The 72089-nt window shown below is 35.8% G+C and overlaps 6 protein-coding genes and 1 long non-coding RNA gene across 8 annotated transcripts in view; 4 read left to right on the top strand and 3 right to left on the bottom strand.

Moving 5' to 3' along the window:
- LOC131020505 (protein RETICULATA-RELATED 1, chloroplastic-like) overlaps positions 1-1912 on the top strand; it is a 3060-nt gene extending 1148 nt beyond the window's left edge. Inside the window, exons 3-7 of the mRNA XM_057949357.1 lie at positions 1-58; positions 451-520; positions 649-728; positions 1046-1110; positions 1548-1912. The exon at positions 1-58 is cut by the window's left edge and continues 163 nt beyond it. Of these exons, the coding sequence (XP_057805340.1) occupies positions 1-58; positions 451-520; positions 649-728; positions 1046-1110; positions 1548-1741 (467 nt within the window). The 3' untranslated portion in view covers positions 1742-1912. The remainder of the gene's footprint in view (positions 59-450; positions 521-648; positions 729-1045; positions 1111-1547) is intronic.
- A 9188-nt stretch (positions 1913-11100) lies between these two features.
- On the top strand, positions 11101-12499 carry LOC131020727 (DNA-directed RNA polymerase V subunit 7-like). Its single transcript, XM_057949741.1, has 2 exons — positions 11101-11256; positions 11751-12499. Exon 2 carries the CDS (start codon positions 11760-11762, stop codon positions 12288-12290), a length of 531 nt encoding a protein of 176 aa, XP_057805724.1. The 5' UTR covers positions 11101-11256; positions 11751-11759; the 3' UTR covers positions 12291-12499.
- Positions 12500-28601: 16102 nt separating this feature from the next.
- LOC131020513 (UDP-D-apiose/UDP-D-xylose synthase 2) lies at positions 28602-31617 on the top strand. The gene is made up of 9 exons (XM_057949369.1): positions 28602-29051; positions 29505-29597; positions 29720-29827; positions 30175-30289; positions 30380-30513; positions 30601-30702; positions 30785-30877; positions 30964-31099; positions 31197-31617. The coding sequence occupies exons 1-9, from the start codon at positions 28785-28787 to the stop codon at positions 31307-31309; spliced, it is 1161 nt and encodes a 386-aa protein (XP_057805352.1). The 5' UTR covers positions 28602-28784; the 3' UTR covers positions 31310-31617.
- A 4810-nt stretch (positions 31618-36427) lies between these two features.
- LOC131020277 (putative phospholipid:diacylglycerol acyltransferase 2) lies at positions 36428-38800 on the top strand. The gene is made up of 6 exons (XM_057948991.1): positions 36428-36861; positions 36929-37151; positions 37223-37506; positions 37571-37853; positions 37922-38172; positions 38282-38800. The coding sequence occupies exons 1-6, from the start codon at positions 36443-36445 to the stop codon at positions 38763-38765; spliced, it is 1944 nt and encodes a 647-aa protein (XP_057804974.1). The 5' UTR covers positions 36428-36442; the 3' UTR covers positions 38766-38800.
- Positions 38801-38943: 143 nt separating this feature from the next.
- Positions 38944-44386, bottom strand: LOC131020385 (uncharacterized). 2 transcript variants are annotated; one of them, XM_057949156.1, is made up of 11 exons: positions 44092-44386; positions 43403-43732; positions 43090-43155; positions 42814-42953; positions 42125-42251; positions 41268-41419; positions 40649-40784; positions 40117-40201; positions 39737-40005; positions 39478-39614; positions 38944-39215 (listed from the first exon to the last, which is right to left on the bottom strand). In XM_057949156.1, exons 1-11 carry the CDS (start codon positions 44185-44187, stop codon positions 39197-39199), a joined length of 1557 nt encoding a protein of 518 aa, XP_057805139.1. In that variant the 5' UTR covers positions 44188-44386; the 3' UTR covers positions 38944-39196. The 2 variants fall into 2 exon arrangements, with proteins under 2 accessions (XP_057805139.1, XP_057805146.1); XM_057949163.1 differs by having other exon boundaries at positions 43403-43662; positions 44092-44234.
- Positions 44387-51629: 7243 nt separating this feature from the next.
- Positions 51630-55091, bottom strand: LOC131020352 (uncharacterized). Its single transcript, XM_057949109.1, has 4 exons — positions 54639-55091; positions 53049-53990; positions 52591-52638; positions 51630-52461 (listed from the first exon to the last, which is right to left on the bottom strand). The coding sequence occupies exons 1-4, from the start codon at positions 54858-54860 to the stop codon at positions 52054-52056; spliced, it is 1620 nt and encodes a 539-aa protein (XP_057805092.1). The 5' UTR covers positions 54861-55091; the 3' UTR covers positions 51630-52053.
- A 5165-nt stretch (positions 55092-60256) lies between these two features.
- Positions 60257-61917, bottom strand: LOC131020845 (uncharacterized). The gene is made up of 2 exons (XR_009100786.1): positions 61751-61917; positions 60257-60863 (listed from the first exon to the last, which is right to left on the bottom strand). It is a non-coding gene; the product is annotated as an uncharacterized LOC131020845 (long non-coding RNA).
- Positions 61918-72089: the final 10172 nt, after the last annotated feature.

Raw genomic sequence — 72089 nt, 5'->3', positions numbered from 1 at the left:
CCATAAGCAGTGGCTTTCGTGGGCGTATGCAGCAGTCTTTTGCAGCTCTCCCCAGCAGGTCACTTGTGCATTTTGAATTTATGATTCTTTATAATTGATTATTGAACCTGTTGGTTCACTGTCCAACCAATCTTCAATTATGTGAACCTGTTGATAGTTGATTCTATCTTGATTCAGTGATATGCTGATAAGTGATAACTTGTTTTGTATGCGTAAGCATATTTTAGATAATAATAACTGTTTAGTTGGGTGCATGTGATGTACATGATGAAGTATTGCACAATCACAAACTTCTTTAGAAGCTGTTTATTTGTCTCAAGATGCTGCAACTCGTTTGTTGATATTCATATCTCTTAATGAACTCAAAACGATTTATGCTTTTTCTGATATCACGGCCGTCGGCCGAGTATCTTCCAACTTATTTAGATTTTAAATTTATTGGTTGCACAGTGTTTTTGAAGCTGAGAGACCAGGAATTAGATTTTCATTGCAGCAAAGAATTGCCACATACTTTTACAAGGTACCACATCATGATCAATTGTTTAGGCAAAAAGCCGATCTTCTCTCCAATTTCTTTCTCATTGTTAAAAGCTAAGCTATTCTGTTGTTATTTGATTGCCGTTGGGTGATATTCTCTTCTGAATGTAGGGCGTATTATATGGCTCAGTTGGTTTTGGATGTGGTCTAATCGGCCAAGGCATAGCAAATATGATCATGACTGCTAAAAGGTACTATATTTATAGCATTCTTCAGTTCAAATCAGAAAACGCAATATCTCCTTGCATAATATGAATCCCAAACATTCATCATGTGATGTGAATCCTCAAAGAATGAAGTATCGGTATTGATCCTCTAACCTATCTCTTACTTCAAACGTGTTAAGCTGAATATCATACCTGAGTCGTTGATCATTGAAAACTTTGCTACTGAAAGGAGTCAATAATGTTTCTTCCATGGTTTTTTTGACTCATTTTTAGATAAAATTTGTGTAAAGCTTAAATTTCCCCCATGGCCATTTTAACTGAGACAACTTTCTGCATAACAGGAACATCAAGAAGTCAGAAGAGGATATACCCGTACCCCCCTTAATAAAAAGCGCTGCTCTCTGGGGTATGTTATATTTCCTATTACAATATTGGTTGATTCCCTCTTTTCCTTTTATCAATAATAAGATATTCCGCCTGTTGTTATTTACTAGAAAGGTTATAGATTCAGCTATATATTTCAGATATCATCAAAATGCCCTGATTGTTTTCTTGAGAGGTTATTTATTTCCTAGCTCTGACTGAGAAAACATCTATGAAAAGTTTATACTCGGGCATTAATCTATTTTTCTTATCATGGATGCTTTCTCAACTCAAAACTTCTGTTGGCGTTATTTCAATTTTTCTGAGAATGCATGTATAAATAATATCCCTCGCGTAAACTAAAATTGTGTTGACAGGATTTTCTAATGTTGTGAGGAACCTGCCTGGATTTGGTGATTGCGATATGCATGTATAGTAAATTAGTTCAGCAGCAGTTTCATGTTGTCTGTTACGTTGCAGGTGTTTTTCTCGCGGTTTCTTCAAACACCCGTTATCAAATAATAAATGGATTGGAATATTTTGTCGAAGCCTCGCCATTGGCCAAGCAAATCCCACCTGTTGCCATGGCTTTCACAGTAGGGGTACGGTTCGCCAATAACATTTATGGAGGAATGCAGTTCATAGACTGGGCTAAATGGAGCGGGGTTCAGTAGTTAAAGCTCGTGACATCTTTCTCCCCTGTTCCAAGATACAGCTGTTTTTTGCTTCTGCACACAATTAGGTTAAGCAAGTATTTTAGAGCATGATGTTTTATATAATATCGACTTCTTTTTTAGGTGTTTGGAATTTAGAATCAGTATTTAATCCAATTATTGCGCATATAATAATCTAGTCGTCAAGTATCCCAACATCTAGTCGCTCTTTTCCATCGGTACAGATAAAAATAATGTAGGATAATTCACTATATACTTGGATGAATTGAATAATTTGACCTTGTTTGATCAATTCTTCGAATACTCAACTCAATCGAGATTTAATTATGATGGCAACTTGTGTGTGTTGGCTAAACGGTAAGGGGTTAATGTCTAAGGTCAAAGGTCTTGGGTTTGAGATCCGCACTATCTTTAAATTTTTTTATTTAATACTTAAGTTATCAAAAAAAAAAAAAAAATATGATGGCAACAAAATTGAATAGATTTAAATATAGTCATGTGATAGTTGGGCTTTCCGGCTTGGACCAGAAGCCCATTTTGAAAATCAAAGTTTTGAACTATTTTTGGGGCTAGGAATTCAAATATGAACATTGAGATATGAGTTACGAGACAATTATTAATTGGCAAATTATATGAACATTGAGATATGAGTTGCGAGACAATTATTAATTAGCAAATTATTGGGTGCGGTTAACTGCATAGTACGCGGACGATTTGAAAGTGTATATTTCTTCACAACAATATTTACTTTTATTCATAAGAACTTTTACTTTTAGTTATTTTCACTCATTATTACTTTTATTCTTAATTATTTGGTCAAGTAATCATTGTCGTAATAAAAAGTAATTATTATTACATGAAATGTAATATTTCTAAAGTATTACATTCATTCACGATAAGCGTTAGCTTTTATTCATGAGAACTTGTACTCTTATATAAGTATACATTTGTGCGAACAAATGTACTATATCTTATGCTTATTAAAAGTAACCGTCCGCATACTATACAGTCAACAGCATGCAAGACCAACTCTTATTAATTGGGTGATTTTAAACATAGCCTCCTTTTCTTTCATTATAGCCTCCATTAAAATTAATAATAAAAATAATATTAAATGTATGATTATATCCTTATAGTCCCAATTTAAAATTTTTATTAAAAGATAACAATTAAACCCTTATATCTTAAGCTTTTTTTTGAAGTAAAAATATGAGTTAGACTTATGTCTTATACAACCATAGTTGTCTACAACACTGCTTTCTGCAATATAAGTACTTGTAAGAAATAGACCAACAAAATTGCAGGTCATATAGTTCAAAAATTTGTGGTTTTAGAGATAGTCACTCATGAACTCAATCGAATTGCTACAATCCTATATGTATATTCTCTGACTAGATAAATCAAAGTCTCGACTTTGATAAGAGAATCAATACAAAAGCATTTGAATTTTAGCAAAAATAAGAAATTAAGTATTAAATTGATTTAGAATAGTTAATCGTTTCTTTGGAGCATGGTTGTTCTTGCTTGTGAATTGTGATTGATTTCTTTCTTCCTCCCTCTTCCAAAGTTTTCCAAAGTTTTTTTCTTCAGGTTTTTGGGGCTATACCGATGAATATTTTTTAGGATTTTTTTTACTTTAACTATTAGAATTTTAATTTGAGGGTATAAGGGCATTATAGTATATTTATTAATAAATAATAATTTTAATAAGGGGCTATAATGAGAAAAAATAAATTAATAAATTTAATTTTTTCTTATGTATATTTTAAATTTTAATATGAGTATCATTGATAAAATACGCTTATAAAAATTGATTTGCTTTACGTAAACTAATATATTGTGTTATATCTTAGTAGAATGACTTGAATTTTCAATTTGTGAAATCTAATGAAAAAATTGGTGTAATTTAAAAATCTGGTTACAAGATTACAAAATATATTATTAAATTTAAATGTTTAATTTGTAAAGCTTTATGAAATAACGATTTGGGATTCAAAATTTGTTTAGTAAAAATTGCAGAAAATATATACTTTCGTTTAGATTATGAACTGAAAAAAGTGTCAGAAAAAAATCATTACGATATTCAATTTACATCATTTTATTTTTATAAATCCACTTTTATATAGATTTTACATTTGCTCAAATATCGTAAAGCTAAATGTTGAAATATAGAATTAATACAATATAAATAACATAAGAAAATTTTAATTTATTAATTCATTATTTTAATATGTGGACTCACATTATTCAATAAAAAATTTAATTACTAGCCAAAGTAATATTAGATAAATTAAATTATTTTTTTAATAAAAATATAATATTTATTTGACCAATTAAAAGTTAATTGACTAAATTGAATTGATGTTGCAAATATATAAATGATGAGATACAATGTGATGAAACAAAAATTAACACAATAAATAAAAACGATAAAAAGACTCAGATTTATGTGCTTCGATCATATGATCTACATCCACGATTGGGATCTTGGGGTTTTTCACTATATTTTTGGAAAGTATTTACATTTACAACTTTAGAATGAAAGAATGACTAACTTGTGTGTAAAAAATGAAAGAGCCATATTTATATGTTATTAAGTGGGCTTGGCCCATTTGACCTCTAAGGCCCATTTATCTAAATAATTGGGCTTAAGCCCTTACAATAGTCTTTGACTTGGAGCTGAGTCCTTAAAACTGGGAGCCAAGGCTGGTTTGCCGAAGCTGAGTTCTCTTTCCTTCGAAAGAATATTCGAAGCCTGATACCCCATCAGATCAGCCCTGTATTATTCAACACTGCACAGAATATCGAAAATAACAATAATAATAATAACAATAACAATAATAGGTTTAAATAATTAAGTCTTTATATTGCACAACGTTGGTGCATATTTTACTCCTCATCACAATGTACAAGTATTTATATAGATTTTAGTTAAGATGGAGTTTGATTAAAAATTAATGTGAAATAAAAGATGTGACTTATGAAAAAAATGAGAATGAAGGATAATAGAGAAATTTCAAAATACTTTAATTCTAAAATATCACATAGAAATGTCACATAGACACGTTTGATTTTTCTATTATAGAGAATGGTATATTTTTTACGTTGAATTTTTGACATAATTGCTTTTATTGCATGTTAGAGCATCCACAGTGGGGGTGACCTGATAGAGGGGGACCACATTGGGTCAAGGAGGCTGCAGTGGGATGACATGATAGCTGACCTGATTTTTTTAGTTTTGATTTTCGTATTTTTCATTTAATTTTAATTGCACACATTTAAATAACACAATTTACCTAAAATTAAACTTCATGGATGTTAAAAATCCTAAAAGTTACATTAAAAAAAAACCTAAAGACATAATTTAAAATTACTTAATTAAAACCTAAAAACTTAATTTAAAATTACATAATTAAAACCTATCTAGTTTCCACTAGACCTTCGCCGAGCTATGATCTCCGCCACGCGTTGCTTGTGTCATTCGAGCTGCTCCGGAGTCATGTCGGAAATCTTCATGAACATGACTCGATCGTCGTAGATCTCCCTCTTCAGCTCGTTCTTCTTGACATATTCGCCGATGATTTTTTCCAGCTTGTCGTCCGATCTATCCAACCTCTCTGTGTATTGCGGTGGAGGCTTCGAGCTTTGCGATGCCTTCCCCTTCCCCTTCGCTGCTCTCGCCGTCTTGTTTCCAATTAACTGGGAAGAGGTGATCTCCTCGCCCGACGCCGAGGTGGTGAAGTAGCCCGTCTTCGTCCTCTTGGAGGAATGGACGTCGCCCTCAAGGTACATGGACTTGAACCTCCGGTTGATTCGGAGCATCCTCCATGCATTCCAGTAGTTGAAGGGGTCAGAAGTGGGGCTCCTACCTTGGAAGATGACTTGGGCCTTCTGTTGGAGCATATCGTCGGAATGGCCGAAAGGCCACTTCGCGCAAACCTCCACCCAAACATTCTCCCACAACTTCACCTCCGCAGCCACTCGGGCGAAGTGTCCCTTTATTTGGCGGTGTTTGAAGGCGGCGCCGAAGAGGGAGTTCACCCGCTCTATAATATGGCCCTAATAGGCCTCTGCTTTTTGATTGACACCCCGAACGGCATCGTTGGTCTCCTCTGCCCAAACACAGACAATAAGGTCTGTCTCCTCCAGGGTGTAGTGTGTCGAGTGGCTCTTCCTTCCTCCGGCATAGGAGCCGGCGCCTTTTCTTTGAAGACCATAGCCTTCCGCCGCCCTCCTTTCTTGGGCTTCAACGCGGAATGGGCGGCCGACATCTCCTCCTCGCCGCTTGGACGAGGTTCCTCCTCCAAGTTGATACCCGCCAAATCGGGATGATAATCGTCTCCGCCGGAGAGGTCGGGAACTCAATTTTGGTCGTACCAATTGAGATTGTGTGGATCCATTTTTTTCTTGAGAGAATTTGATAGAGTAGATAGAAGAAAATTAGAGAAGATAGGAGAAGACGTGTGAAGATGAAGAAGAAGATAGGAGTATTTAAATAAGAGAGAAAGAAAAAAATAAAAATAAATAAATAAAAAAGGAAAAGGAATAACTTGAGTCATCCCCGAGATCGGATCACCCATTGCAGCCTCGTCCGCCTCGAGGCTGACCTGATCTATCAGGCTTGCTGAGCACGCGCCTCTTTAAAAAAATCGAATTTAAACAAAAAAACGGACGTTGTCGATAATTTTTTATTTTTGAAATTCGGTCATTTGAAAAAATTATCGGCAACGTCCGTTTTTTTTTTTTCAAAAATTCGATTTTTTTAAAGAGGCGCGTGCTCAGCAAGCCTAATAGATCAGGTCAGCCTCGAGGCGGACGAGGCTGTAATGGGTGATCCGATCTCGGGGATGACTCGAGTCTCCTCTATCGGGTCCCCACTGTGGGTGTTCTTATGCATAATTTAACTATATATACCAATGCAAATTGCAAGTTTGTTACTTATTAAAAGGGACAAAAATCTCGCCTCCACAAAAAAAGGGACCAAAACCTAGGAATCATTTTCAATTTTGTGTACCTCAAAATTTGTGGGCGAAATTAAGCAGTGATGGTGACATATTTTTCATTTGGCATATGGCTCAAAACTATCAATTTCCGCCATCATTAATTTAGATAGTAATGGGTAATGGCAGGCGACAGTTGCACCTCAACTAATAGAAACAAGATGTGATCGATTTTAGACGTGCGTTGGCCAAAATTTTTATTTATTTATTTGTATAGTACTCCATATCAAAATATAAAGATGTGACAAGATAATCACAATTGTTAAAGGAATATTGAAAAAAATAATTTGGGATTGAAATAGAAAACTGAAAGTAAAGATTCAAGACCTATTCCTCTCTTGATGAATATTTCTGAATTTTTAGACAATTAACTCTTTTATTAATTGTGAAAATTTTGTTGCCATTTTACAATCAATATTATTAGTGTATATACTAGTTCTACATTTGGAAGATAAATATAAAATAAATGATGTAAAATATTCTTTTGTCAATATTATTAAAGAATCTTTTTTATCCGTAAATTTTTTGTTATTTATGAGATTCGAACTCGGATCATGAATTCATCCAGCGAAGTGATGAATCAACCGTAGATCTTGATGCTCTAAGGACTGAAAATAGTTCACTGGCCACCGGGTCCTCACTTAAGTGAAGTGACCCGGGTTCGATCCCTCTTGGGAGCGAATTTGGAGATTGGAGATATAAGGTGGATTTTGGTGAATGGAGAGATAAGGTGGTTCTTGGAGTGGATGAGGAACTAATTACTAACATCTAACATGACTTTGCCCGATCAAAAAAAAAAAGGACTGAAAATAGTTCCTATTTTATATTATAAAATGTATTTTTATTTTAGCACACCCCTATATATATATATATATATATATATATATATATATAGGGGTGAGCTACCGTGAGAGCACATCTTAAAATAAGAAATAAGAGCAATTTTTAATGTATGAATTTTATGTACAATACGTATGAATTCGCTGTATAAAGGTATGAATTGTGAAAAATAAATTTTTGCTACCTTTGAAATTCGAACTCAGGACCATAAATCCATCCAACAGGATTACGAATCAACCGTAGATCTTGATGATCTAAGGGCTGAAAATGATTCTTATTTTATATCTTAAGAAATGCTCTTATTTTAGCCATTATATAGGAAATGGCTAAAATAAGAGCATTTCTTAAGATATAAAATAAGAATCATTTTCAGCCCTTAGATCATCAAGATGTACAGTTGATTCATAATCATGTTGGATGGATTTATGGTCCTGAGTTCGAATTTCAAAGGTAACAAAAATTTATTTTTCACAATTCATAACTTTACACAACGAATTCATACGTGTTCTACATAAAATTCATACATTAAAAATTAATCTTATTTCTTATTTTAAGATGTGCTCTCACGGTAGCCCACCTATATATATATATATATATATATATATATATACATATATATAGATGAATAGATTTATACCATTGATCTACTTATAATCTAACGGTTGAGATTTAATTTGAGATAAATCGTCTGTAAATGTATGAATTCTATGTAGAACACGTATGATCAATTCGCTATGTAAATATCTGAATTGCGAAAAATAAAATTTTCGCTACATATAGAATACGAACTTATGACCATGAATTCATTTAACAAAGCGATGAATCAACCATAGATCTTGATGATTTAAGGGCTGAAAATGGTTCATAGTTTTCCTGCCCTCTCGCGCGGTTCGCTCTTAGACGGATACTTTTTTTCCTTCTTAAAGTTTTTTCCCATTGAATTTTCTTTAAGAAGATTTTAATGATGTTCGGCCCTTAGTTTGTTTTTCTTGTGCTTTCAAGGATTTTTTTTTATACCTAATTAGTATCTTGTTACACAAAAGGAGGAGGTCATCAAAGATTTTGTCAAATTAAGTGTGGAAGTGGCTCATTCTCGTGAGACAGTGTTAGGATGCATAGCTTTGAACATGATTAAGGAAGAGAATCGTGAGTTGGAAAAGATAACACTCGTATGTTCAATAGAAGATTATGTATAATTTCAACAAAGAGTTGAAAAATGAGATCATAAAGTGAATCTCATAACACATTGCATAATAGATAGATCAGTGGCGGAGCCAGGAATTTTGTTATTTTTTTTGGGAGGGGGGCTGAACTTTTACAGGGTTCGAGAGCGGTAGCCCCCATTTTCTTTAGGCATTTCGTACATTTTGAGCATTTTTTATTAAAAGATAAAGATAAAGATAATAATAATAATAATAATAATAATAATAATAATAATAATAATACTAATAATAATAATAATAATAATAATAATATTTTCATGGATTATATGATTACAAATACATTACAAACTAGTTTCAATACATTACAGATAGCATTCCATACATTTTAGGCATTTTTATTAAAAGACAAGCACAATAATAATAATAATAATAATAATAATAATAATAATAATAATAATAATAATAATAATAAACATTTTCATAAATTATACTCTATATAATTTTAAATAACACAATTAACCTTAAATTAAATATGTGAGGGAATATAACAAGCAAATCAATTTTTATAAAACAAGACTCTTTTATAATTAGGAATAGATACATACATATATATACATAGGGAGAGGTTCAAGAAAGAACTATAAATAAAAAAAGACCGGAGAACCATTTTCAGCCATTCGATCATCAAGATCTACGGTGGATGCATCATCTTGTTGGATGAATGCAGATCCTGGGTTCGAATCCTGAAGGGAGCATTTATTTTTTATTTTTTTAGTGCATTAATTTTAACAGCGAATGCATTAATTTTTACAGTGGATGCATTAGATTTGATGGTTCTCCCGTTCTCACAAATAATGTAGTTCTCTCTAGAACCACACCCTATATATATATATATATATATATATATATATATATATATATATTTCAAATTTAAAATTATTTTTAAAAGAACCTCAAAATTTGGGAGGGGGCTTCTGCCCGCCACTGAGATAGATTATGTATAAGGACTTGAAACTATACTTGTTTACTTTGATGGAAAATGAAAGAAAAATATATTTTCACCTATTTTTTCACTATTTTTACATGTTACTATTGATGAGGACTAAATCCTCCACCAGCGTTGTGCTTAGCAGCGCTGTAATATTTCTCTCAATTACTATTACTATTAATGCTATTATTATCATTATTTCGAATATTTGGTACCGCACTGACCTGACAGGGCTGATTTTATCAATCGAGAAGCAACTTGACTCCCAACGCTGATATTCCGACTTTGGCTCCCAGCGCCAGTATTCTAACTTGGCTCCTAGCGCTGACAACTCAGCTCAAAGACCAGAATTAATGTAATAGGGGCTTAGGCCCAATTATCTAAGTTAATGAGCCTAAAGGCCTTAGGTTTTATTCCTATGCTTATATATAGAAGTTCTATCATTAGAAATGGGGGGCTCTTTGATCTTTTATTCATCTACCACTTGTAATATGTAAACTCTTGAGTTATAGTGAAAACATCGGAAGGCCGACCCGTGGACATAGATCTTATGATCGAACTACGTAAATTCATGTGTTGTTTATTGCTTTAAAGGTGGTGAAGATTTTTGTTTCATTAACTACGATGAAAAATTTTCTCCGAGCAGGGTGGAATATTTTCTCGGACAACTCATTTTCTCTCCAATGTTGGATATTAATCATATTATCCTATATGATAGGGGTGTGAAAATATTTTTCAATATTTTCTTATCTTTTCATCTCTAGTAAACATATGATAAAAAAAGATAATACTCCCTCCGTCCCTGAACTAAGTTCCTCTTTGGGGACGACATGAATTTTAAGGAAAAGTTGTAAAGTGTATTGATAGTGGAGAAAAACTGTTATAATTATTATTGGAAATTGTGAAAATGTGATAATTAGTATTGAGAGTGGTGAAAAAGTGAAAAGTAAGAATAAATAAGTATTATTAGTGGTGGGGTAGTTGTCCAAAAATTGAAAGAAAGAAAGAGGAAGTTATTTGGAGGACGTCCCAAAAATGAAAAAGAGGAACTTATTTCAGGGACGGATGGAGTAATAAATTAAATTACAAACCATAAAATAAATATAAAAAAGAAATTTAAAAATAAAGAACATAAAATAATTTTTGTAGAATAATAAAATAATAAGAGAGAAAAAAGAATAAAAGGTAAGAGAGGGAAATTAATTTTAGATAAAACTTTTAATTTATATAATTTTTACTTTTAAATTATTTTTTGATATCAAATATATATTTTTTTTATCATGATCTTTATATTGAATATTTTAGCATTAGTCAAATTGCATTATTTATTAAAAAAAGAAAGATGAAAAAATGATAATGAAGATGAAATAGAGGTAAAAGATTGTTAAATTATTACTCCATTATTAATTTTTGATAGATAAAACACCCATCATTCTTCTTATACCCTAATTCCCCTTCTCCCTCTTCAATTCCAGAGTTTGTGAAGACCAGAGTTTGGGGACACAACGGCATATTCAAGAAAAGGTATTTATGGAAGATGATTTCAGCTTACATTTCTTTTCTATTGAATGAATTTTGTTGGTGTGATTACTGAAATCCATGTATTGCTGAAATCACGTCTGAAATTGTTACCGAAATCATGTTTATTTAAATATGTCTGCATCTCCTGATTCCTACATTCTCGCGACGAGGCGCGTATGCACAAAAATCTTACCTTGCCTTGAGGCGTCCGCCTCCAGCGAGGAAAAGCCTGCACAATGATGCGCGTTTGAAATTGAATAATCTAAATGCCATTATCGAGAAACTGGGTCTTGGTGTTGCTACTAGTGTGGGGATTCTTCAATTTGGAGTAAATTTGAGTTTGGATCCTTGTTCAACCTTAAATTGTTAGCTTTTTTAGGAGGATGCAGATAGGCTGAGTCGGAACCAAAATTGGTAAACCTAGAAATGTAGTGATTTGTTTTAATTGGGGGCGTTTTCCTAAGATAGAAATGGTTTGATAATTGTATTGATGGCAGGTAGGGAAAATGTATCTCAAGTCAAAGCTGTCATGGAATGTTGTGATTCCCGCTGAGCGCCTTGACGCAGGAGGTCTGATGCTTCAAAAGGCTATAATCACTCGCCTCATGGCTGATTTTGCCGCCAAGAAGGCTTCAAAGGATCTCGGTTATTTCCTTGCCTTGAGCACAGTGGGGAGCATTGGGGAGGGGAAGGTTCGGAAGCAGTCGGGTGATGTTATCTTTCTTGTAGATTTCAGCTGCATAACCTTCAAAGCTCTACCGGGAGAAATCTTGGAAGGCGTCGTCCACAAACTCCTAAAGCAGGGGGTGTTCTTGAGGTGTGGACCTGTCCAGACCATCTTTCTCGCTCACCAGAAGATGGATGATTACCAATACATGCCCGGGGAAAACCCCTACTTCATGAATGCTAAGTCCTCAAAAATCGACAAGGGCGTGGTTGTGCGCTTCTTGGTCATCGGCTCCAAGTTTATCGAGGTTGAGAAAGATTTTCAACTCATAGGCAGCCTCGAGGGCGACTACCTTGGGCCTGTTGCTTAGGCACAAAACATCACATTTCTAATCTGCAACATGTTAGTATATGTGCAGTTTAACAACTCTTAGATTTGCAGTTTCGAACTTTGGTAATGGAAATATGTGTCAAGTTAGTAGGCTGTTGTTTGTTTGATATTGCACTGCGTCTATGGATGTAATCAAGTTGGTAGTGCTAACTTCAAGTTGTTTATTTAGTACTACTTCCTTCTTGATTATTTTTTCATGTCCACTTCAATTTCTGGAGAAATTATTGCTTGTTTCAAGCCCATCATAAGTGAGGAAGCTACTTAATTAATAGTCGTGACTCGGGTGCAAAATCAAACAGCTAGTATTAAATTGGGCCCAAAAATAAAGGGATTTTGACAAATAAAATTACAAATTATTTCGAAATTGAAATTTTAACGTGATTTTTAAAGTGTGGCAAATTAAATCATCATTTTTTTAATTTTTGCAATTTCATCCCTTGATATTTTTTTTTTCGGTTGCCAGAGTGTTGAACTGAAGCTTATGTAAATTAGTAAATACTTCTTCATTTTTGTGAGGCCTCAACGACGTTGTTTCGTACAATTTCAATTAAAAATTTCTCCCAATTATAAAGGAATTGTATCTAGTATTTGCACCATAATTTTCAATATTCAACAATTTATTGCAAACGACGTCGTAACATGAATATACGTGGAGAACTAATTCATATAAACTCCAACTCAACAATCCGACAGCCGGAAAAAATTAAGAGGGCGGAATTGTTGAAAAGGTGATGATTTAATTCGTCACACTTCAAAAGTCACATTAAAATTACAAATTCGAAATAGTAGTTCATGATTTTATTTGTCAAAACCCCAAAATTAAAAGAGTGATTTTGAAAATGTCCAAATTAAAATAATAAAAATAAAAATTATTCATAAAAGTAAAAAATTTAAGTTTTTGCCATACTTAGTATTTTAGTTTTCACATAAAAAATTTAAAAATTATCAACTCTAATTTTTTTTGTTGTGAATTCGAGTTTCATAATTGTAAATTTTAGCTTTAAAACTCGAATTCACATCCAAGACAATTCATAATTGTGAATTATAATTTTAAAACTCAAATTCACAATCAATCTATTTTCGAGTTGTGAATTCTAGTTTTAAGATTATTCCTAGTTGTGAATTGTAGCTTTAAAACTTGAATTCACAACCAACGCTAGTGGTTCAATTGTGAATTTATCGAATTGGTTGTGAATTTAATAACATTAACAACGAAAACTCACTTTATAATAATTTTTCAAAAATTCCCCCATTTTATGTTTATCATCTCTTTCACCTTCTCAAATACTATAAAATTGATCACCATCTATTTCATCTCAATTTTTGCCCCCAATTAAAAAACTCCTCAACTAAATAATTCTCATATGAAACCACCATAAAATCTTAGATTCAATGGTGAATATCAAATTTTGGTATGTTGAGGTGGGCAGCCGAGCTGAAGAGCGCTAGACAGAGCTTGCGGTGGTAGCAAGTATCCACTGTCGGCAGAGACGGATCTAGAGGCCAGGCAGTCTCGGCGGTCGCCCGGTCAATTTTTTTTTATTACCTATATATATATATATATATATACTGATGAAATCTCGGCGATCGCCCGATTTGTTTTCTTTACTAAAAAATTTATTAAAATCATTCGATGAAATCTCGCCCGGTCCTAGTTAAATTCTTAGATCCGTCCCTGATTGTCGGCCCCTCAGATATAGAAAGAAAGATTGCTGCTTTAGGGCAAATTGATCTTTCAAGTGTTCAAAGCTGCAAAACACAAGTGTTGATCATCTCAAAAACACCACAACTGTGTAAGCACCGGGTTTACATGAACGAGAACTTTTACAATTCAAGAAATTGAACAACAAATAGCAAATCAGAACTAACAAGAATATATTATTGAAATTACACGGAAAAGAAGAAATACAGAATATTTGAATAGCCGAGTCAAGATAGTGTATCTGCCCGCAAGAAGAATTTCACTCGGGTAGTGCTCTCAGTTTCGACGATTCTTCCCAAAGGTAAAACGGTTACGTCTCAAAGAAAGTAGCACCACAAGTTCGGCGAGCTCCGACGAACTGAATTCGGATCAAGAGATCAAGAACTAAGTAAGCTATGAAGTGCATATATTTAGAGATAGATATATATATATATGTAGATATGTAGATTTCAGTGTACATGTCATGCTCTAAACAATCCTATATAGAGGTTGTTCAGCATGAGGGGATTAAACTCTCAATTAAGATAATTATTCAGCCATACAATTGTTTTGAATGTTACGAAATTCAAAATTTAATTGAGCAATTTTAGATACATAACTGAGTCCAGGTTCATTCCTGTTATTCTTGCTCAATTAATCACACGCATGGGCTTGTAACGGTTTGGTTGCGAGACACCGACCCAAAAACAAAGCCTAAAGTAACCTTATATTTTTTATCCAAAAAGAATATAGTTTGGACCTAAACATCACCTAACACACTAATTGTTAAGATCCAAGTCCTTGGCCCATACCCATACCCGTATCGACCCGCCCGTCCGACAGCGGCGGCACGCGCGTATGTGTATGCGCGAGGGCAAGCCCTCTTTCCAAACCCATAAGTTATTAAGTCCTTGCACTTAACAACTTATATACATGAGAGAGCTTCTCTCTTTTTTCAATGTGGAACAAGTGACATTTTCAACTTAAAATGCGACTCCCCTATATATAACATCCAATATTTTCTATATAATATCTCACTCATTGGAAATCGATTTTTAGATTTCGAGTATACGACGTTCATCTACTCACATCCAATAATTATTTTAATTAAATAATGAATATTTAATAAAGTAATTATTGTCACATAAATGATTATTCAAAATCATATTTCCAACAAACTACACCACCATCCCTACTCTTAACTTATTCTTCTCCACGATGCTATTCCAATTTCCATTGATGATATAGCTCGACGACGTCATTCTTCTTCGCCATATCCCCCGTCATAATTTCACAATCTTCATCTCTATGTAATTATTCTTCTTCTTTTTGTCGCGGATATACTATTTGTCTTCCTCCGTCAAGAAATCATCCCTAATTTGACCGATCGGGATGGACAACCAGTTGTGTCTGACGCTCAAGTTGGTGCCGAACAACCCCTTATGTATCACCAATGTCGCATTCTTCTCTTTTATCACCTTCTTGAATTCCTCGGGCAGTGGCGGCAGACATCTTTATTCTCTTGGGAGAGTTGCGGTAGTCGTCTTCATCAAAAATCCCGACGACGACGAATTTTTTTCTTATCCTCTTTGGCTGTACTGCTTCTCTTTCGTCTATTCCGCCGTGGCGGTCAAAACGTCCAACAAATAGAGAAGACATAGTGAATTAAAAAATTAATGATAGAGACAAAATTATCTTTTCTATATAAATTTAATTAATTTTTAAATTTTTTATTTTAATAAATAAGTATTTTTTTTGTCATAGAAAAATGGATAGTTTTATACAACGACTTAAAATAAAATTGGGTGCACTTTTAGAAAAATAATTTATACTACATGTCTACTTTTGTTTCCATGCTAAATGCGATCATCTTACTTAACTTTCAATTGTAGTTTTCTATAATTTGTATATTGATTTGTCAAAGTTAATAATATTAGTCCCTGTTTGATATCTTACTTGAGAGTTGAGATAAAGAATGATAGGTAAAATTTAGATAAAATTATATGGATTAAGTAAGATTATCTATTACCTATTAAACACGGCCTAAACTACCCTATCAAACATTGCCTAATATTTAGCCAAACATATATTTTAATGTGAAATATAAGTAATAACCGACAGGTGAATCAAGAAGAAAGTGACGTGTTTACAAGTTTTATGTGAACTATGAAATGGGCAGCGAAAACGTCACAATCTGTAATTATGCCTACAATAAAAATCAAACAATTTTTGACTCGATACATGAGTTTTATACTTTTATTTATATTAGCAGAAGTATTATATATTTTTTCAGCAGATAGTATGGCTATTGCACATTGTCCATGAACTTCACATTTACAATATTAAAATTAAATAATTATATTAAATTTTATAATATATAGTAATTAATTTTTTTGAATAAACTATATAGTAATTTATTAATATTAAAAAAAATTGAAGAATTATTCTTTCTTTGATTAATATAAAATCGAAGATATATTTTTAATGTATATATATTTAATAAATTAGTATATTGTTCTAGTATTTTTGGAATCTAATTCTTCTTCTTTTAATAGAAAAGTGAAGTGAATATATATATATATATATATATATATATTAATGTAGCGATGAAAAATTAATTTTGTTATAGTTGGCTATAAATAAATTTGATTTCAAGAATTGAAAATTAAGATAATGATAGTATGAGATTTAGATATATATTAAATAGATTTGGTGTAATATCTAATGATTTAATATATTTTTATAAATATATAAAATATAATTTAAAAAATTATTCTTAAAATAAAATATATAGTAGGGATATAATAGGAATTTTATATTTTGTGCCCAAAGAGCCTTTTATAGGATTTATTATTCATATTATTTATTACTCTCTCCGTCCACAAAAATAAATGCTCATTCCGCAATGACACGAGCTTTAATAAATTGGTTGAGTGTGTTGTGAGTGGAATAAGAGTAAAATTTTTATGGTAATTTTAAAGAGTTGTGGGTCTAAATGAAAAATAGTGATAAAAAAAACAATATTGAGGGCTATAATTAAGTGGGTTGTGTGGGTAGAATAATGAGTACACAAAACAAATGCTCATTTCGTAATGAAACGAGTTATAATAAATTGGTTGAATGTGTTGTAAATGAAATAAGGGTAAAACTTTTATTGTAGTTTTAAAGAGTTTTGGGTCTAAATGAAAATACTAATAAAAAAGTAATATTGAGGGTGTAATTAAGTGCGTTATGTGGGTGGAATAATGGTTCCACTTCTATTGTAGTTTTCAAATTAATTTGGTTGATTGTTGGGTTGAGTAATGACAAACATGGTTTTCGTACCTCAATTGCACGTGATTTGTTGCCATTTCCCTTCATGTTTTGCTTGTGAATGCTTGTTTGTGCCCGAATGTTTAGTTTTATGAAGATTTGATGCCTTGATGTATTTTTGGAGTAATTTCAGGAAAAATCAAGGATTAATTGGAGGATTTTGAAGACATGATATTGAAGTACGTCTCGAGAGGAATCCGTGAGCGCAAACGGCGACCAAATCTGAGTCCGGACGAGGGAGAACGAAGCAAAATAAGCGGACTGCGCACAGAGCCCAGTACCCCGCGGTCCGGCCCGCGGTCACGGGCCCAACCGCGGGCTTCTGCTCCAAAATCGTCTAGAACGCCAGACGACACCCGCGGTCCCGGCAGCGGCCGCGGGCCCGACCGCGGGCCCCCTCCAAAAGCTCTCCCACGATCCTGTACCGCGGTCACGGGCGAAATTGTGCGTTTTTGTGGGCCCAGACGGGATTTTTAGCCCCAAAACTCCTTTTTCCCCCTCTTTTCTCATATCATTCACTATTCCCACACATCTATCATCTTCCCCAACACTCCAATTCCAAACCCTAACCTCAATTCTCTACCATTTTTCTCTCTTCCACACACAAAAACAACACAAAAATCAAAGAAATAAGGGGAAGACTTGGAAAGGAGCTCATCAAGACTACATGATTGAAGATCGAGATTATAGGATTTGTCTATGAATCTCTATCTCTCTATATCTTTATTTATGTTTTCTTATGACTTGAGATTTGCTTTTATTATGAGTATGCTTGGCTAAAATCTCTTATCTTAGGGATTAGATTAGATGGATTTGTAATGGATTGATTTCTTTATTCAATATATATCTTGATTGTGCTTACTGTTATCTTTTCAAATCCTAGATTTATGTCTTGTATGATTGGTTGGCCACCTTTTGTGCATTTTTAATTTGTGATTTGAAACGGGAGAGGATAATTACAATAGATTAGGAGTTTGATACATATCATCTCAATAAACCGGGAGGTTGAGAGGTGGGTGAAGGCTTATTGATCTTTTGTGCTATTGAGAGTTATAGGTTAGAAATTGACCGGGGACGGCAATTATGACCCGTAATCTACTATTTTAGTCGTCTGGGAGGGGGCTAAAACTAGTGGGGAGATCGCCCTAGATAAGTAGGTCATATCAAGATTTATATTAATTTAGATTGAAATTCATTACAATCCATCGAAATCTAGTCCCTAGGATAACTTTTCTTCAAGTCATTCCCCAATTTATTAACTAAAATTATTTTGTTGTTTATTTAGTTTACTTGCTTTATTCAGCTTTGTTTTAGTTACCAACACCTCTTGAACTTTGGTTGTCTAAATAGAATTAAAACAACTTATTAATAATAGTTAGAAGTTTAAATTCACCAATCCTTGTGGAATACGACCTTGCTTCCCTTATATTGCAACTACACCGTACACTTGCGGCGTAGCTAAATAATAGCAAACAAGTATTTGGCGCCGTTGCCGGGGATTGGTTGAATTTTTACTTTTGTTATTATGAAAAGTTATTTTTGTCTAATTTAGATTTTTTTATATTAGTTTATTTATATGTTTATTTACTTTTGTTAGAGAAAATTGCCGCACAACCGAAGAAGTGGCACCAAAAAAAAATAAAAATTAAATGGATGATGGAAGGAATGAGTTGGTTGAGGAACTCCAACTACAATTGGCGATGATGCAACTTAAGTTGCGTGTTTTAGAAGCCAAAAGAAATTATGGGCAACCATCTCTCCAAGGAGTGTTCCAACCAACTCCTTCATATGGTGACTTTTATAACATGGGGTGCAATGACATGGAGTGACAATCACCATTGGAGTATGAGGACCATTTCAATACTTGGAATTATGAAAATTCTTATTCAACTCAAGAAGGCTTCCAAGGGGGAAATCGATACTATCAAGAGGACAAATCGAATTCGAAAAACGATCTCCTACAATGCTTCATAGCTACGCAAGCTTGGATAGAAAAAATTCTAGCAAAATCGGAGGTTATGCTAGATGAGCAAAGGAGGTCTTTAGCTACCACTATGGAAAATCAAAAGTGAATTGATGATTTGTGCAAGGCCATTAGCCTACAAAATGGAACCTTGTATGAGGAACCAATGTCAATGCTAAGTGAAGAGCCTCAAGAAGTTGAAGAAGAGTATGAAGAAGATGAGGATCAATTCTCCAAACCCCTTGAAGTCGAGAGCCCAACTTTTCCAACGCAACCTCTACAATTCCAAAAAGATGAAGATTTCACAAGCTTTAAAGAATGCAAAGTCAAAAAATTTGTCGATCCTTACCTCGACACGGGCGATTCTATGAAGGATTGCTTTTTTCACTTTTATTTATCTTCATCTTTTGATTTTCACTTTGATTTGTCTAATAAGGAATTGTTTGAGTGTGGTGGTACTCTAGATGGTGAACGAGATTACCATGACGCCCGGGATGTCTCAAGAATTGCAAAGCCACCATATTTTTGGGTCGCGGTGGATGGAGCATGCAAATTTGATGAGAAATTGCCACCGCCTAAGCCTCCACCTCGCTTGTGAGTACGAGACAAGTAATCATTTTCTCCTTCCTCCAAACTTATTTCTCATTTGTGTGAAATAAGTTTGGGGGGAGGGTGAAGATGGGTTACTTATCTCGTTTATCCATTGTTTATTTATTTAGTTATTCTAGTTTTGTTATAATAATGTGATTTTGTCTCTTTTCTTGAGCTTTTCCATGTCTCTTGAGTTTGAGCTTGATTGTTGAAAAATATGAGTTGGATGAAATGTGTGTTGGGCTTATGATATGATTGTTGTTTTTGAAAAAAATTGTTGTGTGTCACTTGTTGATTTTGCATGTAGAGTTTGAACTTGTGATAATGAGCTAAATGTTGTACCTCCAAGAACTTGAAAACGAAAATGAGCTTGTGAGAATTGAGCCTTTGGTTGTCATACATTTACAATCTCATTTTGTTCTTGAGTGTAAATCATTTGAGCATGTGTGTTGATCTCTAGAACTTGCCATGAGTCCTCTCTTGAAAATAAAAGTAGATGTGTTTGTTAGCCACTTAACTTAAATTGTGTCTAAATTCCCATATGATCCTCTCCCGATTCAAATCACAAATTAGAAATGCACAAAAGGTGACCAACCAATCATACAAGAGATAAATCTAGGATTTGAAAAGATAACAATAAGCACAATCAAGATATATATTGAATAAAGAAATCAATCCATTACAAATCCATCTAATCTAATCCCTAAGATAAGAGATTTTAGCCAAGCATACTCATAATAAAAGCAAATCTCAAGTCATAAGAAAACATAAATAAAGATATAGAGAGATAGAGATTCATAGACAAATCCTATAATCTCGATTTTCAATCATGTAGTCTTGATGAGCTCATTTCCAAGTCTTCCCCTTATTTCTTTGATTTTTGTGTTGTTTTTGTGTGTGGAAGAGAGAAAAATGGTAGAGAATGGAGGCTAGGGTTTGGAATTGGAGTGTTGGGGGAATATGATAGATGTGTGGGAATGGTGAATGATATGAGAAAAGAGGGGGAAAAAGGAGTTTTGGGGCTAAAAATCCCGTCTGGGCCCACAAAAACGCACAATTTCGCCTTTTGACCGCGGTCACGGCCATGACCGCCGTACACGACCATGGGAGAGCTTTTGGAGGGGACCCGCGGCCGCGGGTGTCGTTTGGCGTTCTGGACGATTTTGGAGCAGAGGCCCGCGGTCGGGCCCGTGACCGCTGGCCGGACCGCGGGGTACTGGGCTCTGTGCGCAATCCGCTTGTTTTGCTCCGTTCTCCCTTGTCCGGACTCGGATTTGGTCGCCGTTTGCACTCACGGATTCCTCTCAAGACGTACTTCAATATAATATCTTCAAAATCCTCCAATTAATCCTTGATTTTTCCTGAAATTACTCCAAAACTACATCAAGGCATCAAATCTTCATAAAACTAAACATTCGGGCACAAACAAGCATTCACAAACAAACCATAAAGAGAAATGACAACAAATCACGTGCAATTGAGGTACGAAAACCATGTTTGTCAAGTAATGACAATATTGATAAATAAAGGGTAACATTGAAAGTTATAATTAGTGGGGTATACTTACTAAAAAATAAAATATTAACAAGTAGTACGATGTTTTTTGTGGACAGACTTAAATGACAGAATATTTTTTTTTATAAACGGAATGCGTATTAATATTAAAATTTTGAGTTTATTGAGACGGACAATCAATTATTATAACAACTTATTTTTATAAATTCAAACGAGTTCGAGGAGTCGGCGAAATTATTAAGTGGACCTGAGATGAGAATGTATAATTAGCGAGTATTTATACAATGTATTATTAATACTTACATTGTAATGTTTACTTAAAAATATTTGGGTTGTTATTGCAACGGATATTTAACTATTGTAATAATTATATTTATATATTCAAACAGGTTTAGGTGATTAGTAAGTATTGGACTACCAAGAGTGTTGGTGCATGCAGCTGGAGTATGGTTGCATGCAGTGTATAACCCACGTAGAGTTAGTTAGGGAAAGTTGTTAGATGGTTAGATGTAACTGCTATCATTTGTTAGTTACTGTATTTTGTATATAAACACAGCTACATTCATAATAAAACTCAGTTGGTTTACATTCACAAAATATGAAATATCAAAGTTCACACTTTCCTCTAACGAGCCTAGTCTGTCTTAACATGGTATCTAGAGCTTCTTTTTGAGGAATTCGCTCAGTTTCTATCACAATTGTTGTGTTGTTATACTCAATCTGAGTAGTAATTCCTCATTTTTTTCGATCCTACTATCCATGGCGATGGTTGCTCACACCAATCAAGCTTCGGCTCCATCATCCTCTCTACCAAATCTTCATCCATCTACATCAAAAAATTTCAGTCAAATATCTTGGTGGTGTTAACTATTTTCTGGGTATTGAAGTTCTTCATGCAGATAACTCTTTTTACTTGTGCCAACACAAGTATATTCATGATCTTCTCACCAAGACCAAGATGTTGGATAGCAAGCCGTGTTCCACACCAGTGACTCCAGCCACGAAGTTATCCAAAACTGAAGGCGTGCCTTTTGAAGATCCAACTTTATACAAGAGCACCATTGGTGCGCTGCAGTATCTAACCATTACTCGTCCCGACATCGCCTATGTTGTCAACAAGCGCTCAGCCAGTTCTTGACAACTCCCACCACTTTACATTGGAATGCTTGCAAAAGGTTGCTTCGGTATCTAAAAGGATTAGCGTCTCTCCACTTAGCATTCACACCCTCCTCTAGCTCTCAAATTATGGGCTACTCGAATGCAGACTGGGCGAGCTGTTTGGATGATCGCCGGTCTACAGGTGGCCACTGTATCTTTCTAGGCTCTAACCTACGTGGTCTTCTAAAAAGCTAGAGGTTGTCTCTCGTAGCAGTGCGGAGTCAGAATATCGAAGTATGGCATGTGCCACCACCGACATCATTTAGTTACATGCATTATGTGTGGAGCTGGACATATCTTTATCATCCCCACAAAAGCTATGGTGTGACAATATCAGTGCCCTAACACTAGCTGAAAACCCTGTGTTTCATGCAAGGACAAAACACATCAAGGTGGATATATACTATGTCTGGGAGAAAATTAAAGATGACACTATTGAGGTGGGTTATGTTCCATCCGCAGATCAGTTGGCCGATACATTTACCAAGCCACTTGCTGATACTCGTTTCTGTGAACTTCGGCGTCGTCTTAACTTGGTAGAATTTTCACCTGGCTAGGAGTCAGCAGGGGTGTATTGGACTATCAAGAGTGCTGGTGCATGCAGCTGGAGTATGATTACATGCAATGTATAACTCACGTAGAGTTAGTTAGGAAAAGTTGTTAGATGGTTAGCTGTAACTACTATCATTTGTTAGTTACTGTATTTTGTATATAAATACAGCAACATTCATAATAAAACTCAGTTGGTTTACATTCACAAAATATGAAATATCAAAGTTCATACTTTCCTCTAAAGAGCCTAGTCTATCTTAACAGTAAGTAATGTTATACAAGCTTGAGATGAAGCTGACTATAAAATTATAAAATCGATTTCTAATTATGTTTTTGATAAATATGAATACATAAAATCAAATATGGGTGTAAATAGTTAAAGTATATTAACTTTATCATTTTGATTCATTGTGATGCTAAGGACCAATAATTGTAAATAGTATAATTATATTTAAATATAAAATAAAATTACTTTTATAATTTCTATATTTAACTCAAAAAAAAAAGAGGTATAGATTTATATAGTAGCTCATCTCCCATATTAAAGTAGTAAAACAATTCTTACTTACGATTTGTGTAGCAACACGCTTTGCTATACGCGCGTAGGATCTTTGGATTCTGTGTGTTTTCTCTACGCATACTAGATTTACGGTTTCCTCTTTTTGCCTTTTTAGTTAGGACTCATGCTGTGGATGTGTCGGTGGCCAAGCACGGACTTTGCCTTCCACATTTATTTTTAAATGCAATTCTTCTGCTTTTCTTTTCTTACATAAAGAAAATATATATTGAGATTTTATTTTTCGACGCACTTCAATAATGTGCACTAGTTGTGTGGATTGTAGAAATTAATTTCTCTTCATTATCTATAAATTGCAAAATTACGAATACAACAGAAACATAATTATTAGATTTTAGTTGTGTGGAGTATTAGATTTTATATTATTTGTCGCTTTCTCCACTTTATTGAACTTGGGCAAGGGACAAATCAATTACTTATGTTTGCCAAACTATTGTTAGTTGTCACTAGCTGGAGATAGGTAATTATTTGCACGGCTGTTTAAGTAAATTTGAGTCCGTGCAACGATGAATATTAAAATTGAATGAGATTTTAAATAAATAAATAAACATAGATTAATTTTTTTTAAATCACATCATTTACATAATTAAGAACCTGAATATAAAGATATATAAATTCTCAATTTTGTATTTTGAATAGTTAAGATACCAATTAACTAATAAGTACTAAATACAAATACATATAAATTCATCAAAAATCAAAATTAAATATAAATGATAATGAGTATTGGTTATGAATCATATGCATATTCTAAAATATAAATTAAACCATCTTTTTAAAGAGGACTAATAATGGTTGTCCATGTGCTATTTCAAACCTCCGATCTACTAAATATTGGAAAAATATCTTACCAATTGAGATATAAATAATTTTACATAAAATAAAATAGACGGGGGAGTATAAATTAAACCATCGTTTTTAAGAAGAAAGAAAGATAAATAATTTTACATAAAATAACCTTGAATTTTTTTAAGAAATTAAAATTGACTTCAAATTTATGATTCCATTTTCAATATATAATCAATAATATAAATTGACCCAAAAAAAAATACTACTCCATCCGTCCCGCGAATCTTGAGTCAATTCTTTTCAGCACGAGAATTAAGAAAATACTCGTATTTAGTGTGTTAAGTATGGTAGTTGAAAAAATGAAAGGTGAATAAAGAGATTTTTTTGACATATAAGGAAATGACTCAAGATTCGTGGGACGAAGGGAGTAATAATCATGAATTTTCACAAATACTTAACAGAAAATGCTAATTTGACAGTAGCAGTGAACTTTCGCAAATGCTTAACGGAAAGTGGAAAGTGCTAATTCGATAGTGATAAAATTTTAAAGCTTAACAATAATATGCTATTGTTAAAATTATTACTTCTCTCTCTGTTCCCCAAATAAATTTTTAGTAGGGGACGTCATAGATTTTAAGAAAAAAATATTAAGTGTATTTATAATAGAGAAAAAATGTTATAATTAGTATTAGAAATGATGAAAGGTTTAAAAATAAGAATAAATAAAGTATTATTAGTGGTGGGGTAATGTCCCAAAATGAATAGGAAGTTATTTGGGGGACGTCCTAAAAAAAATATAAGAAGTTATTTGGGGACGAGGGAATATATATATATATATATATATATATATATATAGGGAAACGCTTTAATGAGACCCCCTATTTTTAGTGAGACACGATCTCGTGTGTTTATTTCATTAATCCTATGGCTGATATTGTATCTAGAGGGAGATTTTTTTTTCTCAGGGTTCGAATCCTAGAGGAAGCGAAATATTTTAAATTTTGTTATTCATCAGTATATACTGCATTGTGCATCGGTATATATTGTCTTGTTCATCAATTTATATGTCTTATTTATTACCAATTTTTTAAATTTCGTTATTCATCAGTATATACTGCCTTGTAGCCATTGTTCATCAGTATATACGTCTTATTCATTGTACTCAATGTTTCACGAAAAATAAGGGGTCTCACTGGAGCACGCCCCTGTATAATGTTAATTTTTCAAATGTCAATTTGTACATAAATGTAATACAAGTATACAACTACTAGACTAATGAATTGACCATTTGAAAACGCATCATAAATAGCCATTGCAAATAATTGGAAGGAAGAAAATTGTGTATCTTTAATGAATTGTAGGCATTATAATTATGATTAGCTTAAACAGATACGCTGCATAATAATAATAAGGTGTTTTATTGCCTTCATCACGAATTTAATAACCTCGTATAATAATGGGGTATTTAAATGTTACTTAACTTAAATAGCATGACATGAATAATAATAAGGTAATTAATTGCCTCATAACGTTTTAATTAACCTTGTATATTAGCTCCAAACAGAAAAATGAAATTGATTAACGCGTAATATCGGGCAACATGGGGATCTGAGATGGCAGTGAATAATGTTAGTATTAAATAAATACATGAATTATAAAATAATATTGTGACGTTAGTGATTTCGCTTGCAAATTGGGTGAAAAAGATAAGACCCACGTGATTTATAAGAGACCGACAGCTCATTGGCTTTCACAAGCTTAATCGCCACCGGCGTGTGACTTAGACGACGGCGTTCGGATCCAGCATTGGCTTTCATAAAATGTGATTATAGAAATAGCCACATTGTCGCCACCCACATTCTAATTTAATAGAGAAAATTTAAATTTTATTTAATTTATTTTTTAAAATAAAAATAAGATTTAATTATTTTATTGTATTCTCTACATTTTAGTTATTTTCTTTATAATTTTTTTCAACTTTTTTATTTTTATTAAAAAATAAATTAAAAATAAAAAATGCAAAAAAAAATTATAAAAAAATAACTACAATATAGAGAATAAAATAAAATAACTAAATCCTATTTTTATTTTAAAAAATAAGTTAAATAAATTAAAATTTTCTCAATTAAACTAGAATGTGGGTGACCACAATGTGGCTGCATAGATTTATTGTTCTAGAAAAGAGGAAATTAAACAACGCACTAAAATACATAAATTTATATTTTTATTACTCCCTCCGTCCAGGATTCAGTGCCCTATTTGGCATTTAAAAAGTGTCCACAATTAAATTGCTTTTTGTACCCTTTTATCCTTATACTTTATCCACATCACCTTTACAAAATTAGAACTTAATTAACAATCGAAATTAAATTAAATATATTAGTTTTTGTCTTTTTAGACTTCCGAGTTTTTATAAGTTAGACCAACATCAGGTGATCTTCCACCTGCCAATTAAGTTCTAATTTTGTCGAAAGTCAAACTTAAATGAAAATTATAATAAAAATATAAATTAAATATTTTTTAATTTAATTAAAAATTCAGATAAAAATTACTCCTTCCGTCCCATTAGTAGTGTCATATTTCTTTTGGACACGAAGATTAAGGAGTGTGTAGAAAGTAGATAAAGTGAGTTGGTGAAAATTATTTAAATATTAGGCATAGAGAAATAATATTGTCATAAAGAAAATGAGACACTACTAATGAAACAACCCAAAAAAGAAAATGGGACACTATTAATGGGATGAAGGGAGTACAATATTTTTCAAAATTTTTGTATTTTTTGACGATAAACCCTAAAATATTCAACTATGGATTAATGGGTAAAGGTGCAGATTAATCCCTAAAGTAGACCCCCTAGAGCGTTTAGCCCCCTCACACTCGACTTTGGTGCAAATATCTCCCCTATAGTACATGAAAAATATGCAAATAACCCCACCTATTAACGGACCTTTGACGCCGTTTACTTATTATTTTTTATTTTTTTTGAAATGAGTCTCTCTCTCTCTCTCACACACACACACGTCAGTTCACACCCCCACCCCAATTGAGATTTTGGGGGTTGAAATTGGGGGAAACGACGCCGTTCAGGAGCACAGGGAAGTTGGTATTGGCCTTAGAGCCGCGGAGCGAGCGAGCGGCGGTGTCGTAGGTGTGGGCGGTGTCCTCCGCCGAGCCAGACGCACGTCTTCTTCCACGGGTCTCTGATCCCCGCCGCGAAACGGCCCCATGGCCTCTTCCTGACGCCGCAGAATCTGACCTTCGCTTGCCTCGCCGCCGCGCCGCATCGCCCAAATCAAAAGATGAGATAGGGGGAAATCAAATCTATCCCTTTGATTTGATGGTGCGAAAATAATTATGAAATGAAAATGGAAGGGGTCTGGGCTAGGAAGAAAACATATGTACAAGGGAAACAACAACGATGCAGATACCAGAGAGAATGAGGCTCAGAAGAGATGAGATTTGGGATAATCTTGTTCATTCAAAAAATTGATACCACTTCAGTTAACTCACATTAATTCTTAAGGTGTTTTTTTTTTTTTCAATATGCAAAGCCAGTCGCAGCGCCGACATCGGAGCAACAGCGGCGGTGTTTGGTCGGAATGTGCTTGAAGTACTTTTTTCATCAATTTCCCGTAGACCGTCCTCCGTCGCCCTTTCCCACTCACCCTCCTCTGCCGTTGATGGTCAACAATAATCGCCGCCGCTTGAAGCTCCCATCCACTGTTGCAATTCGTTGAAGTATGTGTGTGTGTGAGAGAGAGAGAAAGAGACCCATTTCAAAAAAAAATAAAAAAAATTAAATAAACGGCGTCAAAGGTCCGTTAGTAGGTGAGGTTATTTGCATATTTTTCATATATTATAGGAGAGATATTTGCATCAAAATTGAGTATAAGGGGGACTAAACGCTCTAGAAAGTCTATTTTAGGGACTAAGCTGCACCAAAGTTTCGACAATTGAAAACGTTAAAAAAACTCATTCCTGTCAAATTAATTTCGACAAATGAAAAATAGAAAGTTACGAGTTACGATACAAGTAGCAAACTTTCCGAATTTCCAACCTTTCCACGTGGTGGCTAGCAAGAGCGAGTAGGTTCCATCGAAATGAGTAGGCGAGTAGTGATTAGACGTCTACAAAAAATTAAAAGCGGGTGGGGCCCTAGAGACTGGGAACCTCTCCTCCCTCCTTTTTCCAGCTTTAAATACGTCCGCATTTTCTCCTCCAAATTTATCCCCATATTTCCCTATTTCCCAAAATTTAATCAGCAAAATCCTCTGCATCTCCAAACCCGAACGACCGCGGCGAGATTCCGAGCGTATTTCGGGATTGTAATCGGAAAATGGCGACCGGAAGAGTAGATCTGGATGGCAATCCGATAAAGCCGATGACGATATGCATGATCGGCGCCGGCGGCTTCATCGGCTCGCATCTATGCGAGAAGCTGATGGAGGAGACACCGCACAAGGTGCTCGCCGTCGACGTCTACAATGACAAGATCAAGCACCTCCTCGAGCCGTCGTCGCAGTGGGGCGACCGCATCCAGTTCCACCGTCTCAACATTAAGAATGACTCGCGCCTCGAAGGCCTCATCCGCATGGCAGATCTCGTAATTTTCTTCGCTTCTTTTGCATTTTGTTTGACTTGCTTAGTTTTGGTTGCGGATCTGAATTTTGTGCATTTTTTAGCTGCTTGCGTTGATTCTGTTTTTGCGTGTTTCGCACTTCGGTGTTGCTTTTGGATTTTGTATTTTTTGTTCTATGATTTTTTTTGATAAATCGTAATTGCGTAATTAGTTTTCACGATTAGCTCCATTGTTGAATTTGTCCTGATTTGAAGCTGAGTAGATTTTATCTGGAATTCTGAATCTCTTTGGATCTGCACTGGATATGTAATTTGAGCTGATGCTAACTAGTTGCGTTGCGTAGGTTTCTTATCTCGTTTGTCATTCTACGATATTATGCTGAGTTACTGCTTAGTGGAATTTTCAGTTCCGTCCTACTGTAGTGAATTAATTATTGGCTCTACTTCAGGCGTTTGACATAGGTGTTTTCTTTTTCAGACCATAAATCTTGCCGCTATATGCACTCCAGCAGATTATAACACACGTCCACTTGACACTATTTACAGCAATTTCATCGATGCTCTGCCTGTGGTAAGTTGTATTTTTCTACTTTACGTGTTTGCAAATTTTAAATCTTCAGCTCCTCTGCTTTTACGATTTGGTATGATTCACTTGTCGATCAATTTTGATGTTTTTTCTGGGCTCTTGTGTAGGTTAAATACTGTTCAGAAAACAGCAAGCGTCTCATACATTTCTCCACTTGTGAAATTTATGGAAAAACCATTGGTGCTTTCTTGCCCAAAGATAGCCCATTACGGCAGGTAACCATCTAGATTCATCATAAACAAGTCTTTATGGTTGATGTGAGGTTATTTTATTTACAGTAGAAGCCTTTTTCATGGTTGTGTTATTCGATTGCTGATGTACTAGAGTAGGAAATTTTGTTCCCATTGCTAGTTTTTTGTTTGGTCCCCTGCCGTGATCGTTTAATTTTTGTCAGATTCAATTCAATAACACTGGTTTCCTATTGGGGAACTTTACCTTCTGAAGACCATATATATTTAGTCAATTTAATCCTTTGTCTTTCTCTCCTTGGAGAAATTGTCTGATTCTTACAAGAGCAAGTATTTTTTCTGAAAGTAGTCTGAAATCGGTCACCTTGCATCAGGATCCAAATTATTTTCTCCTCAAGGAGGATGAATCCCCTTGCATTTTTGGCCCTATTGAGAAGCAGAGGTGGTCATATGCATGTGCAAAGCAGTTGATTGAGAGATTGATTTATGGTGAGTTAATTATGCACTCATGCCTGTAGACAGTCAGCTTTTATGTGTTGAATTTCTTTACATGTTCCCCTAACTCTGTTTGTTTTACAGCTGAGGGTGCCGAGAACGGTCTTGAATTTACAATTGTGAGGCCATTCAACTGGATTGGTCCCAGGATGGATTTCATTCCGGGTATTGATGGCCCAAGCGAAGGTGTTCCAAGAGTTCTCGCTTGCTTTAGCAATGTATGTATGTTTCCATTTTTGTTTGAGATGGCCATTTAGAACTATTTGTGTCTTTTTTTCATGTTCTAAATCTATTTAATTTTGCAGAATCTCTTGAGGCGTGAACCACTGAAGCTGGTTGATGGTGGACAATCACAGAGAACTTTTGTTTATATTAAGGATGCTATTGAGGCTGTTCTTTTGATGATTGTATGTTCAATTTTTATTTTTATTTATACCTATGTATGTTATTAGTCCATTACATTGCTAATTGTTTTTTTTTCTTATTCAGGAAAACCCAGCCAGGGCTAATGGTCATATTTTCAATGTGGGCAACCCCAACAATGAAGTTACAGTGAGGCAGCTTGCTGAAATGATGACTCAGGTAATACGAGCATATATGTGCCCTTCATTTTTAACTTGATTTCTATTTGCTATCCATCTTTCGGGTCTCTAATTCAATACTTTCAGGTTTATGCGAAAGTGAGTGGAGAATCATCTCTTGATACACCAACAGTGGATGTGAGCTCAAAAGAATTTTATGGTGAAGGATATGATGATAGTGACAAGAGAATTCCAGACATGACTATCATCAACAGACAGCTTGGTAATGAAATATTTCTAGCTTCCTTGTAAATGCTATGCTGGTATTATATCATCATTTCCTTTTTTAACAGTCTCTTTCTAATTGCAAAAATAATCAGGATGGAATCCAAAGACGTCTCTCTTCGACCTGCTGGAGTCCACCCTTACTTACCAACACAGGACGTATGCCGAAGCAGTGAAGAAGGCAACCTCAAAACCTGTGGCAAGTTAAAGCAGTGAAAATGATGGAATTGGTTTTCTCTTGAATGTGCTTATTCATTTCCTTCCTTCTCCCAAAGACACAATATTCTTTTGTCTCCCAAGCCTATAGCACACGGTTGTAATGATGATCATCTTTGTATTGTCTAATATCTTTGCTTCACTAAATTTTTGCTGTAATGTGACTCGAGGAAAAAAGCATTAGAGGGGGTTCTGTTAGTTACTTGTTACTCTAGTTTGCCCTGAAGAGACCCTGCCTCATGTATTGTTTTGTTCAAACGATTTTTAGTCTATCATTTCTTATAATTCTTTCTTTATTAATTTATTTCTCCTTTTTCTTTGCCAAAATCATGCTTGTGGTTGAGCTGAGTTTAGTTTCATGTTATTACTAGGATAAATAGATTATGAAACCGCTCAATTTGTGGATTGCAGTTTGGAACTTTGGCATCTTAATTCCCTTTCTTTTGGCTATTCAAAGCAAAATTCTTTACGTTTTTGGTACTTGGGTTTCTTCAACTAAACGTTTCTGTTTACGGAATACTAAATAAAAATATAGAATGTGAGGGTTTCAATTAGTGGGGAAGATGCGAAAACGCGCATTTCGAAGCAAGGCTTCTTCTGTTGGGCCTTGCAGTGTATTTTCTGCAGCTCCAGCAAAATAATTTTAGAGATAAATGTTTACTAGGTACAAATAAGCTCAAATATGTTTAGCTCAAATAATTCTGGCTCAATTTATTCTTCAAATATTCAATCCTATTGTTTATCAATCACCCAAAATAAATGCCATTTAATATTATAACTGTTAACATAAACATTAAGGATTTATTCGTACCTAAAAATATTTTAGAGGCTTACTTGGTCTTCTGGGAAAACATTAAATATATATTTAACTCTTTTCTTACCATTCTATTTCTGTGAATCTATATGGTGTTCCTAGGCTACTGTTACGTGGATGAGCTCCTTTAGTTTGAGCCTCGTAAGTTTTAGGATCTCTCGAATCAACTGCAATATCTAAATGATTTTAATTCTTTTTCTTTCAGATCCATCATGCATGTATCCTCAATAAACTACAGTCGTAACAATACTACTAATTATGAAATAACGAACTGTCAATTGTAGGATTGATTGCCAGTCAGTAATTAAAGTTGGTATTAAATAAAAGTGAATAAAAACTCAATCTCCGACAGGTGAAATCCATGTCTCATTTTGTGATTGTGTGCACCACTGTGAGTCTGTGACTGTAAGTATTAATATACATACAAAGAATACGATCCATAAATATAGATAGATACTGCCCACTTTCCTTGGACATTGTGCCTTAGTCCATACAACCTTTGCTCCGATTTAGTCTTTCAAGATTCTCAACATTTGCTTCATCCAATTATTATATATATGGACAAATTATTTATTTAAATGGTTTCTATTCTTGGATGCGTTTTACATATTTGCGTTAATGTAATAGTTTGGAAATTCTCCAAAATAGATAAAGAGTATACTAGAAGAAATGTAAAAGTGTACATGTGTAGCTTATGTTACATTCGTACCAAACTCATGACTATGCTTTCTACATTTCCTTGAAGAACCAAAAAACTCTTGAATTTCTTTTTAATTTTCTTTGTACGAATCAGACGGGAGAAGAGGTAGATAGACGAGATCAGATCCTTTATCACAGTTTACAGTATACATGATGTGACGAACTGACGATGATTATTTTATCGAGGAAGATTAAGAAATTGTTGCATGTCTTCCATATTTTTACATCGACCTTTTAATAAATAGGAGTATCATGTATGCAATCAATATTTCCTCAAAAAAAAATGTATGATTTGCAGTTATTGCACATGAAAAAAGTTAATCAAAGTAGACTCATACACAATAACCGATGAAGAAATTCAGTAAAGTGGTATGATATTGATAGTCAGCGATCAATACTTAGAAGGATTCATTTCAACCATAAATCTCTAATTTGTATCAGTTCGACTGAAATGCAGTAAGGTCGAAAAATAAAGAACTGAAGCGATTCATACAATTTAATTTGGTCCATTTCATTTTGCATCTAACATTAATTACACTAATTCCTGAGAGAGAAATATTGAAGGAAAAGAAGAGAGAGAGGGAGAGAGAGGTGGGCGAGTGGCAGTCCATCTCCATGCACCAGCAATACCTAATACAGGTGTCCGTCTCACAATAAACTATTTATTACTAACACACAACCTAGTAACATCTATATACTCTCTCCTATCCTAGAGTATATGTCCATTCGTGCGATGCACGACAGACATCGAAATTAAGAGATATTCAGATTAAAAAATTTAAGGAGGTTGGTAAATTTTAAATAAAAATATTTTTAAATTTTATGAAAAATCTTTTAATACACATTCTTCATAAAGTAGGAGATTCAAATATTATATGAAATTATTTACATGCCTAGTTTATATATGGATTGGTTATTGCGAAAAATTATATTTTTCGTAAGAATGTGAGAATGTTGTATTGAATTTATAAAGTTAATGCATTTAAAAATATATATATTACAAAAAAAATTATTGTTAGATTAAATAAATATAAATCATATGTTCAATTCTATTTTTTTTACATGAAAAATAAATTACAATATAAATTCCTACACCAAGTTGGATTTAAAAAAATATTATAATTAAAACTCATGTAAAACTCAATTGTATATCATTTAATTTCATATTTTTATATACAACCAATACGAAATAATCTATTGAAGCAATCCAAACATACGACAAAATATATGAAAATAATTAAATGCACTATGGTCCATATCTCTCTACACTAATAACAAGAAAAAAAAAAAACATATAAGTATAACACAAAAAGAAATTATGAAAAACTCATGCAAGTTTTAAACATGAATATAGTGAAAAAATGAAATAAAAACTCGAAATAAAAGAGTAATAAAAATAATTGCAATCTTGCATAATAAAATGTACATAATTTTCATGATTTAATAAAATATTTTATGCAAATAACAAAAAAGATGAAAAACTAACTTTCTTTATAAAATAAGAGAGAGAAAGAGAATAATTAAAAAAAAAATTAATTTGAATATCTTCTTTTTATTTTAAAGTTTTTTTTATATACTATTATAAATTAAATTAAAGCTCATGTCATGATATTTAATTTGATATGCGTGTTAAATTTTTTAATTAATTTAACTGTATAAATTTTAGGAAAAACAAACATTCTAAAAGTAAAAAAAAAAATTAAAGAAAAGGAAATAAAAATTGAAAACTCACACAGAGAGAGAGAGAGAGACGGCTAGTTTGTTACAAGTGAGAGAAATGGGTTAAATTTATAGAATAATGGGAGAGAGAAGTTTTGGCGGTAAAAAGTTACCGTTGTACTGATCTTTTATATTATATATAGATGACTTCTTTTCTTTTTTGAGCAGTTTCAATTCGGAGCGAGCAAAATTCGGTTAAATTCGAAAAGTCAGAATTAAACCTAATCAAAATACTAATACAATTCAGTTAATTTAATTTTCAATTTGGTTTTAATTTTGAATTTTGAAATTTTTGATTTTTCGATTAGATTATCATTTTTAACAAAAAAACATTTGGTTAATTGCAAACCGAACCAAAAAAATAATTAATTTAATAATTTATATATAGTATTTTAAAATTAAAAGGATTATTATTACTATTCAACAAATAGTCAATTATTATTCTTAATTTATACTCTTAATATGTTTTGGAATTTTGGAATTTTTTTTTGCGGATTTCGAATCTTGAATATTGAATTGTAATTAGTTATTTAAAATTTAGAAAATATATTGTGTATTTATTTCGGTTATTTGATTTTAATTGTATTCGAACGGATATATTTTAGTTCGATTTTAGGCATGTTCGGTTCGGATTTGATTATTGATTGATTATATAATGTCAGTGAGTGAGTCTTATTCGGATCAAAACCATTAATTTTTTTTCTTTAATTTTCCTCGCCACCTCCACCCCACCCCACGCCCCCACCCCCCATCCCCACCACCCTCCCACCCAACCCCCAAAAAAAAATTTATTTTTTTAAAATTTTTCTCGCCGCCTCCACCCACCCTCCCTATCCCACGCCCCCACCCGCCCCCTCACCACCACCCCCATTTTTTTTTTTTTGGGGGTGGTGGTGAGGGGGTGGGTGGCGTGGGGTAGGGGAGGGTGGGTGGAGGTGGCGAGAAAAATTTTTAAAAAAAATTTGTGGGGGTTGGGGGGGGGTGGAGGTGGCGAGAAAAATTTAAAAAAAAAATTGGGGGTGGGTGGTGGCGAGAAAAATTAAAAAAAAATTGGTGGGAGGGGGGGGGGGGGGGGGCGTGGGTAGTGGGGGGGGTGGAGGTGGCGAGAAAAATTCTATAAAAAAAAATGAAGTATGGCGTAAAATAAAATTGAAAGTATAACATAAAATAAGTAAGTCAATAATAAGAATAATATTGTCATTTAACAATTTATCCATCATTTTCCAATAAAGAGAACATGTGTATAGGATAAAAAAAAAATTCATCAAAGAGAACATGAGATAACAAGAGTGGAAATGATAAAATTTTTCCACCTTTTCATTTCCATCATTTTCTCACGACAATTTTACAACCAAAGAGAATGCACCTTGAATATATTGAATAATTTGAATTGGATTTCTAACTGTTTATTTTTTCCAATTCCAATTACACTCTTGTAATTAATTTATTTATATTTACTTCTCCTTATGTATATATAGATAAGATACATGAAATCAATATCCACAAATCAATCTAATATCTCACTACATATATGGGATTATTCGTAAAATTAGAAAATGGAAGAGGAAATGAAATTTGGCATGGAAAGCAGTGTGCCATATCTCTTCGGTTGCATCATCATCAGTCGACACCAAACACAACAAGTCAAAAATCTCACCTTGTAAACCCATGATTCTCTTCGGCAAATAATCAAAATAAAATCCCATCTCTGTTTTCCATTTGAAGCAGCTCTCACAAGAGCTTTCCATCTACACACAGACACCTACATATCTCTCCCTCCTCCACGTGGACGCCGACACCGCCCTTTCTAACCTCAAATTTCTCATTTCTCTTCTTCTTACTTCCAAGTCCATGATGAACACCACCACCACTTGTTCCTAGAAATTCGATGCAATGGCTGCAATTCTGCGGTTCCGGAAGCTGTGCTTTCTGGAGCCCTCACCCTCATCATGTAATAATATCAATCCAAAAGTTGAGAAAAAAAATGATTGCAAGAATTGTAGTTGTGAAGAAAATGGAACAAGGAAGAAGAGGGAATGGAGGTGCATAGATTCATGCTGCTGGATCATCGGATTGCTCTGCACGACGTGGTGGCTGCTGCTCTTCCTACACCACTGCATGCCGCCCAATTTTCCGGGGGCGGAGCCGCCGGGGGCCAGGCTGAGGCGCCAAGGTGTCTCTGCCCACCACCCGGTGGTTCTGGTGCCCGGCATTGTCACCGGCGGCCTCGAGCTCTGGGAGGGCCGCCCCTGCTCCGACGGCCTCTTCCGCCAACGCCTCTGGGCCGGTAGCTTTGCTCACATTTTCAAGAGGTTGAATTGCATGCTTTTTGATATTCATCATAATTGTAGTTGAGGTTGTGATTGAGCATTCTTGTAGGCCAATGTGTTGGTTGGAGCATATGTCGTTGGACAATGAAACAGGGCTGGACCCGGCTGGGATCCGGGTGCGGCCCGTGTCGGGCCTGGTTGCAGCCGACTATTTCACACCGGGCTATTTCGTTTGGGCCAATTTGATCGAGAATTTGGCTCGCATCGGCTACGAGGAGAAGAATATGTACATGGCCGCTTATGATTGGAGATTATCCTTTCACAATACTCAGGTACCATACCATCATACATTTCAAAGATTGCAAATTGAAGTTAGTATGTATGTGATGATTGGTGAACGCAGCTGAGGGACCAAAGTTTGAGTAGGTTGAAGAGCAAAATCGAGCTTATGTACGTGACGAATGGGTATAAGAAAGTGGTGGTGGTGCCACATTCCATGGGTGCCAACTATTTCCTCCACTTCATCAAGTGGGTGGAGGGCGGGGGCGGGGGCGGGGGAGGGGGTGGGCGCGGCTGGTGTGCCAAGCACATCAAATCGGTAATGAATATAGGGCCGGTGTTTCTTGGCGTTCCCAAAGTTGTTAGTAGCATATTGTCTGCAGAGAGCAAAGAAGTTGCTTTCCTCAGGTTAGTCATTCATGATTAATATATATGGAATTGCATAGTTTCAAATACTTATACTCCAATGCAGATCTATGGCACCTGGTCTCTTGGATTCTGAGATTTTTAGGGTTGAGGCTCTGGAACATGTTATGCGTGTGTCTCGAACATGGGACTCCCTCGTTTCTTTGCTACCTAAAGGTGGAGAGGCCGTTTGGGGCAACTTGGATTGGGCTCCAGAGGAAGATCACGTATGTGATTCGGTGATGAGAAAGTATGAGCAGCAGTTGAATGATACTAGAGGTTTTCAAGTCAAAGAGTCGACTAAGTATGGAAGGATCGTCTCTTTTAGCAAGACAGCATTAGAATCAGAGGTATTCCTCGGATCTTCCAACTGCTTAAAATATCTAGAGATGATGACTATTATGACTATTCTCAACAGGTATCTTTAAGCAAGTCCCATGGGTCATGTGGGAAAGTTAGGACGGAATACGATGAGGTGAGCCAGGAAACGATATGGAAGCTTTCTCAAGGAGGAGCCTTCACTGCAGACACTTTACTGGATCTTCTTCGATCTGTTGCACCAAAGATGATGAAGAGGGCTGAAGCTCACTTCTCCCATGGGATAGCAGACGATCTTAGTGATCCCAAATATGATCACTACAAGTACTGGTCGAATCCACTCGAGACCAAGTAACCATAACTCACTCATTTTGTGTCGTATCAATTTCAACACGAATTAGATTCATGTTATGAAAAATACCTCTGCATAACTTACTTTTTCTATCATCCATCGACACAGGTTACCTGAAGCTCCGGACATGGAGATTTACTGCCTATATGGGGTGGGAATTCCCACAGAACGATCATACGTGTACAAGCTCTCACCCCCCGGCAGGTGCAGAAGTATCCCCCTCCAGATCGACAGTTCTGCGGATGGCAGCCCAAATGGCTGTTTAAGGGGTGGGGTAAACTTTGTCGATGGAGATGAGAGCGTACCAGTTTTGAGTGCCGGCTTCATGTGCGCCAAGGGATGGAAAGGGAAAACGCGGTTCAATCCTTCTGGAAGCGCTACTTACATACGAGAGTTCAAGCACAAAGCACCTGCAAATTTGCTAGAGGGAAGGGGTCTGGAAAGTGGAGCGCATGTTGACATTATGGGAAATGTTGCTTTGATTGAGGACGTATTGCGCGTGGCCGCCGGTGCATCTGCAGTGGAGCTGGGAGGAGACAGAATCTATTCAGACATCATCAAGCTATCAGAAAAAATAAACATTCACCTGTAATGGCGGATTGTGTTCAAGAGTGGATCAGCAGAAAGATTGAAGGCAAAATCTTGATATCCAACCGAGTAGATGTTTGAGCATCAAAAATAGAGTACAGCTTCAGTCGGGAGTAAAGGGTGGTTAGATTACTAATTCATTAGTTTTAAAGTCATCAGCAGTAACTAATTGAATAAAGCTCTTTCTCAGTTAACATCATGTAATCAATATATGAAGAATCCCCCTTCCATATTTGTTGTTTTCACATATGATGAAACGAATCACAGTAGGTAAAGGGTATAACCATATAAAGAAGAAGAAAGATGCGGAATTGCTTTACAACTGGTCAATTGAGTTTTCACACAGCTCGACCACAATTTGACTCCTTGCTTGATGACAGAATCACATCTAGGTTAAGTACTTCAAAATCCTCGTTCTAGAATCCAGATGGAAAACTATAGGCTGGTAGTAAACCTGAAGCAAGACATCCATACTCAAATCGTTGTATAAAAGGTAACCTGCATACCATCTAAATGGGTATAGGAGTTGCACCAATAAAGCAATAAAAAGGGCAATCTAGATATAGATACTACTATATACTCTTTCTATAACGAGTTCCAGACAATCAGATTCAGGAGATACAAGAGACAAAAGTATCATAATCTAGCAAAAGTGCACGGATGAATATACAGTCATAGAGGTTCAAACATGGAGAGGTCAGAGCAGCCCATCTCACCTGGAAGCTTTGCGACAGTGATCTAACAGTTTATCAACAACTTCTTCATTAATGCGGCAGCCTTCAGCAAAAGAAGTGTTCTTTACGCTATCATCAGATGATTTCCAGTATGTCAGAATATCGGAGGTTCTTTTCATCTGTCATGTAAGTAAAGGGAACAAACTGACAGGAGATGATTACAATAATATACAAACCTATCCAGGAAAATATCTGTTACGTCCAAGTCAATTTGCCCCTCATTTGGTGACCAGAAGGATACAGAAATAAGTCTAGCATCAACTTTAGTGCCAGAAGTATCAGGAGTACTGTGTTCTCCACGATCTGATGGGTGCGCAAGGAGTTCATCTTCAATCAGATCCAATTTGCTTGCAAGAATTGAGACGAGAAAGTTCAACACTGACGGAGTCATCTCCCTTTCCTGAAGTACTGTCAATATTCTTGAAATAATGCTCCAAATTGCAATCTGAGCTTCTGTGTCCTCAGAAGCAAATGGGAACACATCAAATAGACCCTGCAAGAAGCTCAGATCTGAAACAAACCACAGTATCATGGCTAATGATTCTAATTTATTGAGACAGATAAGAAAATTGCACAGGGATAGCAGGAACATTTTCTGCTAAGTAGTATGGAAAGATTTACCTTGTGATAACTCAGAAGCGAAATGGGCTACATCAGTAAGGATATTTGCTATCAACACTGCAGCTGTCACACAAGAACTGGCAACCTACAGGGATATATATTCGAGGAGAAAAAAGGTCATAAATGAAAACAGGAAGGTGTTATAAAACTATCCCATTTAACACTGGAGTTGGAAGGGGAAACATAGCACCAATCTGAAGCATATAATTCATGACTATATGGGGAGGTTCGAGATTTACTAAAACAGTTTGGGAATATTGCTACTCTTACAAGTAGAAAAGGTGAAGCGGATTCCATTTCAAATGGAAAACGGTTAGGTGCTGTATTCTTGATTTAGACTAGTTTTGCATAAATATCAACAAAAGTTGCTAAAAGACTACAGTATATAAGACTGTTACTATTTTCTAGTATCGGGAAGCAACATACATGACATGCACATGAATATGTATTCTACCAGGTATATTCGTAATGTGCAGAAGTGACAGAGGGAGTGCCCAGTGATTACATGGCATCTTTGGCAAGTACTGCATACCTCAAATTTATCAGGAAGTATGATCAGCTCTCGTACTAATTGCAACAGCTCTTTGTTTTCACATATTTCTTGTGAATAGTTATCCATAGTCGAGAGCTCTTCAATTGTCCGTAGAATCAGATCCAGCACACTATACCTGATGCAGTATGGATCACATGAGTTAATCCAGCTGCAGTGAGTATTATTGCCCCACGTTACTAGCCAATCACATTTTGTTGATTAATGATTTACCACACTGTTATGACTCTCACCCCCTAAAAAGAAAATGAAAGAAAGGGACGGAAAGAAGAGATAAAAGAAAAAAGAAAGTGACACACATAAACATATACTTCCTTTATCCCAAATTTATAGCTCATGTTTCGTTAATTTATTTCTGCAAATGTGGTAGAGAGGGCACAAGTAACAACTAACATTGCAGAGAGCAAACATTGAAAGGAGTGAACTAAAATAATAGAGTCATAGCATAAATGAAAACCTTGGTGCATGATGTATAATTTGATAATCATCTTAAATTTGACTGTACAACTTAAGCAAAATTGTAGCATGGCGACAAGGAAACAATGCATGCATTGCTCCAAAAAATTCCAAATATTTTAACTGCTAGGAAACGAAGTTATACCTCTCGGGTCTCCTATCTTCCTTTAATTTGGTCATTTCAAAAGCCAAGAGTTTGATCAGAAGACTCGACAGGCCCAATTTCAACAAAGGAGGAAGAAGAATGGCTGCTACTTCCTGTCGACTTTCTAAAACAGCCAACAATAAACCTACACTCTGAAAATAGAATAAAAACTTAAGATGCTGACAGAGACAATTCTCAATAAAAATGCCTGAAAAAATTCAAATAATTCAGAGACACCTTAAGAAAAAATTACACATACTGCTCTATAGAGTATACTTAGCTAGTCATTACTCTATATATTATCATTAGGGTCGGTTCTTCTTTCAGATTTAATTTTCCCAATTCAATTCCATGAGAATCAGATTAAACACTTCCTAATTCTAATCACATTCTTGTTCCGAACTATTTTGGTTTCCAGATATCCTTAAATTACATATACGGTGGTAACAACTGAAATAGAGACAAGCAAAAGTAATTGTAGCAACCAGTAGATAAGACAGAACTTCATTCTAAAACCAACTATACGACACAATCAGTAGCTAATTATTCTCATTGCCAGTAATATTTGTGTTGATCTTGCACCATCTTATTCTTGGAAACACCATAATATTTTTGTTGATCTTGCACCAAAATACATTTACCCCACCTCAGTACCTAATTATTCTCACTACCCTATAATACTTGGGGCAAGGTGCTTACATAGTTTTGCTCCTTCGATATGATGAACACAAGCTAGTATCATACAAAGATTTTGCTCAAACCTTAGCACAGGGTCATCAGACAATTACAGCATGCATTACTAAATTTGCAGACTAGCAGCTTTTAAATAGAGATAAGACCAAGTTACAGTTTTTCACCCTTTCAATAAGTTGTGGATTCAGAGCATTTTCAGCAATCCAGAGGATACGAGAGAGGATATGCTCAGGCTGCAATGCTTCTGCCCAAATAACACCTTCACTTCCTTGTATGCACAAGCTTAACACCCTAAATTGGAAAAATAATCAGAGTAAGTTTAGTGTACTTCAGTCACCTCAATCAATACAATGCAAATAAATGAACTCCAATTCACAGGTAATAGACATCTTTTTACTATCTTTGCATAAGCCACCCTTTTGCATCTGACAACTACCATTCAGACGACGAGCATTCATAATGAGGTATACTGAACTATATATAATTGAAACTACATCATACACAATTAAACTCATATTTAATCACATTGTTTGCTGATGGTGTACTGTACACTGAAAGCACAATGCACTTGTATCCCACCTACTGAGACTCTAAAACCAGTTGGTAATATAAGAAAGGAAATCATCCTGCTTATACAAGTTGAATATAATAGTGGGATTTATTAGAAAGGAAACTTTGTTTTCACCAAACATTAGCCCTAACACAGAAGTACGCTAGTCAGAAATAGTTTTTACACTCATTCAATATCTGGATACGTCATTCAACTGAATTATCTCTGCATTTGTCTGTATATTCAAAAGTTGAAACTTATCAGCAGGAGACCAACTAACTGAAAACAATGGACATCAATTACCTGCAAGCTTCACAGAGGCAAGGTACATCATCAATAAGTAATTGCTCCACTATGGCTCCAACCAATCCATTAACAGAGGCTATACATTTTCGGGAAGTTTCATGGCAAGAAAGGTTTCCGATAATGCCAAGACTAATCTCCTGTAACACAAAAAGCAACCTTAACACGTCAATCTGGCAAACTTTCAGTCCAGGAACTCTATATATGTTGTAATGCATGTTAAACAGTCAAAATAGCTATACCAGTCAAATACGCGTCAAACTAAGAGTTACTTACAGTAATCCGCGAGGATGGAGAAACAACAAGACTAGCCAAAAGCACTTCAAGTATAAGATTTTGAACCTACATATGATTATTCCATACGAGTTAGTTTAAATCATATCATAATCTTCACAATAATATGAAAAGTACAAGGTTCTTTTTAACTACCTTTTTATCCTATTAGCACTCTTTGCCTCTTAAGCTAATTAACAGATAAGCTTTTGTACGTGTTGTGTGTGTTTGGGCCTTGGGGGGGCGGGGGTATACAAACCATTAACAGATTTGAGCAAAAACTAACAATTTGAACAATAATGAAGATGACAGGTACCATAAATTGGGCATGATCTTCACTTGCGGCAAGATCCCATAAAATGCATCCAGACTCTTCCCACGTTTGTTCTCCTACAGAACCACCTTCATTTTGATAATCATTCGGTGGTTCCCGTACGTCGTGGTTCTCAGAAGATTCCATTGCTTCAGCCTCTCCACCATTTTGAGGCAAGCCCGTGGCATCCTCTATTATGCCTTCAGCTCTCGGTTCTTCACGAATCAAACCAGTCCGAGTAGCATGTTCACCATCCTTGGCATCTGATGGCAGAAGTTTCCTTATCAAAGATATCACGTAACTAGGATCAACCGTTGTTGAAACGTCGAATGACTGCACGACAAAAATTCAGAAATCCACCATATATCTCCATTGATAATTAGTAGCACAATCATAATACTCGCTCAATGCCAAGTAAACCAACACTTCCAACAATAACAACTTCGGTCCCAAACAGATTTGTAATGCACCAAATTAGCATTATTTTGCCTCATAACATATGGAGTAGCTCTTCCCACTCCAAAAGGCAAAAACAAATGTTCTCGGTGCAGCAATTTATCGAACACGTAGGATGCATGACAGTAAAGCATACTAAACTTGATGTAGAGAGATGGGGAAACAACCGGATTGCAATTTGCGCAAATAATAAACAGTAGAAGAATATAAAATGAATCAAAAGTGAGAAAAAGTACCTCGTGAGGAGGGGCCGAAGGATTTTGAGAAGGCGGCTCCCTTAACTCTTCCACTCCATCACCATCATCATGCGCTTCGGAAGATGAATTTGACATTTCTACTATTAGCTCTTGGGTTTTGAGCTATACGGTGTTAATGCTCTCGTTTTTGCTCCAACTTTCCCGCCGTTTTTTCTAGCTCAACACAGAATGCCTTGTAAAATCCTTGTAAGAAATAACGAGTTGGTGGCAGACTGTTCAAAAAAGATGGCTAATGCACATTTTTGTGAAATGTTCTAAAAAAAAAAAGTACACTCTTACAATACTAAAGGAGCACAATAGTACTCGAGTTTGATCTTATAACATCTAAAATTTTCAGTGTTTTCACCCTATGTTTAATTGATGAATTTACTTTCACGGAATTGTTATTTATATTTTGTACACATCACGTCTACAATACTATACACCTTTTATCATTTTGATAAGATTGATGAGAATGTCTATTTTCTATTTTTAGACGTTATCTCACAATAAATTTCTTAGTTTTAATTCTTATTCTTATTTTATCAATTTATTCACAATTTTACCACATATAAATTACCACAAATTCCTTATTTTCCATCTCACTGTTGTAACACTATAACAAAAATGAGTTCATTTATTCAACTCATAAGAGCATTCGCATTAGGATTACATGATAGTCTACTTGATAAGAGGAGACCACATTGAGTAAGGAAGTCGCATTGGGATTACATGATAGCCTACTTGATTTTTTTAATTTTGATTTTTCCATTTTTCATTTAAGTTTAATTGCATAAATTTAAATCACACAATTTACTTCAAATTTAAATTGCATTAATTTTGAAATTCTAAAAATTACATAAAACTTAATAAAATAAAAACAAATCCTAAAAATAACTATTCCTGCTCTAGAGGTCCGAAACGTGCCCAAACATGCTCGATCAAATCACGTTGGAGCGCGGCGTGCAACTGCCTATCTCGGAGAATAGTATCTCTTTGCACATATTCCTCGAAGGAAACCGGGGTTGCTCGACCACTCTCCGTCGAGTCACTGCTAGACGCCTCGTGTCCTGCGTCGTCATCTCTCCAATTGGTAGCTCCTTGACCTTCGTGATCCACAATCATGTTGTGGAGAATGATGCAACACAACATGATGTCCTTGAGGTGCTCCACGTATCAATTGCACGCCGGACTTCGAACGATTCCCCACCGAGCTTGAAGGACTCCAAAGGCACGTTCAACATCCTTCTATGCCGATTCTTGCATCTTCTTGAACCTCGCCTCCTTCGGATTGATCGCCATTGGTGGACTCTTGACGAAGCAACGCCACTCCGGATATATGTCGTCGCACAAGTAGTAGCCCATCTGGTAGTAGCGATGGTTCGCCTAAAAGAGCACGGGCGCCGCCTTCCATCCAACACGTCGACAAAAAGAGGCGACTGATTGAGAACGTTGATGTCGTTGTTCGAACCAATGACACCGAAGAAGGCATGCAAAATCCACAGGTTGTGGGATGGAACGGCCTCCAAGATCAAGGTTGGCTCCCCTTGATCATCGCGTGTATATGCGTCGTGCCACACCTTTGGGCAATTCTTCCACCTCCAATGCATACAATCAAGACTCTCGAGCATCCCGGAAAATCCGTGTCGCGCTTCGTGCATTTGAGTAAGGCGTGTGATGTCCTCTGGAGTTGGATGCCGCAGATAATGGCCTCCGAAAGCCCGGATGACCGCCTTGCAGAACTTCTTGAGGCATACACGCCCAGTCGAGTCTTGCATAAGACGTAAATGGGCCTTCTCACGATCACGGTGGACGAAAGACCGGGGACGTTTAACACGTCCGAGCTCCGGCGCTGGTTGGGTGTAGATTTGAGCAAGCAATTGTTTCTGCAACTCGATCTCGTCTATGATCATTTGAGCTACACCGTCGGATGAATCGGATCGTATTGGGGTTCCGTTATTTTTTGAAGAAAAAAAAAGAAAATATTGAAAGAGAAATTTGGGGAGTTTGAAGGAGTAGAATTGGTGTATGAATGAAAGTGTTGGTAAGGATATATATAGATAGGAAAACAAAAAATAAAAAAAATAAAAAATAAAAAATAAATTTTAAACGGCCAAATTAGCCGTTGGATATTAAAGAAAAAAAAAGTGAAACCGGCTAAATAGCCGTTGAAAATTTCGAATTTATTTTTTTAAATATGGCGCGTGTAGAACACATGTTGAATTTTGAAACATATCGACATACACAAGAGAACGTGTAGCCTTCGTGTAAGGGAAAGCTGCAACGCCTTACACAATCTCCCCTCTACTCAAATAGAGGGGATCGTGTAATGCGTTACGGATGCTCTAATACTCCGTTATCATTTATTAAAATTTACACTGCCAAAAGTGTTGCACTTTTATGAAACATGAGGGAATATTACTTTTTGCTTTTGTATTCCATATCCTCACTTCCCTTGAAATTATAACTATATTTATTAAAATTTATGGCATTTGATTGTGGAATGAAAAAAATATTATTTTTCACTTTAGTGTTCCGTATCCTCACTTCACTTCCCTTGAAATTGTAATTTTTGTTGTAAATATATATAAAATATATATTTTCCTATTTAATGACTTAACCCTAAACCCTAACCCTAGCTTTGTATCTCCTATAAATAGAGGCATTTAGTCCTCATAATAGAATGCTCCTATAGATTTATTCTCTCTACGCTCTCTACGCTATTCTCTTCTCTTCTACTTTTCTCTCTACTTTCAACACGTTATTAGCACAAATGTTCTATTTTCAATATTGATGATCCAAAATTATTGAATTCGGAAAAGAGGTCGCTTCGTGAAGGAAGAAGAACGAAAAGCGCATAATCATTGATTTGTTAGGGCTCCTCAAAACGGTACGCTTTAGAAATTACGTGAGTTGCATATCTTATTTTGTGCAATATGGTATATTGGTATGCACTTGATCCCAGTCTATTTTAAAATTAGCTATAGTCATTTTTTTTTGTCTTTAAAATTTGCAAACCACTAATCGGTGCTCCATTAATGGATAAATGTGGTTTTAAGAATACTTTGACTTAATCTGAATAGGTAGGAATCATATTGAATGCGAGGATGCTTTTTATAGATAATTATATTGCGTTAACCATTCTGATTGTGTAGATTTCTATGAATATGTATAGATCAGTTTGAATATTATTAAATGTCACGATTATGAAGATCAAGTTCTAAGAGTTCTCTTGTTGATATTGATTATACATTTTGTTAATATAGTGTTTATAACTATTAATATATTTTCATAGTTTCCTGAAGAAACATGAATTTATAATTCTTAATAATCTATGAGATTATTAAAAGATAAATCATTGAAGTTGTTGATGAAACACAACGATAACCCTTAATTTTAAATATAATGTGTTCCCGATGAGCACATTTGAATTGATTTATTAATACAATCCCCGAAGGATTGCTTTATTTAATTAATTCATCATTGTGGAATGAATTTATGATTCTTAATAATCTTGAAGATTATTAAAAATAAATCGTTGAATACAACGATATCTCTTCATATTAAATATGAAATATAATGTGTTCTCAATGAACACGTGAGATAAAAAGTTAATATTCCGGAAGAATATTAAAATATTGAGATTAAGTTTTATTTTAAACTTTATTTTGGTATTTCCTTATTATTTAGTATTTAATTTATTATTAAATTACTTTACTTTATATTGAATTAATATTGATGCTCCCGAAGTAGCACAATTAATATTTCTGAAGAATATTACATGTTCTTGAAGAACAATTTATATTTTAGGTGATATATGTTTATTCTTGATGAAAAACAACATATACACATAATTTAAATATTACAAGCTCTTGAAGAGCAATTGGTCTTCTCAATTCAATTGTTTTTGAACTATTATTGAGAATATGAGTTATACAATTAAAAATTGATAACATTTTTGTATGGGCTCCGGAAGAGCTTCATTGATTTTCCCATGAGTATTGAATAATTACACATGATTTATTATTTAATTCAATAATCATGTCGTGATGAATTTCAAATTCATATACCAAAAAATTTTAAAATAACTCAAGACTTGAGTATTTGAGTTGTCTACATTACAATTAGTGCGTGATTAAAATACCTCCTGAAGAGGATTTCCCATCTACTAAATTATTTTATCACCATTCAAATGCACTTATCCAACTTAAAACCATTTTCGGCATTAGGGTGAGATATGAATGATGAATTGTACAATGCCGTAAATTTCTCGTTGGATTAATTATGTTATATTCACGCATTATGAACTAGAAGTTCAACAAATTATTATTGACTGCCAAATGAGTATATTATATATATGTCATATTGCACCACAAATAATTGAAGTCCACGAAGGACGAAATTGATTCAATTCTTATTGACGCCAGAAGCGTAAACGACCTATTGGTGCTCAAGATAAAATATCCACGGATTACAAAATCAAATAAAGAACTCAAATCATTTCGACGCGGATTACAAAATCAAATAAAGAACTCAAATCATTCCGAAACCTTATGAAGAGGATCGTCCTGAAGACGATTATCCCAATACATTTTGCACGTGCACTAAATTATCGTAATATTGAGATTACGAAACAACTAGACCAAATATTATGAGAAATGGTGAAATTTTAGTTTTACTAAAGTTGCCATGAACTTTGTGAATACGTGAAAATCGTAATAGAAAAATCATAGTTGTCGACAACACTTTTGCCTCAACAAATTGCAAATTCATCTCGAAGATTATTTGGATCCAAAATAAGTTATATTAGTGTGCCAGAAGCACTGAAAAATGTAGAAATAATCAATGAGGCAGAGCTGAACTCGCTAAATGAAAATAATTAAGCGAGATTAGTAGCTCAAGGGTTTGAGAAACCCAAAATTAATCAAATATATTCTCATGTTATACATGGCATTATGTATCGTTATTTATATAACATTTATGGCAGTAATCATTGACATAAATATATCAAGTTTATGGACGTTATGGTTGTATTGTTATATAGGTCATTAAACATGGACATATATGTGAAAGTCCATAATCGATTAAGTGAATTCTTTCCGAAGAAAGAACATTTGTGAATATTCAAAACTTGAGGAAGTTAACTCATGTCTAAAGATGAGTTTTGAAAAACTTAGTTAAAACTAAGTATTGTCTCGACTTGTAGATCGAGCATCTTTTTGATAAGTATTTCAAACTAATTGATCTGTATTTTATATGAATTAATCGACCTCCTTGAAGAAGGCTTTGATGAATATGATTATATCACATTCATTCACCTAGACCAAAAGAAATAACGAAATTACTTAGGACCCGAAGTTCCTTACTTATATGCTATTGGAGCGCTATTTTAATCATGCATGATATATACTACAATTCAAAGTTAACTTGCTAGCAAGATTTAATGTTTCTCGAAGAAGGAGAATTTAAATGATATTAACCATGTTATTGGTTATATTCAAAGCAAATTACAATTGGTCTATGTTATGAAAGAAATCGAAATTCAAAATTGGTGGATGATGTTGATAATTTATTTAATTTCGAAAACTATATTGAACACATTCAAGATTGTTATCTTGAGGGGGAGCAGGATCTTTTAAACAGTTTCGAAAATTAGACTTTGAAGGTCAATGGCCCTGAAGGCCAAATGGTTGTATTCTTTTTCCCTTACTAAGTTTTTTCCTACAAGGTTTTCTTAGTTAAGGTTTTTAACGAGGCAACAAGTGTAATATATGAGTAAATATACGTCTTGTACTTTTTTCCTCTACCGAATTTTTCCCATAGGATTTTTACGGAGAGGTTTTTAACAAGGCATGAACATCTAGACTCTAACATCAAATGATGAGTTTTCTTTGAAGTCAAATTGCACACAACTCAAAGGATACATGAAGTTCGATCAAGCGATAAATTGGTGGACTTATTCACAAAGGCATTACCAACATCAACTTTCTGAAAGCTAGTACACAAGATCGACATGCATCTACTCAAAGATATACAATGATCATTTTCAGGGGGAGCAGTTGTATTCTTTTTCCTTAGACTAGGTTTTTGTTCCATTGAATTTTTCCTAGCAAGGTTTTAATGAGACAACATATTTTTAGGGTTAGTCATTTAAGGGGGAGTGTTGTAAATATATATAAAAATATATATTTCCCTATTTAATGACTTAACCCTAAACCCTAACCCTAGCTTTGTATCTCCTATAAATAGAGGCATTTAGTCCTCATAATAGAATGCTCCTATAGATTTATTCTCTCTACGCTCTCTACGATATTCTCTTCTCTTCTACTTTTCTCTTTACTTTCAACAATTTTGTAGTAATTTATTTTTGTAGTTCACAACGTTTTGTAGGCTTTATCTTCTCCATCTTTCTTTTTTACAGTAGTATTAAATATATAGTTATAATAAAAAATAGTAGGAAATTCCGGACCTTATTTCCCATCCTATGTACTGTCATTAAAATTAGTACGTCCATCTGTGAGATGCACAACGAACATCGAAATTAAACGATATGTTTAAATAAATTAATATAAATATTAAATAGAATTAAAAAAAATCCACATCAATTACTCAATAATCTCAAATTTAAAAACATAAATTTTCAGTTCTGTATAAATTTTAACGATAATTATAGTTATTAAATAAGTTTGAATAATTTTAAATCATCTAATAATGAAAATTAACATTACACTTATTAAGAGTATTACACGTCATAATAAATAAATAAATAAATATTTTCATACACAAACATAAATAAAAAGTTGTAAGATTTTAAAGAAGAGAGAAAATAAATCATTTTAAATTTTTTATAACTTATTAGTTTTAAATTCATTTTTGATGATTTTTATACCATATTAAAGACCTTATCAAAAAATTAAATTTAAGATGTATATTGAATATTTATTTATAAATCAAATTTGACTATGTTCAGAAAAGAATAAAAATTACTATAAAAAAGAGAAAAAAAATAGAAAAAAGATGGAAGAAAAAATTCCTCTTTTATATATAGATGTAGACATGCATAGGACACTAAGTAACTTCACCTACCATCAAATATAACAAGAAAATATCAGAAATCATGCAAGGTTTACCATTAAGAAGGGGATTGTTATGTTTTAATTGAGTGTGACCCACCTAAATTAGTGAGTAATTTTTAGAAACTGACCTACAATTGTTGACCAAATTAGTGAGTAATTTTGACATTTTTAGAAAGTGGCCTACAATTGTTGACCAAATTAGTGAGTAATTGTTGACTTAATTAAAGTAAACTTTTGCCATTTTTAGAAAGTAGCCACTTTTAATGGGACACCCAATAAGGAAATGTGGCCACTTTTATTGGAACGGAGGGAGTAATGATTTTTCATTTTTCCTTTTTTCCTTAATCCTTCATGGAGACACAAAGCCCAACCTAATGATTAAAGAAGAAATGTCTTATCAGTTGAGATACACTTTATTATCGCTTGTTACCATCAAGAAATTGCAATTACCAACGCACATCATGAGCGTAAAATAATATCATCAATATACAAGTAATGTTTAACAATGGCATCAAGATAGGAGTAGTAGCAATTTAGGAAAAGACAAAAGGCAACATAGATATACAATTAAGGTTCAAAAAAACACCGAGCGCATTAGTACTGTGGCAAATTCTGGAAACCATAAGAATCGAACATTTTACAGAAACAAATATCCCAAACAAGCAGCAGCTTTTCAATCATGCTCTTAGCTGGTATGTCAAACGCAAGTTAGGATTTGTCTTCCACCCTCATTCTCCATTTCTCCTTTTGCATTCGACAGTCGAAAGAATTCGTTACTCGACATAATCCCAGTCGACTGGGAAAATGGCCGTTCGTACGAGGATATCAAGGAAGCGCCAGAAAGGAGTCCCAGTAAAAATCAAAGACGTTGCCTGATCAAAATTTATCATGGTGCTACAGTGCTTACCATCGATTTGGAATCTTTTGCTGATTTTGCTGTACTGTCGATAACGATGTTCCCCACTCGGACTTCCATTGCCTCCGTCTCATCCTTCTCAGTCGTGTTCTCGGGGCCACCATTTTCCACCTCATTGAGTTTATTAGAAGGGGTGATCTGCCTGGGGCCTCCGCTGATCCATGGATGAGTAAGACACTGAGCTGCTGTCAGCCTTTTATCAGGCACAAAATCTAGTATCTGAATAAGGAAATCTGCCGTCTCATTTGCATCCTTCTCGCTGAACTCGTATTTTTCCATGAGAACCTTAGTGAGAGGCCAGAACCGTAACCTTCTTATATGCCTCAGATCTCCAAATCTATTAAAGAATTCTCGTGAATAGCGCCCTCCCAATGCAATCTGCAGATAGGTTCATCAAGCATGACACTGGACTTTTTAGAGATCGATAAATGCAACAGCTTCAATCAATTGTTTTGGAAATCATATTCAGTTGGGTTCTATTATCAACGCATATAGACAAACTCTTACCTTGCGAGGCATCATCCCAAGAAGCTCCATCATTAGGGCCAAATGATCCTTCAGATGAGAACAGAAAGATAACATAGAATCAGTTGCGTAAGACTATAAAAGTAAATATGGAATCTAACATTGCAATATGTGCATTATGAAATGGATGCTGAGGTCGAAAGATCATTCAAAAGGTTATCTCTGGGCAGAATTTCTTCCTGAACCAGCCATTTGGCATGGGACAGGCATCTCTTATTCGCTTATAGGTAGTCTTGTATTTCCTACTTTGGCTAAGTGCCATATATCATCAGTTTTCTGTTCACTCATTACTGTTTATCATTCATTCTATCTAAGGTAGTATGTAACTAACAAAAACATAAACAAGAAGAGAGAGGGTCTTGAACTATGTCAAGCAAGTCAGCCGGATGAATTGATCTGATATTACTTATAGGAGTTTATACAAAACTGGGTGCACTTACCTCATCGCGGTCATAATTGTCACCACTATGAGGATCAAAGAGAACATCTCCAGTGACGAGCTCAAAGCAAATGCAGGCAAATGACCACATATCAGCTGACGTAGAGTACTTAGATCCTAAAATGACCTCAGGGCACCTATACTGCCTCGTTTGAATGTCACTAGTGAATTGCTTATATGTCCAGCATGCATTCCCAAAGTCCACCAATTTGCATTTCAGTTCAACCTCAGCCAAGAGCTTCTGCCTTGCTGACCGGCTGCCTCTCTTGTTGCCCTTTGTTCCTTGGCATGCACCATTTGCCCCATCACTGGCTGCTTCTGTAACTGATTTGCTTCGCTTGTCAATAGACTCTCCATCGGGTTTATCATCCCTCTGAGAGTCTTCAGGTCCACTTGCCTCGTTATCTGGTTCAGCTTCTTCCTTCCCAGCACACTTCTGAGCAGCTCGCTTAGCCCTTTTCCGGATCTTCTTTTTCTGGTTCTTAGTCAGATCAGCATGAGAAGCCTTAGCATCTTTAGATGCCTCTGCCTTGGAGGGGAGTATAAGTGCTGCACCTGACCTTCTAGGATCTTTAGCTGGATCTATCATTGAAAGAAGTAATATGTTCTCTGGCTTCAGATCCGTGTGTATTATTGATAGTTGACGGTGCAAATAATCCAATCCCGCTAAAATGTGGAAACAAATTTCTTTAACCATGTGAAGAGGTACCCCTCTGTAGTCTGAATACTTAATCAGGGTCAAAAGATTGTCGCCCAAGTATTCAAAAACCATGCAAACATGTTGCCCATTTGGCCCTGAATGCTTGAAGTGATCCAAAAGCTTCACCACACATTTCTTATCTTCCGGATCTCCTTCAGCAATTTGCTTTAGAATAGTGATCTCATCCATTGCTGCTTCTGTATAGTGTTGTGCACTCTTTTGTACTTTCAGAGCTACATGTATCTATTAGCAGATAAGAAAACAGAAAAGGAAGAGAAATACATCATGACCCCATCAAGACCATCTTAGCAATTCTAAACCATAGTCAAATAATCTTACAACCCCCCCCCCCCCCCCTCCCCCTCCATCCCTCTCTCAGACACATACACACAGGCGACACATCTTGCTTGCCCAACTATCTACTCCTAATATGTGAGTCCTCTATAAGCTAAATAAACATAAAACAAATCAGCAACCTCATTTGATTCCAACCGAAATTGATCTTTACAACACGCACCTTGTAACACGAAGCACAAACCTTGGCGTAAAAAAACTAGCTAAATTTGTTAAATGGAAACAGGATAAGCAACAATGTAGACAACAAGAAGCAATTAACCAAAGAAAATGTCCCTCCCAAAGCAAATAGACAAGTTCCATTTAAACAATTTTATTCTTATTAATCTTCTTCAACGAATGTGCTTCCTATACAAAAATAAAACTATACGGGAATCACGCAAAGTCATTGTAACAATTACATGCTCCCGCAATCATCCACATAGCAAAACTCGCATACTACGAGAACCACAGAGTTCAATAGAACGCTGCCGAATATTATAATGAGCGATTTGCACAAATGTTTGACGACATCTTTGAGTTAATACAAAAACGTACTGATTTCTGAATGTCCCAAGCTAGCCAGACGGTGGAGAAGTGGCCCCAGCCAAGCTTGCTCTGAATAACGTATCTCCCGTGTTTGAAGGTGTCGCCAATACGCACGGCGTGGTATCCACCGCGGCGGTAGTCATCGGTCCCCTCGTCCTCCGAAGTGTAGTCGCTGGTCTCGCTCTGATCGTCACCGTTTCTCTCGACCGCCGCCCTCGCCTCCTCCGCCATTAGTCGTTTCAACCAAATCGGAGGATTTGAAGATGATCGGAGACCCCGTAGCCCTAGATTCTTCTCACCGACTTCGACTGCCGTAGATAGCTCAGATATTAGGGTTTATTATTTCTTTTCTTTAGTTCGCGAACAATCAAATTTGGTAAATTTATATTATTGCGGTTTCTTTATTCTACATATTTTTAGTGGATTTATTATGTAAAAATGTTGATTCGAAACGGTGCTGATGGAATTAAAAAATGAACTCTGAATTTCCTTTATAATAAGAAAACCACTTATCCTATATGGCATTCTTAAAGTTCACCATTTCAAAATTTCTGAAGTCCCCTCAATTTGTAATTATTCCTTATATATATATATATATATATATATATATATATATATATATATATAGGCAATGGTTCAATGAAAAGTGACTAAATGTAGGAGAGAAGAAAGAAGTGATTTTGGCCATCCATTTGAAGCAATCCATCGGTCCATATTCAATACTCCCTCCGTCCCTGAAATAAGTTCCTCTTTTTCCTTTTTGGGACGTCCCCCAAATAAGTTCCTCTTTCTTTCTTTCCATTTTTGGACAACTACCCCACCACTAATAATATTTTATTTATTCTTACTTTTCACTTTTTCACCACTCTCAATACTAATTATAACACTTTTTCACATATTCACCATTTTCAATACTAATTATAATATATTTTTCTCCACTATCAATACACTTTACCATTTTTCCTTAAAACCCGTGCCGTCCCCAAAGAGGAACTTATTTTGGGGACAGAGGGAGTATCAAAATTGTCTCTTTATTATTAATTGAAGGACTCAAGGACATCAATGTAATTTTGTTAATTATGATATCCGTTTGTTTCCTGAATTAGTGCTAATCAAATCAGATTAATGTTAAGAGATATATTCAATGATTCAGTTGCATTTTATTGGCAAGAAACGCATCTTTCACCAAATCTGGCCAAATAACCTAGTTGGAGAGCATATCAATGTAAAGAAATATTCCACAACTTCTTCAGAACAATTACAAATTTTCCAGAGTACTATGCAATCATCGATGGAACCTCCAATGGATTTTGAAGGTAATACTATATAGACTTACATCAAAAAACGTTAATTTTTGCACTGAATATTTTCTTTACATATTTATATGAGTTCGTTTAGTTAGTTCAATGGAATGCAATCCAATAGTATTGAATGGAACTCATTAGTTGTTCAACACCTTGGTAGGAAGCGCACCAGTCGGCACTAATGAGAAGAGGTATTGAAGTTAATAGTTCTCTTTATAGGGCCATTAGTGGGTCGTGAAGTTTGTTAGATAGAATTGTAGAAAACAAACTACGAAAAGAATTCAGTGAATGAGATTAACAGTGAGTTCATATATATATATATATATATATAGGGAAGGGATCAAAAAAGAAAGCTAAATGTAGGAAGAATAAAGAATAAATATAAGCCTTTAGATTATAGTAATCAAACGGCCCATAATTAGGCTGAAGATTAGATGCGATTTTTATCTTAAGGTTAATCAAGTAATTTTGATTTTTAATGTAACCGCTTTGACTTAATGATTTTTTGACCGAATCTTTTTTATTATTTTGTTTCAGTCATGGAGATATTATTATTTACGGTAGTTATCAAATTAATATTAATGAGGTTGACAAAATTTGTAGTATTTTTGGTGGTAGTTACATACATTTTCATGATTTTCTTATTTAATTTTTTATTAGTTCAAATTTTTTATTTTTTTTAATCATAAATTCGAGCGTATGTAAGACCATTGTTTTTAATTGTTTGTAGTTTAATGTTATGATTTATTTTATCACATAATAATTTTTTTCAATAATTAATTAAAATTAAAACTTTTTATTCTACATGTTCGTAATTTTTTAAAACTTGTTCGAAATGTTTTTTATGAAATATTTTAACATTTCAACAAGTAAAGTTCGAAAATTTAATTTAGATAATCGTAACTTTTGTACACTTTGTTCGAAATATTTTTCATAAAATAATTTTACAATTCTCAATCAGATATCAATTATATTATTCATTCTAATATAATTTATTTCAAATGACATTCATTACAAAAACGATTTACTTCGCTATTTTTGTATATTTATTCAAAAGGTTTCATATTAATTATTTTACTTTATATTAGTAACAAAGATTTTATTTAGATGTTCGGAATTTTTATGTAGTCTAAGATTGTATTTGAATATTGTTTAAAACGTACCAAAATAAGAATTATATTTTTGTGAATATGGATACTAATTTGATGAATAACGTAACTATTACTCAATACTCATAAATTATGAATAAGAAAAATATTAGTTGAATAAAGTAACATTATTCATGAATATATCATTTTCGAATAAAAATCATATTTATTTGAATAAGGATAAGAGTTTGCTGAATAATTTATATGATACTCATAAATTGTGAATAAGGAAACTATTTTGTTGAATAAAGTAGCATTTTTCATGAATAACCGTATCTGAATTTTGTTCAAGATTTATCGAATAAAAATCATATTTATGTGAATAAGGAATAAAGTTTGCTGAATAATTTATATGATACTCATAAATTGTGAATAAGGAAACTATTTTGTTGAATAAAGTACCATTTTTCATGAATAATCATATCTGAATTTTGTTCAAGATTTATCGAATAAAAATCATATTTATGTGAATAAGGAATAAAGTTTCCTGAATAATTTATATGATACTCATAAATTGTGAATAAGGAAACTATTTTGTTGAATAAAGTATCATTTTTCATGAATAATCATATCTGAATTTTGTTCAAGATTTATCGAATAAAAATCATATTTATGTGAATAAGGAATAAAGTTTGTTGAATAATTTATATGATACTCATAAATTGTGAATAATAAACAAATATGACATGACCACACATAATAAAGATCAAATTTATTTGAATAAACTACAAAAGTTAATGAATATACATAGAAAATTTAAGAATAAACTACACAATATACTGAATTTATAACGAATATTCAATGCAAAACAAGAAATGAACAATTTTTCCCAGCACTCAACGAAATTAAACCAACAATCCATAGTATGCAATCCAACAATAAATGTCTTTGTTGAGTTTCCTCGCAAAATTCAGAGAATTGTAACTACAAACCTTAATTCCCACAAACCCTTCTAGGTGTTTATAGGAGCATGAACGAGATTGAAATCTATAAAAACACATCATATGAAACAATTTGTGAGCCAAATCTCGAAGTAATTACATAAAAGAGCCACCAAAAATACAAACAAATGAATTGCACAAAAAGGGGAAATCCATGAGACATCGAAAGACAAATACCAGAACCAACGAAAAATTAGCGTGAATAATGGCTGAAAATATCTAGAGGCAGCGGCGGTGAAAATCTTTTTACTAGAGGTGGCACGGCCGGTGGTAGTGGCTTCGCCTGCGACGGACGACAGAGGGCGGCAGAGGGAGGGCGGTAGCGCCTCGCAGCGCCGAAAACAACGAGAAAGAGAAAGAAAGGGGATCCGGCAGCAGAATCGCGAGATCAACCTCGAATTGCAGGCTACTGAATCAAGATCGGAGACGCTCCACTCTACCAGCCACAAGCGAAATTGAGAGATTAGAGAGAGAGAATGAGACGACAAATTAATGGGGGTGATGGAGGCGTGTTATTCATAAGTATATTCTTCCATAACTTTCTTCAAAATAATTGAGTGCCGAGATTGACGGGATTTGGGTATTTGGGGGGTAATTTACGTGGTGGTAAAAATACACATCTATCCTCCACTAATTAAAACCAATTTTTAAATGTTTATTCACTAAATAAAACTATAATCTAAGAATTTATCATAACCGTCCATTTCCACTTAATAGACGGCTGTTATTGATTCCTTATTCTCTAACTTAAGGGGATTCTCTATGGATCTCTACCCTATATATATATATATATATATATATATATATATAATTTAAATCATTTATAAAGCTTTTATAATCATAATCCACCTTGTATAAAGTTTGTATAAATAATTATGTGTAGTATTTCATCCTATTTATATTTTGCGCCTTGAATTTAATTTAGCTTATTAATCAAGTTGGCCAAATAAATTTATGATTAAAAAAAAAGAAGAACTATGGATAGCAATATATAGCATTTTATTAGACTAATTAGATAACACATTATTAATTTATTTTAAGTAGTTAATTAATTAATTCTATATTATGTTTTATTGTGTAAAATTAAAATAGATCAAATAATTTAGTTTTATTATTTCTTATAAAACCAAATCAAGCAATTTTCAGTATGAATTATTACTAATATTTTCGTAACTAATTAAAATTGTTACTTGGTTTAACCAGATTAACCAATAATCAGATTGAAATATTCAACTATTTGATGTTGGTTCAAGGGAAATTTAATTTAACATAAATGTGAAAGCTCTAAATTTAAGTTATTTAATTTAATTTTTTTTAAATGACGAGTTTACCATGGTACTAACATTGATAAAGTTGGAAATTCTAATTGTCAGGTAAGCATAAGATGAATTTTGAAACACTAATATTTATATATAAAATAAAATATCATAAAATTTGACTTAATATATTTATAACTAAATCTTGGCATGCCTGCATAAATTTTTTTGTTTGTTCAATGTGACAAAATTATCCATTTAAATTAATGACAATATAAATTGACTAATTAATTGATAAACATTTTCGCTAGGCATAACTTCTTTAAAGTTTTAGAAGAGATGATTCTCAAAATTCATTTTTGATCAGTCAAACTCAAGACGATATATTGTTAAAGAGTCAGAGGTGTGTCTGTTAAACACCATACGAGATGCACTCTTAAGTCAGTTTGACTCCACACAATATATATGATACTCACAAGTTAGAAGTGGTTTGTCAAGCTGTAACACCCTAATCTAATTAAGGAGTTAAATATAAAATTTAAATAAATATTTAATGCGGAAGTCTTTTAAAATAATTTAAAACTCACTTTTAAAATAAATATTTTCGAAAATAATTTTAAGAAAAAGAAATCTTTAAATAAAATTGGTTTTTAAAGCACTTTTAAAACGATTTATAAGATATCAAAATTTTCAATAATGTATTCAAATATAAAACTTGATTTTGAATCATAAATTTAACAACTTTATTTTCAAAGCACGACATGAAGATGTCAGAAAAATAATTAACTAATTAATAAAATTTTTACTAAGGAAAAACTCTAAGTATAAAATAATATCTTTTTAGCAGCGGAAAATATAACAAAATAAAATCTTTTATATAATTAAAAATTATGTATGTATCCATGTATATATTTTCGTAAAGATATAAATTCTTAAATAAATATTTGAAATGAATTTAAATATAAATTAAACAAGTCATAGTATAATAACATTTATTTAAACAAATCACACACAAATCTCAAATAGTATAGAATTTCAGAGTTTACATAATCAAGAGATATCACATGAAATAACATAATATGTTTTAGGAAACATTTATCTTTAAATAGATTCGACGCGCCCATTCGACTCTCCACGCGCCTCCGATATCAATCACCTGAAACTGTTGAATATGGGATGAGCATACAGGGTACACTCAGTGTGGGAACATGCAATAATTGTCCATGTTAATAAAATGGTAACACATATTGTCATAACGTAACATAACTTCCATACGCACTGTGGCATTCCAAGGACTTTAATGTCCCGGACCCTATATGTGGGCCCCTGGCGACAATATAATGGTTGCAACCCTGTAACATGAAATCGCTTTGTGGCATACCAAGGACGGTGAAGTCCTGGACCAATTATGCTGGCCCCTAGCGATAAATATTTTTACAACACATACGGTAAACACATAATATTAAAATGGACAAATATTAACCACGTGCATGTACTGAAATAAATCCCACACCTGAAACTTGAACTTTTGAGCTTTGAAAGTTAACTGTGATAATTTAAAGTTCACGTCCTAATCGCGCCGCACCTAGTCAGATAAATTCAAAATATAAGGGCCTATTTGAATCTATAAAATAATTTAAACTTTATGAATTTATTCTATAAGATAATGTAGAAATCATTGGTTTAATAGTTTTAAATAATAAAATATTTTCTTGTAAAATAAATTCAACTTAATACATAATTTTGAAATCATATTAAGAATTATTACTACCATAATTTATTGGCTAATCATTTCAAATCCACAATAAAAATAAATCAAGCCCAAAACATTATTAACCCACTTTTAAAAGCCCATTCCCATATCCATTTATCAAGAGACCCTAAGCCCACTACTCTCCAACTTAATTTAAAACTCCACACACAAATCACCAGCACACTCACGCACCCTTCTCCAGCAGCCCTCCTTTTTCCCTTCTCCCTCTCTCCCTCGGTCTGCTCTCTACACCGCGCCTACCTCTTCTCCGGCGACCCTCGCCGCCTGCCAGCGCCTCCTCATGGCCGACAGCACAAGCCGGTCAGGCCGCCTTCTCCCTCTTCCTGATCAGAGACGCACGGTCGAGACCATAGCACCGTCGCCCTGCTCCTGTCTCCTTCCGCCACCGCCCCTGATTCCGTCCGCCGGTCGTCGCCCTCCGCCAGCAACAGCGCGCGGCGCAGCTTTTCAGTCGGTTCCCTTCCGTTTTCCCGGATCGGCAGCAGCCACTCACCCACTATTTCCCCTTTTTCTTCTTCTATTTCTATTTTCTTTTTCATGTAATTAGCAATATATATAAAATTACAGAAAAATAGATGTATGCATGATTGGATTTTTGAAAACAAAGTTTTTGCTGTTTAGCCTTGGTTTTGGCGAAAATGAAGAAAACTATTGATATGCTTGAAATGAAATAACTTTACAAAAGTTATTAAAATTACCGATTGATGATGTGCAGTGAGAAATGGCAGATTTGAGTTATTTTGTGAAAAGAGCAAATGGAGAAATCTGTTGATGGTTTATGATTTGAAGCTGATGGAATGAGAATGATACAATGAGGTTTAAATAGATTGAATTACTTGTTTGAACATAAACGTGTGAAAGAAAGAAATCAAAGTTTGATCAAAGTTTTGCTGCTGTGGTTGTCAAATTTTACGGAAAGGGAGTTTGATCAGTGAATAGGTGTGTGCTTGTGATTTTTCTGAATATATATAGAATGTTCAGAGAAATACTTGTAGTTGTAGAGATGTAAAAACAGGAAATGATAAATTGTACTGAAATAGAAATTTCATAGATTGAAAATTAATACCATGTTGATTGATCTGCAGTTAGAGAGAAAAACTTGGTTATCTCGAAGTATAGTTTTTGCTTTGTAAAATTTGCAGAGATGGAGTAGAAGATGTGTATATATATGATGAGCATAAAAGTGGCTAAATGAGAAAAATAGGGCGGTTGGATATCTGATAAAAAATGAAAATAGGAATGGCTGGCTTGGAGACTTCTTTAAACAAATGTAAATAAATAGAGTAGAAATTGTTAATTTGCAGATACGAAAATAAGGTATCCAAATCCTTGAAATCATTAATAAACTATAAATGTTGAAACTTGAATAATTGTTTTAAGATTATTGCAAAACAATTTTGCCCATTAATAATAATAAGTCCAATACTAATAAAATTTATGAAAATATTTTATTCTTAATCCAAAATTAATATAATGTCCATGATAAATATATTTAAGTAAATAAATTTATTTAGGCCCAAATTTATATAAAAATATTTTTGGAATATAAAACTTTATTTCTATAGGTATAACCTAGAATTTAGAGTCATACATCTAGCTAGGGGCGCGACTAGATAATTCATCACAAACTCGACTCATAGATTTATATTTTTAATATCTCGAAAATACAATAAATTTTCAAATAAAATTTGCAAAGGTAGTAAATGGTTTTGGGCTGTGACACAAGCTCCAAGTGAGATGATGTTTATGATTTAATTTCGGTCTTTTAAGCTCCAAATGGCATAATGCTTAGCACTCAGCTAAGATCTTTGAAGCTCCAAATGAGTGACGCTTAGAACTCAACTCCAATCTATCAAACTATGGATAAGATGATGCTCAAAAGTCAATTATGATCTCCACACAAGATGATGCATGCTCACATGTTAATTTTATCGTCTTACGAGCTCCAGATGAGATGCTGCTCATAAGTCCTTATCTTCAAGCCGTAGATGAGATGATGCTCAAACGTTAGTTACATTCTTTCAAACTCCAGATGATGATACTTATAAGTCAAATGTCATATTTCAAGTTTCTGACAAAATGATGATTAAAAGTTCGACGTACGAAAGTCAAATGAGATATTTCAAGCCACATACAAGATAACGCTTAAATGCATTATATTAATTCGCCAAAACATTTTATATAAGGTGGCCATGACCGCGTATGAGAGCGGCTCGTGGAGAAGGTCTTTCACTTTGGTTGTAGTGAATGCCTATAGCACTAAGTTGCCAAAATACTCATTTGGCACCTTAGGGTTTAGCCTCGAGCGCCCGTCGACCAAGATACGTAATCTGCTCGTATCGGATTGGTTTAGGGCTCGAGCCCTAGTTATGGCTCTCCAAAGATGGGCCAAGAGGGCCTCAATAGTGGTGAATCTTTTGGTGTTGGTGGAAGCCTTGGCCTTGAGCTTCGAAATAAATTCTGTGTTGTAATGAACTTTGTGTATCACGATGTCGTCTATGTTATAGTCGATCATCGGGTAGGTTTTCTTGAAGTTCCTAGGTATGTATTCTGCCCCACGATGTTGGAACTCTATTTTAGGAGTGTTTCGTGGGGGAAATATCGTATGGTCGTAAAACGGGAGGGGGCTAATCCTAAGCCCCCGGGTGGCTTGGCCCACGCAACTAAAAATTTAAAAATATTAGTAAAATTTATATTTTACTCCTATAAAGCCTCCAATTAAATTTCTATTTTACCCTTGTTGTCGATAATCTAACCTCAAAATTGATTTGCAAAGTCTAATACTTTTTTGTCCGTTTAATTCTTGTTTCTTCTTGGTGGAGAAAGAATAAATCAAAAAATTTGAAAGAAAATGAAGGAAAGAATGCAGAGGCGGCTATGAGGATAGAATGGTAAATTTATTATTTTTTTCTCATTATTTTTTAATAGAGACTATAGTGAGTAAATTGGACTATGAATATAATCATCCAAACTAGATTATGTAAGCCCAAGCAACAAAAAAGTATGTTAACTAAATGAGCCCAAGAAGAAAATTTGAATTATAGTTACTTGGATCACGTAAACTTGTGAAGTCTCAAAAGACCGATAACATTATTATAGGGGTAATTTTATCCATAGCCCCTTTTTCTTTCTTTATAGCCCCCATAATTAATTAAATATAAAAATATTTAGTTATAGACATTTTTGTCTTTTTCTCTCCTTATACTAACAAAACGTCTTGCAAAAAATCAAAGCCACCACCATTCACCATCCTTAATTTATTAAAACAAGTGCTCGATTTCTTGCTCTGCTTTATGTGTTATTAGTCTCCTTTCTCTTGGCTTAGAATGACGTTTTGATTATCCAAAATAAAAGTTTGTTGCAAAATTTTCAGCATCTTTGCAATAGCATGGTGCAATTGAATCACTCTTGATGAAAGAATCTGGAAAAAAAAAAGAAAAAAAAAATTAACAGTTCACGACTTTAACTATAAAGGTATTATCATCTATGAAGCCTTATATATGATGGATTAATCTAAAAATCATGAAAAAAAATATTTTTTCTAGGAAATATATGCATTTTGGCTGAAATTTTCATAAGAATTTCAATCTCAATTTTGTTTTAAAAAATTGTCTTCGAGGGGTTTTATCGATATTCTTCACCCATATATTCTTTGAACGCATATTCAGATATCATGCCATTATTCAACTAACAATCATATCCCCATATATATGAATATCACCATGGTATATTTGAAGAAAATATCGAACTTTTTTTTTTAGAAACAAAACGTGGGAAGCGGGGGTTGTAGTGGATAAAATCCGACTGACCAGAAGAGTCAGCGAAATCCTCGCCAGAGGAATCAGCGAAGTTCTCGCCAGAAGAGTCAGCGAAATCCTCGCCAGAGGAATCAGCGAAGTCCTCGCCAGAGGAATCAGCGAAATCCTCAAAAAGCGGAGTCAGAGAAATCCCAAGAAAGGCAACCCTGACTCTGCCCAGCGCGATCCCTCTGCTCTGGCAGCGACATGATCCCTCTGCTCTGGCAGAGGCGCGATCCCTCTGCTTTGGCAGCGGCATGGTCTCTCTGCTCCGGCAGAGGCGCAATCCCTCTGCTCTGGCAGCAGCGCCATAGTAAACATTTCAACACGAAAGTATACAAACTGGATTATAAGCTTACGAAAACCTAGTCAAACATGGGTGACTAGGTCAAACGAAAGTCGCGGAAGATCGTTTCCTAGAAAACCGGAACCGCTAGGGTTTCAAAGAACATTCCAAAGAGCCCTAACCCTAGTTACCTCCCTGCAGGCCCATAACCTATATATACTACTTCACTAACACAATGTGGGGACGCCGTCATTGACATTGATTCTTATACTTACGATCTCTCAATCCGGTGCTCGCCCGCTCTCCCGTTCTGCCTCCACGCTCTCAACTTTCTAGGGTTCCGATCGCTCGACTAGCCCCGCTAGCCCGGACGCTCGTCGCCCCTTGTTCAACATCGCTCATCAACTTTAATTCAACTTACGGGATCACCGATCTTCCGGATACTTCATTTACTGTCGTTTTCTCCTTTATCATTTATTCATTTTAGTTACGTTATTTACGTTGAATACTTATATCCGTTCACTGACTTGAGCGTCGGATGCCCTTCCATCGACACCCCCACCGGTGCTCTTCGGAGGGCTCTAACGTTATTTGTGGTCTCAGGTTGCTAGTGCCCGTCGATCCAGACGTGACCGACGTCGCTTCCGTAATTGTCGGATTCACCCCCTACAATTTGGCGCCCACCGTGGGGCCCTAGCAATCAAGCGAATCAACGCACTTTCCACAGATCTCTGCAAACATAAATCATGTCTGACGGTCGTGATGGATTCGAAACTCCCGACGCTCCCCACGTGACTGCTCAGGCTGACCTAGCCGCCCAGATCGCCGCCCTGACTGAACAGATGAATCAGGAGCGAGAGAGATCCAAAAAGTTGGAAAGGGAGAACGCCAACTTGTATGACCGTCTCGAAGCTATGGAGCCTATCGAGATCATCGAGCCTCCCGGCTTTCGAGCCCAAGTGTCTTCCATGTAGCCTCTGGGAGATACACCGATCACTCGCAAGGACGGATCCAACCACCTCGTGACGGATCCGTCATCTTCAGTAAGAAACCGTAATGTAGTTGGTAACCAGACTGACCCTGGTCGTGTGACTCTGAATGCAGGTATTAACATGACAACATCCGCGCTGGAGCAAGTGCGGGAACTTGGGAAACCCAACCCGGACGCTAGAACGTCAGGAACACTCCGACAAGATGGAAAAACCATCACCGGAGGACAACATGCTCGAACCATCTTCACCACGCCAGGCGTAACAATGAGCAATGCCGCCGTTGGAGGCGCACAACTCACCATGCTAGGGCTAAATCAGACGGCCACGCCGCCAACCCAGGTTAACCAACAGCCTAACGGACACGGTCCAAGGGAGTTCACCCAAGACCAGCTGTTCACCAATGAATTCACTCAACCAGCCACAACCGGCCCATACGCAATCAGAGATGAAGACTTGGCGAGAAAGCTGGCGGAAATGGAGGCCTTGATCCAGCGAATTCCCGGTGTCCCGGCACCCATCCACAAAAGTTCAGAGAACTGCTATGCCGACTCGCCATTTATGGATGAAATTGCCTTGGTGGAAATGCCCATCAAGTTTAGCTTTCCGAGCATGCAAATGTTCGACGGCACGACGGATCCGACCGACCACATCGCTCAGTACAAACAAAGGATGTTCACTGCCGCAATTCCTCGTGAATTGAGGCAGGCCTGCATGTGTAAGGGGTTCGGTTCTAGTCTGACAGGACTGGCCCTCCAGTGGTACACTAACCTTCCAAATTATTCTATTTCAAGTTTTGCTCAACTAACAGATATATTTGTGCAGCAATATGCTAGTAGCAAGAAACTTGAAAAGATATCGGAGGATCTTTACGCCGTGGTGCAACAGCGTGGCGAGTCTCTTCGAGACTATATCAGCCGATTCAATAAAGAAAAAATGTCCATCACCAATTGCAACACCCAAACAGCGGTCACCGCCTTCCAAAAGGGTCTTCTACCCGACTCAGACCTCTACAAAGACCTCACCAAATACCCTTGTAGAACAATGGATGACGTCCTTGCCAAGGCATGGGCATAAATCAAATGAAAGAAAGATCAATACAGCCACCACCGATCTTCACCAAGCAGAAACACTAGAAGAGACTTCAGGGTGGATAGAAGGACAAATGATAGGCGGTCTGAGCCTTACCCATCTTCACGACAAGAATACAGAAGGAGACAGTATGACCAACCTTACGAGACGCGACCACGTGAAAGGGCCAAGATACCAGAGTACAACTTATCTATCTCCCCAGCCGAGGCGGTCTTAGCTCTCAAGAATCTAGGCAACAAAGTCAAATGGCCAGAAAGGATGAGGGCCCCAGCCGACCAGAGGGACAGGTCCAAGTGGTGTGAGTTCCATGCAGACCATGGGCATCGGACAGAGGATTGCATCGCCCTCATATTGGAAGTGGCCCACCTACTAAATCAAGGCCACCTCACCGATTACCTAACCGAAAAGGGCAAGCTTACCCTACAACAAGGAAGGGATAGACAAGAGAAACACATAGACGAAAGCCTACCAGACCCGCCACACCATGAGAGAACTGTGAACGTGATATCCGGAGGCTCCGAAGTCAGCGGAATCACCCACTCAACCGCCAAGAGACACGCCAGACAGGCTAGATCAAGCAAAACAGGGGCTCCGCCTTCCGGCAAAGCTGGACCAACGGATCCAACCCTAACAATCAGCTTTGCAACATCCGAATCAGACAAACTTCTACACCCCCATCATGATGCTTTAGTTATTTCCATTTATATTGCTAACTGTTTAACAAAGCGTGTGCTAATAGACAATGGTAGCTCTGCCAATATTTTGTTTTGCAGTGCATACAGGGAGATGGATTTGGACGAGTCCAAACTAATCAAGAAAGCGGCCGTACTCGTTGGCTTCAGTGGCGAGAGTACGACTACTGTAGGGGAGATCGATCTTCCAGTCTACGCAGAGGGAGTCAACCTTTCCACTAGGTTTCTCGTGGTAGACGCCCCGTCAGCATACAATGTCATCCTAGGCTGTCCATGGATCCACAGAATGGAAGCAGTACCATCCACCTATCATCAAGTCATATGATTCCCAACCAAGTGGGGAGTTAAGGAGATCAAGGGAGAGCAGAAGGACTCCAGGGCGTGCTACCAAACCACTATGAAAGCGAAAAGCCCGTCTTTATAGCAATTACAGCAAGAAGCTCCGTCCCATTCAAAGCACATGGGAGAACAGGAACACCCAAATCATACCCTGCAGTGCACTCAAGACATGAGTCAACACACGGAGCTGCAGAGAAATCGAAATCTGCAGAGCAGAGAAATCAAAATCCGCAGAGCAGAGAAGTCGAAATCTACAGAGCAGAGAAGTCGAAGTATGCAGAGCAGCGAGGTCGAAGATTCTTGGCAGAGCAGCGAAGTCGACGAGCTGCCAGAGCAGAGGAGTCAAAGCTGCCAGAGCAGCGAAGTCGACAAAGGCCAGCGCAGCGAAGTCACCGAGGTGCCAGAGAGAAAGTCAAAATCTGTGAGGCGCCAGAGCAGAGAAGTCGAAATCTGCAGAGCAGAGAAATCAAAGTCTGCAGAGCAGAGAAATCAAAGTCTGCAGAGCAGAGAAATTGACAGACGGAGCACTATAATCGAACTGCACAAACGAAGAGACCACGCAGCCTGATCGAGGAGGAGACGGTGGAAATAGATGAAATTCACATTAATGCGAGCTTTCCAGACCACAAAGTTCGGATCGGAGCACAACTCGAACCAGAGCTCAGAGAGAAGCTTATCAATTTCCTATCTGATTACTACGATTGTTTCGCCTGGTCCCATGAGGACATGACAGGGATTGACCCTAGTATTATTGTTCACAGGTTACGGGTCACCCCGGGCTACCCACCGAGGAAGCAGAAATGTAGAAAGTTTGCACCGGAGAGGAACCAAGTAGCGAATGATGAAGTCACGAAGCTTCTCAAGAATGGACTCATTCGAGAGGTCCACTATCCCGAATGGCTCGCAAATGTGGTGGTGGTCAAGAAAAAGAACGACAAATGGCAGGTCTGCATCGACTTCACGGACCTCAATAAGGCATGCCCGAAAGACTCGTTCCCACTTCCACACATCGACATGCTAGTGGACGCAACAGCAGGCCATGAATTGATGAGTTTCATGGACGCATACTCGGGATACCATCAAATCCGGATGCACCCTGATGACGAGGAGAAAACGGCCTTCATGACCAGCGTAGCGTTATTTTGCTACAAGTATATGCCATTCGGATTGAAGAATGCAGGAGCAACGTATCAACGCCTGGTCAATCGGATGTTTGCAAGCTTGCTGGGCCAAACAATGGAAGTTTACATCGACGACATGTTGGTCAAGTCCATCCACGCGAGGGACCACATTGATCATTTGAGGGAGACATTTGAGATTCTTAGAAAATACAATATGAAGCTAAACCCTACTAAATGTTCTTTTGGTGTCAATGCAGGAAAGTTCCTAGGTTACATGGTTACCCAGCGGGGAATAGAGGCAAACCCGGCTCAAATCGAGTTGATCCAGATAATCCCTTCCCCCACCTGCGTGAAAGACGTCCAAAAACTAGCGGGGAGAATAGCCGCTTTAAGCCGCTTTATTTCAAGATCATCCGAAAAATGCCATCTCTTCTTCAATACTTTGAGGAAATAAAAAACGTTCGAGTGGACTGAGGAGTGCGAGAAAGCCCTAAAGCAACTCAAGCAGTACTTGACTAGCCCGCCATTACTCGCAAAACCAAAGAATCACGAAACTTTGTTGGTGTATCTGGCCGTCTCTGATACAACCGTCAGCGCCGTGTTGGTCAGAGAGGAAGAGGGAAAGCAGTCACCAATCTACTACGTGAGCAAGTCACTACTTGATGCAGAGACCCGATACAGCCAGCTAGAGAAGCTGGCCCTCGCACTGGTCCATGCAGCGAGAAAGTTACGTCCATACTTTCAATGCCATCCGATCGTAGTCGCCACTACGTATCCTTTAAAGGCCATACTCCATAAGCCGGAACTATCCGGTCGACTGACTAAATGGGCGGTAGAATTGAGTGAATACAACATCACATTCAAGCCACGGACCACCCTTTAGTCTCAGGTACTAGCAGATTTCATTGCCGATTTTACTCCTAACCTTACCATGCAGGCCGACAAGGAACTATGTTGCATGACCGAAGAACCCGATCAAACGGGGATTTGGAAACTTTACGTTGATGGGTCCAGCAATATGGGGGGAAGTGGACTTGGCTTGGTCCTTATTTCACCTCAGGGCGACATGGTCGAACAATCAATTCGGTGTCAATTCAAGGCAACCAACAGCGAGGCGGAGTATGAGGCAATGCTGGCTGGACTTGAATTGGCCAAGGAAATGGAGGTCAAACGAATCAATATCTTCAGCGACTCCCAGCTTGTGGTCAATCAAATGCAAGGATCCTTTCAAGCCAAGGACGCCAAAATGATAGTCTATCTGGGCAAAACAAAAGAGTTACAGTTGAGCTTTGAGGAGTTCACCTTGAGCCAAGTTCCACGAGGGGACAATAGCCATGCCGACGCATTGGCCAACTTAGGGTCATCCATCCAGACCACACAACCAAAGGTCATTCAGATAATGCCTCCAATGGCCAGCGACTCAACAGGATATGGAGGAACAAGTCCATGAAGTGTCAGCCGAACCAACCTGGATGACCCCAATAATGGAGTACTTAGCGCAAGACACACTTCCAAATGACAGAAATGTAGCCCGCCGACTCAAAGCCCAAGCAGCCCGATTCTCCATTATTCGAGGTAAATTGTATAAACGCTCTTGCAATGGTCCATACTTGAGATGTATTAACCATGCAGAGGCAAGATATGTCCTTGCCGAGCTACATGAGGGAGAATGCGACAACCATTCGGGTGGAAGAAGCCTCGCCCATCGAGCCCTGACTAGTGGATATTATTGGCCCACCATGAAAGCCGATTCAGCAGAATACGTCAAGAGATGCGATAAGTGCCAACGATTTGCCCAAGTCTCCCACTTACCCCCAGAGCCACTAAAAGCTATCACTTCTCCATGGCCCTTCATGAAATGGGGAATGGACATCGTAGGCAAACTACCTATTGCCCCTGGGCAAAAAGTCTACATGTTAGCCGTGACGCACTACTTCACCAAGTGGATCGAGGCAGATTCTTTTCACCAGGTTAGGGATAAAGAAGTAAAAGGTTTTATCTGGAAGAATGTTATATGCAGGTATGGGGTGCCCAAGGAGATCGTCACGGACAACGGGTCCCAATTTATAAGCGCAGACTTTCAAGATTTTTGCAGGTTTTGGAACATCAAGCTAAGCTTCTCAACGCCAAGATACCCCCAAGCCAACGGGCAAGCTGAATCATCCAACAAGACCATCATGAACACACTCAAGAAACGATTGGAGAAGGTGAAGGGGAAATGGGCGGATGAACTACCCGGTGTCCTATGGTCTTATCGGACAACCACAAGAACCTCGCTTATGGAATGGAAGCAGTCATCCCCACAGAAAGCGAAGTGCATACCGCTAGGTACGAGTTTACCACAGACCACGACAACCATGAAGCCATGTGCCACGAGCTCGACCTACTCGACGAGAAGATGAATAAGGCAAACATAAGAATAGCCTCATATCAACAAAGTATTGCCCGACACTACAACAAGAACACTCGCACGCGAACCTTCAAACCAGGCGATTGGGTACTTCGCAAGGTATTCCAGAATACCAAGGAGGCAAGGGCTGGCAAGCTAGCCCCGAATTGGGAAGGACCCTACTTGGTCACCAAGGTGATCGGACATGGAGCCTATAGGCTACAAGCAACAGACGGGCGTGAAATCAACAACAGTTGGAACGCCCTACATCTCAAGTAGTACCACACGCATGATCCTAAACTCTACAAATTTCACTTTATTTCAATAAGGTC

The sequence above is a fragment of the Salvia miltiorrhiza genome, chromosome 1 (genome assembly GCF_028751815.1).
Source record: "Salvia miltiorrhiza cultivar Shanhuang (shh) chromosome 1, IMPLAD_Smil_shh, whole genome shotgun sequence".
NCBI lineage: Eukaryota > Viridiplantae > Streptophyta > Magnoliopsida > Lamiales > Lamiaceae > Salvia > Salvia miltiorrhiza.
This window is presented reverse-complemented; position numbering and strand designations above follow the sequence as displayed.

Coding starts and splice junctions, on each gene's coding strand:
- LOC131020727 (XM_057949741.1), top strand. CDS start 11,760: ATGTATCTCAAGTCAAAGCTGTCATGGAATGTTGTGATTCCCGCTGAG.
- LOC131020513 (XM_057949369.1), top strand. CDS start 28,785: ATGGCGACCGGAAGAGTAGATCTGGATGGCAATCCGATAAAGCCGATG. Junction 29,052..29,504: donor TCATCCGCATGGCAGATCTC/GTAATTTTCTTC, acceptor TTTCTTTTTCAG/ACCATAAATCTTGCCGCTAT. Junction 31,100..31,196: donor TATCATCAACAGACAGCTTG/GTAATGAAATAT, acceptor AAAAATAATCAG/GATGGAATCCAAAGACGTCT.
- LOC131020277 (XM_057948991.1), top strand. CDS start 36,443: ATGGCTGCAATTCTGCGGTTCCGGAAGCTGTGCTTTCTGGAGCCCTCA. Junction 36,862..36,928: donor TTTGCTCACATTTTCAAGAG/GTTGAATTGCAT, acceptor GCATTCTTGTAG/GCCAATGTGTTGGTTGGAGC. Junction 37,152..37,222: donor TATCCTTTCACAATACTCAG/GTACCATACCAT, acceptor TGGTGAACGCAG/CTGAGGGACCAAAGTTTGAG.
- LOC131020385 (XM_057949156.1), bottom strand. CDS start 44,187: ATGTCAAATTCATCTTCCGAAGCGCATGATGATGGTGATGGAGTGGAA. Junction 43,156..43,402: donor AAGATCATGCCCAATTTATG/GTACCTGTCATC, acceptor AATCATATGTAG/GTTCAAAATCTTATACTTGA. Junction 40,202..40,648: donor TACTTCCTGATAAATTTGAG/GTATGCAGTACT, acceptor ATATCCCTGTAG/GTTGCCAGTTCTTGTGTGAC.
- LOC131020352 (XM_057949109.1), bottom strand. CDS start 54,860: ATGGCGGAGGAGGCGAGGGCGGCGGTCGAGAGAAACGGTGACGATCAG. Junction 52,639..53,048: donor ACAATTATGACCGCGATGAG/GTAAGTGCACCC, acceptor TCTCATCTGAAG/GATCATTTGGCCCTAATGAT. Junction 52,462..52,590: donor TTGGGATGATGCCTCGCAAG/GTAAGAGTTTGT, acceptor ACCTATCTGCAG/ATTGCATTGGGAGGGCGCTA.